At 38.7% G+C, this 62,390-nt stretch overlaps 2 protein-coding genes and 1 non-coding gene across 3 annotated transcripts; 2 read left to right on the top strand and 1 right to left on the bottom strand.

Moving 5' to 3' along the window:
* Positions 1 to 13,952: 13,952 nt before the first annotated feature.
* On the bottom strand, positions 13,953 to 14,058 carry LOC113772724. The gene has a single exon (XR_003468681.1). It is a non-coding gene; the product is annotated as a small nucleolar RNA R71 (small nucleolar RNA).
* Positions 14,059 to 25,810: 11,752 nt separating this feature from the next.
* On the top strand, positions 25,811 to 27,627 carry LOC113770993 (cytochrome P450 CYP82D47-like). Its single transcript, XM_027315627.1, has 2 exons — positions 25,811 to 26,776; positions 26,920 to 27,627. The coding sequence occupies exons 1-2, from the start codon at positions 25,811 to 25,813 to the stop codon at positions 27,541 to 27,543; spliced, it is 1,590 nt and encodes a 529-aa protein (XP_027171428.1). The 3' UTR covers positions 27,544 to 27,627.
* Positions 27,628 to 39,603: 11,976 nt separating this feature from the next.
* LOC113770992 (putative cinnamyl alcohol dehydrogenase 4) lies at positions 39,604 to 40,223 on the top strand. The gene is made up of 3 exons (XM_027315626.1): positions 39,604 to 39,724; positions 39,834 to 40,040; positions 40,135 to 40,223. The coding sequence occupies exons 1-3, from the start codon at positions 39,604 to 39,606 to the stop codon at positions 40,221 to 40,223; spliced, it is 417 nt and encodes a 138-aa protein (XP_027171427.1).
* Positions 40,224 to 62,390: the final 22,167 nt, after the last annotated feature.

The raw sequence follows: 62,390 nt of genomic DNA, 5'->3' as shown, positions 1-62,390 counted from the left end.
AATTTTCAGTTTGACTTCGAAACACACTCTCCAATTCGTGCTCTACAATGATATTTTTAACAATTCAATACTTCACACACATGGAAAGTGACTTAAACATGAATCTCAACACCTCAAAACAAATCAAAAACATGTAGAATGGAAATTGAAGGTTGAGGTTCTTGGATCAAATAGTCCCCTCGACACTTCCAATGCATATGATGGTGCTCAAATGGTTCAAAAGAGTGCAAATAGGTCATGAACACAATTAAACACTTGAATGCGTTTCAATTTCATGCAAATAATTAACTTAACCTCATAACATGAAATTAAGCATTGTAAACTCAAAAATGAAGGTTAAGTTTCCTTTTTTCACATCGGTCTCCACTCCTTATAAACTCTTTTGCACTTGAAATAATTTGCATGAACCCTTGCAAATTGCCACCTATAAAACACACAAAAACACTAGTTTAAACAACTTAAAAGCTACTAAAAACAAGAAATTGTTGGGTTGCCTTCCAACAAGCGCTTCTTTATAGTCATTAGCTTGACTGTATCACCTCATTTTCAAGGAGGTTTAGTTAACGAATAATACACCATTTTAGGCCTTGGTGGATCAATAAATGGTGATTTTATAGCAAAAGTCACATGATCTAATAATGTGAGAAATGAAAGTGACTTACCTATGCCAAGTGTTTCATAAATATTATCTTGAATATGCACCACTTGAGAATTCACCAAAGGAAATGCTATGAGAGTATCTTGGGCAGGAATACCTTTAAAACCTGTACTTTTTATACACTCCTCAAGAGGGGTGAAAAATGAGTCATTAAACCTCATCTCTTGAGATTCAAAGTTAGTTCCAAAGATATTATTATGTGAAATGGACATTTTCTCATTAAAACACACTTGAGATTTATCATTTTCATCAAAATGCAACCCATTTTCACATACAACATTCCCACCATTCATGCTAGGATCATGTTGCAAATTATTAGAGGAAATAACTTCACATAATGCATTCAATTGCTCATGTATTCTACCAAAGTGAGAAGCTAATTCATCTATTCTTTTTTCAATCCTATCAAAACGGTCGGAAGTTGCATTTGCTAGTTTTTCTATTGTTAAATCAAATTAGTTAGAAAAATTTTCTACAACTAGCTCCCAAGATGCATTAGAATCATTAGCTAGTGGTTCACTTTCTAACTCCCAAGGTAGAGATGCATTAGCTAACTTCTCTATTGCCAATTCCCAAGATGGTTTTGATTCATATTGGACACTTTCAGGTTGGTAATCATAAAAATATGAATAATCACTATAAGTACATTGATTATCCCAACCATAAGCAGGAGAATTTCTCCAATTAGCACTATATCGATCAAAACAGGGATTGTAATGCTCTAATTCATCATAATAATCCACATTTTGTGCTTGCATACATGTATTAGTAGCATGATAACTTCCACACAAGTCACAAATCACATGATAAGAATTAAAAACATTAACATTCCTCCCTTGCTCAATTTCATGCATAATTGTGTCCATCATAACATCAAATTTAGCCTTTAAGCACCTTAAACCATCTTCACAAGACATATATTCAGTAAATTCTTGGTTACCTCTGTTGAAGGAGCTTTGCACTTGATAACCATCCAATGCCAATATTCCATTTCTCATGCATTGTCCTCCAAATTGACCTACCCTCCTCATTTTAAACAGCTTAATAGCAAGATTAGTAAGAAAAATAGGTGATAAAATACATATACACATAAAACACTAAAATAACAGAAAATAACATTCACACTATAACTAATAAAATGTCTAAACTAATAAAGTTGCTTTTCACACCGATATTGCCAAATTTTCCCCGGTAACGGCGCCAAAAACTTGACGGGTGCAGGGTATACATATAACATTAAACTCATTTTAATCAAGTTTTACATTTATAAACTCCTAAATACCCCACACGCGATTTATCGCAAGTATACGAATCGTGAGCGAGTATAGGGTATTAAGGGTCGATCCCACAAGGAAGATTGCAATTATCGGCACTACTAAAACTTCTCTATTATTTAGACTACCAATGAATTATAACAAGTAAAACCTATTGAACTTATGCAAGAAAATAACAAATGAAAACTCCTTAGGTTGTGGTATCCCTAACTACTCATGCAATTGCCATTTTTAGATCATTGAGTACTACTATCTAGGCTATTTATGGTTTAATTTCCTTAAACATGTGAAATCTACTTTCGTAGTGAATCAACTATACTCATAACTAATACATACCTATTCTCATAGTTATGAAATTAGTTACAAGTTAATTTTTCAATCAAATTACATGAAATTAATCACTAAAACCACATAGGTGCACTTCTACTCTCGTGAGTGTACTCCCTATGTTTAGCACTTCTTGAACTAGTGTTAAATCTCAATTTTCATTGTAGAAACAACATCTTAGATAATCACAATTAATGGTACCAGATTAATCATGATTTAAAGGGCCAAAGTCCTAAATAACTTGCTCAAATAATAGCAATCAAATAACCAAATAATAAACATTAACAATTAAAGAAAGTTCAACCAAACCCAAGGCATAAACTTTAGAGACACATATTGAACACAAAATCCAGAACTTGCATATCAACTAAACTTAGAATCGAATACAAAAGATAAAGAGTTGGAAAAGAGATAACCCTTGTCACATGAGCTTCAACTCATCCTTTTTCATCTCCATTTTCATCATAATCTAGCTAATATACAAGAATGGAAGAGCTACACTATTCTAAACTAAACTATCCTACTACTCAGAAAATGCAAGAGCTACATCTCTGCACTCCAAATTTCTCCCGTACGTCTCTCTATTCCCCTTTGAATCTTGCAAGTTTTGGCTATATAAAAGTGAAAATTGGTCAAGAAGTGAGGTTTACACCTCCCTTTTACAGCTGAAAATGTTTCTCACATAGCATCACATGTGACTTAATGGAGGTGAAATTGAATTTCGCGTAAAGAGCAGCCTTCTCTGACCACAATCCGGCCAGAAATCCGGCCAAGTTCCGGCCGGATTGTTACAGTGACATTTTGATGCACTTTTGTTCAATTTCCAGCTCTATTCCGATTTTGCGTCAACTTCAACTGAACCTTTTTTGATGATAAAAGCTGATTTAGCTCTTGACCAAAACATAAAACTTGTAGCCCTTTGAGTTGGCTTTTCAATGCATCAAGAATCACCTCATTTGGATCTGTGTAGGCTGAGAAATGACTGAAATATCCTTGACTACTCACTGCCCTGTTTCAGCTTCGACCAATAGAAATTAGCTACTGTAATTCGACCTTTTGACCTAGAAAACCTTCAAATTGGATTCAGATGTCTTCACCAAAGTTGTAGATCTATCTCTTATCTTCAAATTGGTTTAAAAATTTTCTCAATCCGATCATTTTAGTTCAAGTTATAGTCGAAATACAAAAATGTGTCAAAACTGTCAAAATACACAAAATTCAAGTCAAAAGTGATAAAAACCTCATTTGACCACTTAAAAGCATTTTTCACCAATTATAGTTAAAATGATTCATTTTCTTCCAATAATATGCCCAAAATAACTAAAAATAATATAAAATGTCTTACAATTAAAATGTAAAATAGTCACTTATCGCATTTCCTCGCTGGACGAGCTGGTGGACAGGTTCATCCACCGCTTCGTGTCATCTCGCCTGGTGACGAAGACCTCAGCCTATCTTCTGAATATACAACAGGCTCCCGGGGAGTCCCTGCGTTCGTACGTAAAAAGGTTCCACGATGAGAATGTACAGATACCCGACTAGAATGAGCAGGGGACCATAACTGCCTTTACTAATGGGTTAATTGCGGGGACCTTCAACACCGAGATACATCGAGAATACCCCCGAACGCTTCGAGAACTATGGGAACGGGTGGACCGAGGTATCCAGAGCGAAGATCTAAACCGCATGAACAGGGAAGCTTAGGCAGCTCGCACAGGATAGGAGTCCCGAAAGAAGAAAGAGGCTGGCCGAGGTGAACAGGGTTCTAACAGCACGGCCAATCCCTTTTAGGATTGCCGTAGTGTTTTCGACAGAATCTCCAAGAGGAGACCATCCGTCTCGGACGCCGAGTTCACTCCCCTCAACACCAGTTGGTCCCACATTCTTGCCGTTATGGAGCAACATTATCTCGGCCGAGCACCCCCGAAGATAGCCGGAAGAAGGGAAAAAAGGAATTCCAGTCTTTATTGCGCCTACCATAGAGACATCGGACACGAGACTGAAGATTACAACGATTTGAAGAAAGAGATTGAGAACTTGATCAAATAAGGGCACCCGAGGCTGTTTATTCGCAAGGATGGAGGCTTCAACCGAAGTAACTCCCGCCGTAATAGTCGAAACGACTTCCGTCGGGAGGATAGGCGGGAAACGAAAAGCAATTGCCATGGACCTGGAGACCATAGGGAGTCTGAATGGCCTCCCAGAGACGGATCCTCGGACTACGGCTCAAACATCGCCAGGGTCATAAATACGATCGAGGGTGGTCCGACGGGAAGAGACAACCAGAATTTTTGGAAGAGGACTTACCGCCAAACCAGCCTAGACCCTGCCGAGCCGAGCTCCAGGCTCACCGAAGTGATCACATATGATCCCAGCGACCCCGTCCCTGCTGCCTCCAACAACCATGAGACCCTTGTGATCGAAGTCTTCACTAACAATTACATTGTGAAGAAAGTATATGTAGATCCAAGAAACTCAGTAGACGTTCTGTACTATCGAACCTTCGAAAGCCTGAAGCTGACCAGAGAGCAACTCACTCCTGTTAGGACCCTACTCGTCGGCTCGGGGGACACGTGGTCCACCCTGAAGGGATGATATCCCTGATGGTGACTGTTGGCCGTCACCTTCGCTGCCGAACTATACCCGCTAGTTTTGCGGTTGTCAAAGCAGACTCCCCATATAACATGTTGATAGGTCGGCCCATACTCAAAGCCTTGAAGGCCGTATATTCCACCTACCACCTGAGATTCAAGTTCTCGATGCCGGCTGGAGTGGCCGAGGTGTGTAGTGATGTGAATGCGGCCCGAAAATGTTATCTCGTCACCATCCAAGCCGCAGTCTCCCCTCGAGCTAGATCAAAAGTTGAGGGTAAAAGGCCGAATGTCCTCTCCATAGGCTGCATTAGCCCTCAGGAAGCCGGGAAGCCCTGCAGGCTCAAGTCCGGAGATGAGGTGGAAAAGGTAACGATGGACGAGGTAAGACTCGACCGAGTGATTCACATAGAGACGAGTCTCCTCTCGCCCCTTAAAGAAGAAATGATCAACCTGATAAGGGAGCACCGAGACGTCTTCGTTTGGACTGCCGATGAAGTGATCGGCGTGCCCCCGAGCTTATGACTTACCGACTTAATGTCGATCCGCAGGCTCGTCCAGTGAAACAAAAACGGAGGCACTTCGGCCCAGAGCGCAACCAAGCCATTTTGAGAGAGATTGACAAACTCTTGCTCTCCAAGATGATCCGAGAAGTCCAATGCCCAACCTGACTGTCTAATCCTGTCATGGTCAAGAAGGACACCGATGGGTGGAGAATGTGCGTGGACTTCACTGATCTCAATAAGGCCTGTCCCAAAGACTGTTACCCATTGCCGAGGATAGATGCCCTCGTGGATTCGGCCATGGGACATGAGATCCTCTGCTTCCTGGATGCCTTTAAAGGATACCACCAAATAGGAATGAGTGAAGAGGATCAGGAGAATACAGTGTTCTACACTGACCGAGGTGTCTATTGTTACACAACAATTCCTTTTGGACTCAAGAACGTCGGGGCAACCTACCAAAGGCTGGTCAACCGTATTTTCAAAGATCAGATCGGCCACAACGTAGAGGCTTATGTGGACGACATCCTTCTCAAAAGTCTGACTACTTCAACCTTCTTGTCAGATATGAGAGAGGTCTTCGGTATTCTCCGAAATTCCAGGATGATGCTGAATCCTAAAAAATACGTCTTTGGCATCACCTCGAAAAAATTCTTGGGATATCTTGTTTCCCGCCGGGAGATCGAGGCCAACCCAGACAAAGTGAAGGCCATCCAGGACATGTCCCTACCTCGGAATGTCCAAGAAAAGTTCAAAGGTTAAAAGACCGCCTGGCCGCCGGAATCGCTTTCTGTCTCAATCTGCTAAGAAGGCTTTATTATTTTTCAAGATGTTGAAGAAAGCCGACCAGTTCACCTGAACCGAGGAGTGCCAGCAAGCCTTTGACCAGTTAAAAGAATACTTGCACCACCTTCCCACCCTTGTTTCACCTCGTCCCGAGGAAAAGCTGTATCTCTATCTATCCGTGGCAGATGAAGCAGTGAGCGCAGTGCTGGTTCGAGATGAGGGTACTCAAGCGCTCGTTTATTACGTCAGCCGCGCACTTTGCCGGCCAAAAATTCGGTACACCCAAGTAAAGAAGTTGGTGCTAGGGTTGGTCTATGCTGCAAGACGGCTAAAGCCTTACTTTCTAGCTCATCCTAGTTCCGTCAGAACAGATCAACCCATTTGGCAGATATTGATGCGTCCCGAGACTTCCGACCGCCTTACCAAGTGGGCTGTCGAACTATGAGAATATAACCTGTCGTATGAACCTCGTACGGCAATTAAGGCTCAAGTGTTAGCGGATTTACTGGTCGAGCTCACGTTCTTTGTGAGCCGAGACGCCACCCCAGAATCATCCGAGCCTCAAAACTGGACGCTGTATGTGGATGGATCTTCCAACAGTGATGGCAGTGGAGCAGGATTGCTCTTGGAAGACCCCCATGGAGAGGTAGGTTCATACGCCCTCCGATTTAACTTCTTTGCAACCAATAATGAGGTCGAGTATGAGGCTTTGATTGCGGGACATTAGCTAGCCCGCAAACTCTGTTCTTGACGAATCCAAATCTACAGTGACTCCTAACTTGTAGTATGCCAAGTGCTTGGCGAATACGAAACCAAGGAAGAGATTATGCAACGGTATCTCTCTAAAGTTTACCAACTCACTGCGTACTTTGAGTTATTTCAAATCTAAAGAATACCTCGGTCGCAAAATAGGTGGGCCGACGCTGTCCCGGTTGGCATCCATTTCTTTTTTGGCTCTTAACGAGACAGTTCTTGTAGAAGTGGTGACCGAACCCGGGTACCTAAAGGAGGTGGCATGCCCTGTGCATTTGGGGGACACATGGATGAGCTCTCTCATCCTGTTTTTGAGCCAAGGGATCCTCCCTGAAGATCGAGCTGAGGCCAGGAGAGTGCGACGCAAGGCCGCACGCTACGCCCTCCGGGAGGGCGAGTTGTATAAACGATCCTATCTTGGCCCATGACTGCGATACATTACACCCGAGGAAGGACACCGCATCCTTCAAGAAATACACGAAAGCCTGTGTGGGGCCGACGTCAGCCACAGGATGTTGGCAAAAAGGCTTTATTGCTCGGGTATTTCTGGCTCACTGTTCGACAAGATACTCAAGACTTTGTTCTTGGCCGCCCTTCCTACCAGGTCTATACCCCCGAACACCAACAGCCCGCAAATCTCATGGTTCCTATCACCTCACCTTGGCCGTTCGAGCAGTGGGAGACAGATATTATCGGGTCCTTCCCCAAGGCCGTTGGAAAGTATACTTTCCTTGTGACCGCGGTAGACTACTTCTCCAAGTAGGTCGAGACCAAGCCTCTAAGGACCATCACGGGGTTGGCAGTCCAAAAATTCTTTTGAAAATGCATAATTTGTCGTTTCAGCGTACCTCGAGTTATCATCTCGGATAATGGGAAGCAGTTCGCTAATAATCCGTTTAAAGTTTGGTGCGAGGGTCTCAGCATCAAGCAACACTTCACTTCGGTAAGTCACCCTCAAGCCAACGGGCAAGTGGAGAATTTTAACCGAACTCTCTTGCATGGCCTTAAGACCCGACTACACCGAGCTGGATCATCATGGGTGGAGGAACTCTCCAGTGTCCTGTGGTCTTACCGAATCACGCCGAGGTCGGCCACACAAGAGACCCCCTTCTCCTTGACCTACAGCTTCGAGGCGGTCATTCCTGCCGAAATTCTTACATCTAGTCCCCGAATCGCAGTCTACGCGGTCGAGGCAAATGAAGAAGAAAGACGGATGATCTTGACCTCGTCGAAGAAAAAAGGGACGTCGCCTCGGCCCGAATTGTTCATACAAGAACACCTTGACCCGTTACTATAATGCCCGCGTGAAACATCACCGATTCCAGCCAGGAGACTTGGTCCTTCGAAAAAACTCAGTCAGCCGTGTTGAACCGCAAGGAAAATTAGCTCCAAAATGGGAAGGCTCCTACCGAATTATGGAATCTAACCTAAATGGGTACTGTAAGTTAGGCTACCAAAATGGCTCTCTCGCGCCGAGGACTTGGCATGCTGAGAACTTGAGATTGTATTATCCTTGAGAATTTTAACGAATTGTTGTCAATTGAGTCACTTCGTTATTTTTTAATATCTTGATGCCATGTGCTTGCTATTAAAAAATAAGGGGGACAAGCCAAGGGACGAAGTGAAAAAGAAAAAAAACCAATATGAGAAAAATACTTCTATTCATTTCATTGATGATTACAAAAGTTTAAAGATACAAGAACCGAGGTCAGGAATGCTCCTAAGCATTTCTCACCTCAGTATTACCATCACCCCCCACGATCTCCTGGGTCCCTCCTTGACCGATCTCTTCTCGACCTTCACCTCATTCGCCGACCTGGCCCCCCTCTTCGGCACCCTTTTCCCCTTCCAGCTCCTGGTCGAGCTCGGACAGCCACCGGTTGAACTCGTCTCGAATCTCGGTCAAGTTCTTCCCTGATTGGATGCCTTCGGCCATCCGGTCACACAGTTTCTTGGAGTTTTCATTATAATTGGCCTTATTTTTGAAAGACTCCAAGTCTTCGGAAGAGAGATGAGAGACGACCTCGTCTATTGCCGAGATATACCCGAACATGAAGCTTTGCAAGGTCAGCTCCCCGAGATCCTTGGTGAAGGTCTCGGACCTCCTAAAGGCCTCCACAGCTGAGGCCCCGGCACCTTGGAGTGCTTGCTGGTGGGACTTCTTCTCTTCCTCCTCCCTCTTCTACTCTTTCTCCAAGGCCGACCTGAGACTGTTGATTGTGGCCTCACTCTCTTCTTCCTTGGTCGCGGCTTGATCGAGTCGCTCTTGGAGGTGGGTCTTCTCGGACTTGGCAATAGCAAGCTGCTTCTCCAGTTTTGAGATTTTATCCTACAGATTGCCGGAGTTTTGCCCCTCAAGTACGTTGCTGTACCGACGTGCCATCTCGGCCACGAAGGCCGTAGAAGAAGCTGTTGCCACCATTAGGCTCTGGATCACCTTGTGAGAAGTCAGCTTCTCCGTAAACTCTGCATCCCTTGACAAGTTGGTGAACATAACCAGCTCCTGTGCTGCACGAGAGTGGGTACACCGGTCATTGATTGAGAGCTGCCAGTTCGGACACCAGTGCTCACCGGGGTGCATCTTGTCCCCCCGGGAAATCGAGGTGCGCTATGGAAACGGTTCCACAGCGAAAACCCCGTGATTGGCATGACCGATGACCTCAGTTGCTTGCCTCGGCCATGAGGAAGAAGTGTGACTGTGACCCCTTGAGTGGCCACCCCTTCTGGAACAGACGAGGTGGATTCGGTGGCCGCCTCAGCCAAAGCGCTCTTTGTCACCGAGGTCTTGATAGTTGACGCTTGGGTTGCCTTCTTCTTCGGTGGTGGTGCCGAGGTTTCCCTCGAAATCTTTCTTTTCGGTCTCTTGACCACGGCCGCCGAGCCCGAGGTGATAATGTTAGAAACTTTCACCACTGCACCAGAAACAAACATTATTATTTAGAATAGTCGAAGGAAAGACCCAGACTATGAAAGAAAGTTTACAAGACTTCTGAAGTCTAATAGAAAAGAAGGGTGTCTTCTCGGGATCAATGACAGCTCGACTGATTTTCCCGTCAACTAACACCACCTAGGGATAGTCCCAACTATAGATTCTGAGGCCCGACCCCATTATCCTCTGAAAGCTCTCCTCGTCCAAATCTCTCGAGGAAGGATCATTTTTTGTGTTCACGAGCCTTCACCAGAAGGCCTATTGGAAGTCCCCGGCTGAAACGAGCATGAAGTCACGTTTCCAGTTCTTTATCGAGGTGGGGGAGCCGACAACAAGTTTCGAGATGGTGTTGTTCCGATTGCAGAAGTAGAACCACCTCTTTTCACTTCCGTGCCTCTTGATGGTGTAGCATCGTGGGAAGAGGTTGACCGTGGGGGCCACCTCTTGTTCTCAGCAGAGCATTTCAAACCCCACCAATATTCGGATCGCGTTCGGGACGAGCTAAGTTATCCGAACTACGAAATACCGAAGTACGTCTCGAAAAAACCTCGCGGTGGGAATCCTGAGCCCGGCCTCTAGCTGCTCCGCGTAGATGGCTACGGAGCCCATTGGGGGCCTCTCGGCTGTGTGGTTCGGCCCAGGAGTCTCAATGTTGTACCCCTCTTTGAAGGGGTACCTCCGCAATATCCTATTAGCCTTCACTATGCTGATCCGGCTTTGATACGATGGAAGATGGCCGAAGTCAATGGCGGAGAGATCCTTGAGAGCAACTGGCTCTGCCACTCCCTCATCACGAGGGACTTCAGTTCCGAGTTCATCGTTGCAGAGAACCTCCGAGCTCCCCTCGCTCGCCTCGGGAGACTCCCCCACTTGGGAGTTCTCGGTGGATTCTCTCCCTGAGCTGGACGTTTCTCCCTCGAAACTGGATGAAGTGCTCTCCTCCGGTGGGTCGGGCCCCTCGTCGGCTTGGAAGCTCGGTTTCACAGTCTTCTTGTGCGTCTTAGCCACTTTAGCCATGGCGAAGATGAGATAGAGGGAGAGTACTTACTGTTGGTTAAGAAGATGTGGTCGAACGAAAAGGAGATCTCGGCTATCTCACAGTGCATTGGCCGAACAAACTGATCTCGACAATGCTCTCAAGTATGCAAGAGTCTGGCTGCTAAGAAGGAAAATGGTGAAAAATAGTGCGGTGAAAAGGACCCCCTATTTATAGGGGTTGGTGGGAATGCGAAGAGCCGACAAGAATCCGAAGGGGCGGTAACATTAAATTTCAAAAAGACGTGCCCCTCTCTCCTCATTAATGATCCGTCCTTTCCACTGACGCATTCCCTGCATGTAACCTCTCACTACATCACGTCGCACCAGTTACCCGTAACCGCCTTGTCTATCAGGTCCCTTCAACCGACTCGCCCACGGTTCACACCCTATCATTATCCGGAACAAGTTCAGATCCTCGGATCTGATCGATCTCGGCACACGGAAGCCTTGGAACCTCACAGACCTCTGCGCTCCCGAGACTTGGGTGGCTTATTGAGGAAGTCACCTCGGGGTTCGTCTTACCCGAGGTTATGCCACCTCCTCCATCACGGTGACCGAGAACGTGTCCGGCATCCCATCTCAGCACTCAAAGCCGTTGCTTTATCTGAAAAGCGACTGATACTCTTAATGGCGGCCACACAGTGCCACCTGTCAGGAGGCCCAGACTGCTGTTGTGTCAGAGACAGACCTTCAGGCGCAGAATAGAGCCATAGTATTCAGGACATGGGACCCGCTAGCATGAATCCATTGATAAGTGAATATTTAACATGCATTTTGTATAAATTTGGTATGAACTTTTAGTATGTTTTGAGAAGATTAAAGCCATATTTGAACTCTTTTGGTGATAATTGCTTAAATATTGTTTAAGTGTTCAAAACTTGATAAATGAGTGGATTATTGCGTTAATTTTGTGAAATTGTGAAGGATATTGATGGATGAAATTCATGCACGAGCTGAAAGAAATATAAGGATCGTCCAGACGATAAAGTACAAGAGAAACTAGGAGCAAAAATGAAGGAAAAAGGAAAGAAGTGAAAAACTGAAAATTCAATGACACGGATCCTCGGATCCGTAAGATCAAAAGAGTGATCCGAACCCTCGTCTGTACTTCTGGAGCAATGTATCCGAGGTCAGACGATCCGACCTCAGATCCAGCATAGGAAGCCCTCGGAACCATTTTCACCCCTCGGATCCGAGCCTCGGATCTGTCTCTCTTTTCAGCAAGTGGCACAGCTATTTTTCTTTACCTTTCTCACAGTTTTTTCAGTTATTTTGAGGGATAGAAATCGGTGCTACATGCTTCTGCAACAAAAGAGAAGACCAAATGAGTTGTAGACAAAAGGAAACGTCATATCTCTGACTTCTTTTTACAAAATCTGAGTGGAGGAAATTATGAAGTGAGAGGAAAAGGACTTTCTACCACCTTTTATGCAGAAACACAGGGGAGAAGCCAGAAGCACCATACGTAGCTAGTTTTCCTTCTTGTAACTAGTTTCTCTCTAGCTAAGAGTTCTTGGAGAAGTATTTGGAGTTTTCACTTGTAATCATCTTGTACAAGAACATAGCAAAAATTGGAGGGCTTCACCATCAATTGGCTAAGCTTTCTATTATCTTTCTTGTACTTATACTTTATGATGTTTTGCATTAATAAATTTGTGAGTTTGATTGTTAACTTATTCATGAGTAGCTAAACTTCTTAATTTAGGGAGTAGATGAAACTTATGGCTAAATAATACTAATTGAAGGTGATTTACAATTGTTATATTTTGTATTAACTTGTCTACTTGTGTAGCTGTGATTACTTGTTATTGATTGATCACCAATAGCATGTTTATAGTTGTTATTGTTCAATGAGAATTGGTAGTAACAATGGAAACACATGAGTAGAGATTAAGTTGTATGTTCATGAAAATAGAGATACACTTAAGTGGATTACTTAGCATTTCATGAAAGAAAATAGAGTAGAACCAGTATTTCACCATGAAAATAGGGAGAACTGAACTACTTTAGGCCAATTCATCATGAGAATGAGACTTGGTAATTTTGGAAATGAATCTCTGGTTAAACAAGAATAATAACAAGAGGTAAATCCATTCATTTGTATTGTTTATGCCATAAGTGGAATCTACATCCCTAAAGTCTTCCTTAAGTGAAATTTCTCCATTTGAATTTAGCATTTGTTAAAATAGAATTGCATATCAGATTTGTAGACATTTGTATTACATTTCTTTGCTCAAATTCATTCAATAGTCTAAATAATAGAGAAAATGAGGATCTAGTAATTGGTTAATTTGCTCCTTGTGGGATCGACCCGATACATACCTTGTATTACAATTTCGACCTGTATACTTGCAGTCCAACGGGTGTAAAATCGGATTTAAACTTGCATTGATATAAAAGTCCCGTCAAGTTTTTGGCGCCGTTACCAGGGAGCGGCAATATTAGGGTCTAATCATCTCTATTAATTTAGATATTTCCATTATTTTTATTCAATTTGTTTATAGTTAATTTTAACAATTAGAATTGTAAAATTTCTCTTGTTTTTGTTTGTAGTGTATGCTTCGATCAAATCGTGAAGTTGCACTTTTTGATCTTGAAATTGAGAGGACACTACGGAGACAAAGAATGAATACACCACATCAAGAGAAGCAAGAGGTTTGGCAGCCGATAGAGGAAATCTTGATAGAATTACCATTTGAGGAAGAAATGGCGAAAAATGAACCAAATAGGCGAATTCTACGAGATTTTGCTTTACCGGGAGCACAAGGTTCTCAAACTGGCATTGTAAGGCCAACGGTAAATGCCAATAATTTTGAGATTAAATCATCACTGATTCAAATAGTACAACAATCTCAATATGGAGGTAATGCTACCGAAAATCCAAATTCTCACTTGTCAACATTTCTTGAAATCTGTGATACAGTTAAGTTTAATGGTGTTAGTGATGATGCAATTAAACTTCGATTGTTTCCATTCTCACTAAGGGACAAGGCCAAGGTTTGGTTACAATCTGATCCTCCTAACACTTTTACAACTTGGGCTGAATTAGCTAAGGCTTTTCTTAATAAATTCTTTTCACCTGGAAAAACTGCTAAACTCAGAATGGACATAACTAGTTTCTCTCAACAGGAAGGAGAGACATTGTATGAATCTTGGGAGCGCTATCGGGAATTGCAACGAAGTGTCCTCATCATGGTCTACCAGATTGGCTAGTAGTCCAAATATTTTATAATGATCTCACCTATCCAACAAAGACGCATGTAGATGCTGCAGTGGGAGGAGCTTTGATGGGAAAGATAGCTGAGGAAGCTCAACAATTGATTGAAAAAATGGCTGCTAACAACTACCAATGAGCAAACGAACGAGGTAATTCAAGGAGAACAACAGGTATGCTTGAAGTAGATACCTTGAATATATTAAGTGCAAAGATGGATAATATGGTTAAGATGCTTAATAGGCAAGTTGGTTCTAACTCTAATCAAGGAGTAGTTGTTACATGTTGTACTACTTGCGGCGGAGATCATGATGATTCTATGTGTTCTAGCAGCGAACAGGTTCAATATCTCAATAATTACAACCGTCCAACCCAAAATAATCTATACTTCAATACCTATAATTCAGGATGGCATAATCACCCGAATTTTGGATGGAAGGATCAAGGGAACCAAAAAAAGACCAGTTAATCCACTGGATTTTCAATCGAAGCAACCACTTTCGGAGTCTAAACCAGCTTGGGAATTGACAATTGAGAAGCTGGCAAATGTGTCAAATGATAAAATTGAAAAGCTAGCTAGTGCCACTACTCAACGGTTTGAAAGAATTGAAGGAAGGATGGACCAACTCACCAATATGTATAGAAATGTAGAGGTCCAATTAGGGCAAATAGCAAATGCGTTTAACAATCGCAACCAAGGGGATTTACCTAGCAAGACTGAAGTAAATCCGAGAGAGCATGTCAATGCAATCATTCTTAGAAGCGGTAAAACAGTTGAAGGACCTAATTGTGGAAATTCAGGTGGTAAAAAAGACGAGCAATCAATCGAAGGGGAGAAAGAAAGCCGAAATGATCATGTTGTCATTGATATTGATGCACTTTCTCCCAAATTAAATTTTCAGTTAAATTCTAATATGATTCCTTTTTCTTACAGGTTGAAGAAAGATGGACAGGATCGGGAGTTTGAAAAGTTCTTCAAAATGTTTAAACAATTGCACATTAACATTCCTTTCATTGATGCTATAACACAGATTACCTCTTATGCACGTTTCTTGAAAGACATTATGTCAAGGAAGAGAACAATTGTAGATAATGAGATGATAGCATTAACGGAAGAGTGTAGTGCATTGATTAAAAACAAACTCCCTCCTAAATTGAAAGATCCGGGAAGCTTTTCTATTCCTTGCACAATTGGTCAATTACATTTTTCTAATGCTTTATGTGATTTAGGTGCAAGTGTGTCACTCTTGCCACTATCGGTTGCCCGGAGGCTGGGATTTCAAGAACTAAAAGCTACCAATATTACATTGTAATTGGCGGATCGGTCAATCACACATCCAATGGGTATTTTGGAAAATGTGCTCATAAAGGTAAGACAATCTATAATACATGTGAATTTTGTTGTCTTAGATATTAAGGAAGATGTGAGAATGCCAATTATTCTAGGACGACCGTTTTTAGCCACTGCACGAACTATAATTGATGTGAAAAAAGGTAAACTTATGTTACGGGTTAATGGTGAGGAATTGGAATTCAATTTAGATAATAAAGAAGGGAGTATAGAGCCTACTGCTCTTGTTTCTAATATGCCATGTGATGAAAAGGTTAACCAAGAAAGGAACGAAGAAGTTAAATATATAAATATCCTTGGTACTAACTTTCATGGTGTAGGAGCAAGGGAGGGGAAGATAAGGATGGAAGTTGGCTTAATAAATTCGCCACTCCATGAAGAAAGTGGAGAAAAGTTGAGCCAACTCGAAAAAGACAAGCAAACTCCACTCGAAGGTGAAGTAGAGCCTTTATATGATAAGTCTAATATTTCTCCTTGGCATTTGAGGAAATTGGACTATGGAGATCAATACATGGCTCACCACATGGTAGATTGGCTTGGGAGTTTCGACCCATGGGGAGAAAATCGCTCCCTAATGTTCTAACATGATTCAACTTTTTGAGTAGAGTCAACGACTATAAACAAAAACGCTTGTTGGGAGGCAATCCAATAATAATATTGTGGTTGTATGTTTTTATGTATTTCTTACATTTTGGTGTGATTTAATTGACTAATTAGATGTATTTCACTTGTTTGTAGGAGGTACCGGAGTTTCATCATCCATTTTGGAGGTACAATTGAAGAACAAGTATAAAAATGGAGGTTTTCTTACCAAATTGTGTTTTAAGTGCTTAAAATTCCCATGCATATATACAATGTTGCATTTCCAGTATATTCAAGTAAGTTTTGGTGATAACATGTTTATAAATGCTCATGGACCCATTTGATGTGCATTTAATGCCCAAAAGTGCCATTTTGGTGTAAAAGTGCAAAAACGATCAAAGAACCTCACCCCTCGATTTGCAATGTAGATGTGTTTGATGTGTTTTGAAAGGTTGGATATTGTATTTATGGTATATTACATGTGTGTGGGAGGTTGGGATTGATAAAAAGTTTGTCCAAAGTGTGTTTTGGAATTGGCCGGAAAAGGGAGAAAAAGTTTGAAAAATTGCAGTTTCTGCAATTAGTGCAGAGAAATACAGATCCGAGCTTGGATCCGAAAAACCCAGACGGATCCGAGCTCGGATCATAGACCCAGACGGATCCGACCGTGGATCCTATGATCCGAGCTCGAATCCAACAAAACCCAGTTGGATCCGAGGGCTCGGCTAAATTTATGGAGTGACGGATCCGAGCTCTGTAGGATCCGAGGGCTTTCAGAATCCGGTTCGCGGATATAGCAGAAACGAAGCCTCGGTTCTGCCATTTTCCAGTTTTTCCTATTCCTCTTCACTGAAACCCTAATCCTCCTTTACCAATCTTCCATTTTGTCCGTTAATCCTCTGATTTTTCAGAACAAAAACATTGCAAATACTCTTGTGAGCATTAACCCTCAACAATTTCGAATCAAAAAACATCAATTTCGAGGGTTTTGATCGTCAAAACTGAAATTCGGGCCGCACTAAAATTTTGCTATTTGTGGTTGGATTTGGGCTTGTTTCTTCATCACTTTTGCATCATTATCATCCTCCATCCTCACTTTACCCAGTTAAGGTAACAATTTGCGAGTTTCTTTGATCTTATATAATTTCTAATTTTACATTTTTCTAGTTTTTGGGCATATTGTGATAAATGCATATTTGTTGGAATTTCTTAATACAATTGTGCTACATTGTGCTAAAATAAGTTGTTACAACAATTGTTATGCTTAGTATTGAGTGAATTGCAGATTTGGTGATATTTCTTATTTTTTTATTTTATTTCTCAAATATTAGCTTGAGCAATTTGGTTCTTTAGACTTGTGAATGTTTGCTTTCATTGAATATATGAACTTGTTCTGAGGAGTATAAGTCACTGCTGTACCAATTGAAAATGATATGCGATTAATAGAACAAATTCCATTGGGTAAAAGAGTGTGTTTATGATTAAGTTAAGCACATTCAACCTTTTTGCTTGAAATCTATTTTCTCTTTGAGTTAGTTTGCAATTGTTTTGGTAAATTTGGAGCTCATTCGTATGCACTTTATTAAGAATGTGTATAGCCAATTGTGGTGTGATTCTTGGATAAAGTTATGAATATATTGGCATGTACATTCTTGAAATAATGGTTAAAGTTCAAATGATTGAACTCTTTGATGAGATTCTACCTGAAAATATGCATTTGAGTTTGAAATGAGTTAAGTAGGATCTTTGGTTGCTTTTTGGTACATGTTGGCAGGGAGTTTAACCCTTTTATAAGGGGAAACTCTGCTGAAATTTTCTTAAATTTCTATTTATCATTTGAGAGCAAGTTTATATTGTTTCTAATGAATATTCATCTTGTTTGTGTATAGGTACTATGACTCGCACAAGGAGGGCTCGTATTCGTACTCCTACACCATCGTCAAGTGAAGTACATACACCTTCTTTGCATGAGGAGTCGCTTGAGGAAGAATCTCCTTCACCTGAGCCGCCGCCTCGCTCCATGCGTAAGATAGCTTCCACTAGCCGTGACGAGCCACTTCCGGACTATGATGCCACGCGATTCACTTCGCTTGAAAACCAACAGTGGTATGAAGCCAGATTGGACAAGGAGATCATAATTGAGAAGCATCTGGCACCGGAGGTGGACGATCATTACAAAATCTCCACGGCATTCAAGCGACTTGGATGGGAGAACATTTTACAATTGCTGAAGCATTACTATCCCAATTTGGTCCGGGAGTTCTACGCTAATGTAGAAAACAAACAGAGCCACAGTGGCAACCTCATCGTCTTGTGGGTTCGAGGCAAGAGAGTGGCTCTTAATCGAGATACACTGAGAAACTTCATCAAATTCAAAGACGAAGGAGTTGATGTCACGTTGACCAAGGAGTTCAAGGCACGTGATCCATGGCAAGTGAGAGAGGCCGTGGCACGTCTTAAGGGTCAGTATCATGAGCGAGGAAGTGCGAAAAAACTCACGGTATACGCCGACTCCTACGAGCATCGGTACCACCTGATTTTCTATCTTTTTTTCCTTTAATGTGGTGCCGAAAAGGAATGAAAAATGGCAGCTCCGCAATAGTGACCTATACTTTCTGGATAAGATGATGTATAGAGTGGGTAGACAGTTGACCGGTATTCCTCTACCCAGCATCATCATCAGCTACATGCGGACCACCGCTCGAATGAGGGCTGGCGAAACCTGCTTTGCCCTTCTTTTTGAGAAGCTCAAGGTTCCTCTTGGAACTGACCGGGCTATTGTCACTAGGTCCGCCGAGGAGGTCAGTGCCTCGATACTAAAATCATTGAGTATCACTACTGATTTTGGAGCTCCTCTGGTTCGAGCCACTGGAGAAGCTTCGACTTCTTCTCAGCCCCCACCTCATACTGAGCCACAACAGGAAGCTCAACAAACGGAGGCACATCAAGCTCTTCCTCCTCCCGTTCCATGACCTCCACCTCCGCCGCGATCCAAGTGGCAAGAGCTCCTCAATGCCATCTGCTGTATGGGGACACGAGTCGTCGAGCGCATTGACCAGACGGAGCGGATGATGACAGAGCGACTCGACAGACATGATCGTCGTCTTCGGGCGATGGAAGATCATTTCAACATCTGCCGGTCACCTACTCTGACGCCTCAGCAGGAGGAGGGCCATATTGGTACATCACATGGTTCTCATGGAGCTGAGGAGGCCGTAGACCCTCGTTCCGAGCAGCCATGACGCTCCTTAGCTGATTGGATCTTTTATTTCTTTATTTTTCTTTTCTTCTGTTAACATTAACTTTGTAGATTTTATTTTTCTTTTATTTTTGGATCATCTTGTGCTACTTATGTTTCTTCGTACCTTTTGTTTCACTTTGGCCAGAATTGGGATGATCGTGAGGATTAAGGGCTTCAAATTGCATCACCACCTATTTGAGAGAAGTTTCAGTTTATTTTACCTTCCTCTACAATGAGGACATTTTAGATTTTAAGTGTGGGGGAGGGATTACTTTATCTTATGGGTAATTATGTCTTGAAGTGCATGATTTTAGTTGTTTGTGGCTTAGAAATGTCAAAATTATATTTGGAAATATTGTCATGAGAATAATTTTCGTGAAATTGAGGTTGTTGGCAGGGAGTTTTGTCCATTTTTATGGGGAAACTCTGTCAAAATTTTTTCTAAAATATTTTCCAAATATTTCAAATTAATGGCCAAAATGTTCAATTTTAAGTACCTAATTCTTTCATTGGATAAAATATTATATGTATTTTGGGAAGATTTAGTCCTCATTTTGTTTGGAATGAATTATTATGCAATTAGGATTTTTACATTTTAGAAAGTATATTCGGTTAAATAAGAAAAAATATGCTTAGAATTTTGCATGATTAATGATATTTCTCATTTTTACTTAATTTTATATGTAAGTGATTGATATAGTCAAGACAAAGTCAAATTCTTCCTTTAATTATGTTAGAGGGAAAAGAAATTATATGTTAGATCTTGAAAAAAAAGAAAAAAAAAGAAAAAAAAATTATTAATTTTCTACTCCAATGATTCACATACTGAGTAACCGGGGGTTGGCATCTACAAAGGTCAACATTCGCGTAAAAAGGTATTGGAATTAAGAGTATGCTTAGCAATTTGAATAAGTGAAATATTGAGTAACCGGGAATCTTCACCTAAAAGTGTCGATTTTCGCGTAAAAAGACGTTTTCACTATTTAAGTAAAATAAAGTTGAATAAATCCCTCTCAATTGTTAAAGTTTGATGATCATAGGATGAGGAAGGCCATAGAATTGACTATGTGATTTACTTATTTGTGAAAATAGGATAAAATGAGGGATGGAGTTGAATTTGTTGAATTTAAGGCATAATTATTTTTCTTTAATTGAATATTATGAGTATTTAGTGTAATCTGAGAAATGGCATAATAAGTAATTTCTAGGTTTTGAGGAATTAAATTTGACAAAAGTATATATATTGTTTTATCTCTTGAATCATTGTGGTAATTTATGTGTGAAATTGCTTGAGGACAAGCAATGATTCAAGTGTGGGGGAATTTGATAAGTGAATATTTAACATGCATTTTGTATAAATTTGGTATGAACTTTTGGTATGTTTTGAGAAGATTAAAACCATATTTGAACTCTTTTGGTGATAATTGCTTAAATATTGTTTAAGTGTTCAAAACTTGATAAATGAGTGGATTAATACGTTAATCTTGTGAAATTGTGAAGGATATTGATGGATGAAATTCATGCACGAGTTGAAAGAAATGTAAGGATCGTCCAGAGGATAAAGTACAAGAGAAACTAGGAGCAAAAATGAAGGAAAAAGGAAAGAAGTGAAAAACTGAAAATTCAATGGCACGGATCCGAACTCGAATCCGTGAGATCAAAAGAGTGATCCGAACCCTCATCTGTACTTCTGGAGCAATGTATCCGAGGTCAGACGATCCGACCTTGGATCCAGCATAGGAAGTTCTCGGATCCTGAAGATCCGAGTTCGGATCCATTTTCACCCCTCGGATCCGAGCCTCGGATCTGTCTCTCTCTTTAGCAAGTGGCACAGCCGTTTTTCTTTACCTTTCTCACAACTTTTCCAGCTATTTTAAGGGACAAAAATCGGTGGCACATACTTCTGCAACAAAAGAGAAGACTAAATGAGTTGTAGACAAAAGGAAACATCATATCTTTGACTTCTTTTTACAAAATTTGAGTGGAGGAAATTATGAAGTGAGAGGAAAAGAACTTTCTACCACCTTTTATGCAGAAACACATGGGAGAAGCCAGAAGCACCATACATAGCTAGTTTTCCTTCTTGTAACTAGTTTCTCTTTAGCTAAGAGTTCTTGGAGAAGCATTTGGAGTTTTCACTTGTAATCATCTTATACAAGAACATAGCAGAAATTGGAGGGATTCACCATCAATTGGCTAAGCTTTCTATTATCTTTCTTGTACTTATACTTTATGATATTTTGCATTAATAAATTTGTGAGTTTGATTGTTAACTCATTCATGAGTAGCTAAACTTCTTAATTTAGGGAGTAGATGAAACTTATGGCTACATAATACTAATTGAAGGTGATTTACACTTGTTATATTTTGTATTAACTTGTCTACTTGTGTAGCTGTGATTACTTGTTATTGATTGATCACCAATAGCATGTTTATAGTTGTTATTGTTCAATGAGAATTGGTAGTAACAATGGAAACACATGAGTAGAGATTAAGTTGTATGTTCATGAAAATAGAGATACACTTAAGTGGATTACTTAGCATTTCATGAAAGAAAATAGAGTAGAACCAGTATTTCACCATGAAAATAGGGAGAACTGAACTACTTTAGGCCAATTCATCATGAGAATGAGACTTGGTAATTTTGGAAATGAATCTCTGGTTAAACAAGAATAATAACAAGAGGTAAATCCTTTCATTTGTATTGTTTATGCCATAAGTGGAATCTACATTCCTAAAGTCTTCCTTAAGTGAAATTTCTCCATTTGAATTTAGCATTTGTTAAAATAGAATTGCATATCAGATTTGTAGACATTTGTATTACATTTCTTTGCTCAAATTCATTCAATAGTCTAAATAATAGAGAAAATGAGGATCTAGTAATTGGTTAATTTGCTCCTTGTGGGATCGACCCAATACACACCTGGTATTACAATTTCGACCTGTATACTTGCAGTCCAACGGGTGTAAAATCAGATTTAAACTTGAATTGATATAAAAGTCCCGTCACCCATCGTCCTGTACTGTCCATTCCCACTCTATAAATACCCCCTGCTCGCTCTTCACAAGTAAGCACACTGTTGCACTCATACTGTTCATTACTTTTCATTTTCCCTCAATATACTGACTTGATCGTCGGAGTGATCCTAGGGGACGAAGCCCTACCTCTCACTCCGGAATATCAACCTTATCTCCGTATCACAGCACCGAAAGAGGGAGCTGAATTAGGTCGGCTCGACTACCTAACCAGAAATCACCTCTTCATCTACCGAATATTTCCAACGCAATTTCTTAACTTTCTTAATAGGTGGTGGTGCTGGGGAGGAGGATGAAGGTTAGAAGAAATTGTTCTTTGCAACACAATTCATTCTTGTCACCTATCATTTTTCCTCATTTTCAGCAAGCGTGAGGATGAAGGAAGGACACAGATCCAGTCTGGGAGAACCAAACAATATGTGACTTTAGACCTAGGCTTGAGGGAGTCCATCTGAGGATGAAGGAGTCGGCAATTAGCCGAGAGTGTGGAGAAAGGTAGCCGAGCGCAGTAATGCAACAACACTTCTGGCATCAGCCACTAGAAAATGCTAGAGGTGGTGCAATTAGGGGGATGAGGATTAAGGAAAGTGTGAGAGAGTCATGATTTTGTTGAGAAAAAAATTGTTGACACATTATGATCAAATGGTGCTAGGCTTGTTGGCATGTCTAGATAAGTTGGAATAAAGACACATATATTTACTATCTCGAAATTAGCACGAACCGTTTTATGCAATACCCAATCTCTCCTAAAACTAATCTAGCAATAGTTACACTTAAAATGAATATGTGTTCATGTGTCATAGGGCTTGTAAAAAAGCATGCAGCATAGATAGAACGCCGCTAAGATACAATTGGCCATATAAGTGCCCCCAAAGTTCATCTTATTTATATGATAACCATCTCATTTTTACCATTCACAGCCTCATTCTTGCTTTTGGTATGTGCTTTGAAATTCAGACTGGATGGTGATTTGGTCAAATGCAGGGGTTAATGGGTTTGATTGTGATCGGCCCCATCTAAAAATCGGATGACATCATCATGATGCATGAATATATTTGATTTTAAAAATTAATATACTGTGTAAAATTTTTAAAAACATATTGGCTCCGTATGAATTAGATATTTTTGGAGATATATTTTGAGATATTTTTTGAATTTAAAATTTTAGTGGGGTATCTTTTAAAATTAAAGAAAAAAATTTCACTACCCACCAACCTTCCCCTCCTTCCTCTTCCATCGCCGCCACCCGCATTTTGCTGCATCAGTGCCTATCAATTTGCTCTTATACTAATGGTGGCTGGTGGCATTTTTGTATTTGTGATCTTTCTCTTCTTCTCTACAGACACCTCATCGATGATATACTTGTTTTGAAAACTCAACCAGAGTATCTCATAACAAAATTAACACACTATTAAGGGAGCTTGAAGTAGAAGAAGCAGTAAAAGTGGATAATGTATGTTTGTTCTAATTGTTCTTCGGTGCCATTTGAAGGGATGGTGTGTGTTGTGTGTGAAAAATCAGGAAGAAATGGTTGAAGCTTTAAGTTTTTCAATTTTGTTTCTTTTGGTAGCGCCAAGATTGCATTTGAAATATTAGAGTTGTTGCTTTGAATTGCAAGAAACTATAAAACACACAACAAAAAGAATTGGCCTAGATGAGGAGGAAAGGGAGGGGAGAGGGTGATGGGGGAAAAAAGGAGAGGAGAAGGAAGGAAGGAAGGAGGAAGGAGCAAGGAGGGAGGGAGAGAAGAGGAAGAAAGAGGAGAAAGAGGGAGAGCAATGAGACAGAAGAAGGGACGGGTGGTTTGGTGATGGGTGGCAATGGTAGGTGGTGGTAGTGTTAGGTGGTAGTAGGTGAAAGAAAAAAGAGTGAACACATTTTTTATTTATTCATTCATTTATTTTTTTAGTTGTATTTGAGTTTGTGTGTATTTTGGAATTATTTTTGGAATGTTACTGTAGATTTTAAAAACAAAAATAATTTTTGGAAAAAAAATTGATATCCATATAGAGCCATTAATGTGTTTGATATTTCTAAAATATTTCACAAAAAAACACAAATAAACTAATTTTATCAAGTAGCAATCTATACAATTTAATGCATACTCAACAAATTTAGAATTAAATTGGTGGGTTTATTTGAAAAGTAATCCTAGAATTTAAGACTATAGTTATAAATTACAATTATTTCTAGGTGTACTAATAGTTTTCTAACATAAGAGGTCTAAAGAGGTATACATTGCATGTATGCTACGTGGTCATCGAAACTGTCCCAACTTGATATAAACCGAATTGACCTCAAACTTGAACCTTAAAGATAGGATATGCTTCTAACTTCTTAAAGATAAGGGTGATCTTAATTGGTAAATAATAATGGCTATTCTAATTTATCTTAAAAGGATGGAAATCCATTATCTGTACCAATGTCTATCCAACCATATAGAAATCTTCTATCTCATTATCTTTTATGTAGAGCTACAACCCTAAAGGTGAGGAATTTCTTTTAGATATATAACACCCACTCAGAAACTCATTTTTTCTGCTCAGTTAGAAACTAACTTGAGCGTCGGAGTGACTTTGAGGACTTGACCCCTAGGCTCCTCATAGATTTGTCCTTTCCTTGCAAGTTTCTTACAGAGTTCTGCCTTCACGTGGTCGAACTCTTTCTTTACTTCTCCAGTTTAGATCGGTAGAAGGAAATACAGCTTCAACAGGGCCAAAATAAAGTATTAAAAATTATTTGGGCATTCAAATCTATTAAATAAGGAAACCTTAATCTTGTGGTTTTCTTATTTCTTTGCAACTCCAAGCCGCTAGGAAGCATCTTTGATCGAAATCACACACACTCGCACGCACATCCCTTTCAAAGGTATGAATTCTTATCTCTCTTGCTTAATATATATCTTCCTCTCTCCATCTCTCTCTCTCTCTCTCTCTCTCTCTCTCTCTCTCTCTCTTGCTTGCTTTTTAACTAATTGATTTTAAGGATTTACCTGTCATGCTGGCGTTGTAAGATGGAGGCCATGGTGACAAATTCACAGCATGGCTGGTGTTTGGTTTTATGATAGAGGATGAAATCAAGTTAAAAAGAAAAAAAATCAGCACAAAAATAGGAGGAAAGAACACCCTAAGTTTGCTTCTTGTGATTAACAAAACAAAATGAGTGAAGCTTTGTCTGGACGAGTAAAGGGTTCGTTGTAGTCAAAGAAAAGGGAGGAAAGGGAAAAAAATGTCAAAGAATAAAAAATGAAAAAAAGCCGATTACTTTTTTTTGGTTGAACCCGGTTTTTAATTGGTTTGACCGAATATTAAATAAGTGTATTTAAAATATTGCTCAGACCAGACATCTCATCGGTTCTCGATTCGACCGGTTGGATCCACTGGTCCAGTCCGCTTTTAAAAACATAGCGTTTTGTGTTATTATGATATGGCGCATACATATTATTTCAAATTAAGCGCCTAGTCGCCCCAACAAATTAATCCAACGTCCCCAGAAAGCTGTATCTGAATCTTTTTATGCTAGGAACCATGACGGACTGGACTTTCCCGTACCTAAATGCTGCTATTGTTGGACTGCTTGCTTTCTCCTTCTTCATTGTCCACTTTTTCTTCAAGAAAGATGCCAAAAAACATGGTTTGGTACCACCAGAAGCAGGTGGTGCATGGCCTATTATTGGCCACCTTCACCTCTTAGGAAGAGGTCCAGAAAAGCTTCCCCACATAACCTTGGCAGCCCTGGCCGATAAATATGGACCGGCATTCACTATCAGGCTAGGAGTGCATAAAACCCTTATTATAAGCAGCTGGGAACTAGCAAAGGAAATATTCACCACCCATGACTTAGCTGCAGCAGGGCGTCCGAATTATTTAGCAGGTAAACTCCTAAATTATGACAACGCCGCTTTGGGATTCGCTCCTTACGGTGCTTATTGGCGAGAAATACGTAAGCTAACTGCCACCGAACTACTCTCCACTAAACGCCTTGAGCTCCTCAAGCACCTCAGAGTTTCTGAAACTGAGATTTCCACAAGAAATCTTTACAATCTCTGGAATTCTTCAACAGGCTCAGGCCCTGTTCTGGTGGAAATGAAGCAGTGGTTTGCGGACTTAACTCTAAACGTGATCCTTAGGATGGTTGTGGGTAAAAGGTTCTTTGGGGCAGTAGATGTTAGCACGGAGGAAGAAGCAAGGTTGTGCCAAAATGTGATGAGGGAATTCTTTCATTTAACTGGGCTGTTTGTACTGGCAGACTCTGTTCCTTATCTGAGATGGTTGGATTGGGGAGGGTATGAAAAGAAAATGAGAGTAAATGCTCGAGAGATGGATCAGCTAGCCAACCGATGGTTGAAAGAACATCGTCAAAAGAAACAGTCAGGGGAGGCCACTAGTGATCACCGGGACTTCATGGACGTCATGCTGTCACTCAAGGAAGCTGCAGCTATTGCCGCTGTTGGTGGTTACGATGCTGATACTATCACCAAAGCCACTTGCACAGTAAGTGAATTATTTATACTTTTTAATTTTTCTTATTCTTATTTTGTTTTTTCACAGCTTATCAATATCTAGAATATTAGTAATTTTTTTAAAAGAAAACTGCAAATGAATTCAAAAAATTTGCTGCTTTTTGGGCTTGACAGATTTTGATTTCTGGTGGGAGTGACACCACTTTAGTTGCGCTAATATGGACACTGTCTTTGATAATGAACAACCCTCAAGTCTTGAAGAAGGCTCAAGAAGAACTAGATCTGCAGGTTGGCAAGGCGAGGCGAGTTTCAGAGTCAGACATTAGTAATTTGGTCTACCTCCAAGCTATCATCAAAGAAGCACTACGACTATATCCACCTGAGCCATTGGGGGGCGCTAGAGAATTGAGGGAAGACTGTATTGTAGGTGGTTATCATATCCCCAAAGGCACACGAGTAATCCTGAACATAAGGAAAATCCAGCGAGATCCCAACGTGTGGCATGATGATCCATTGGAATTTAGGCCGGAGAGATTCCTCACCACTCATAAGCCTATTGATGCAAAAGGATATCACTTTGAGTTGATCCCGTTTGGTGGTGGTAGAAGAATTTGCCCCGGCATTAATTTTGGGCTACAGATGTTACACCTTGTCTTGCCTAATTTGCTGCATGCTTTTGAACTGTCAACTCCTTCGAATGAACCGGTTGACATGACTGAGAGCGCCGGATTGTCAAACATGAAAGCCACTCCGCTCCAACTCCTTGTTGCTCCGCGCCTGCCTCATCATCTTTACTAGCAACTCAGCATGGGAAGATTCAACCAATGTTCTCTAGTGCTAGTGCTTGAAATGTTTATTGAGGAATCGAATAATGAAAATGGATAAGAGACTCCTCATATTTTGTATTGAAGATGTTTTGCATGTGTTTATCAGAATCTATTTGACCCTGCCCTAAATTGTAGAAAAGAATAGTAAAACCCATTATAATAGTCCCATTATAATAGTGCTAAGGATTAAACACACAGCTTTTGAAGAATTAAAAATTCAAACACACCGCTTTAAGTAGGAGATTGGCAAATATTCAAGAATTAAAGATTCAAACACAGCTTTAAGTTCGAGCTTTTCAAATATGAATCTGGCAACCACCTTTGCTATATAGCTGCCAGTTCCGTAGATCCCATACTAACAGTAGTAACTGGCAATAGTAGCAAAAATAAAAAAACCAGTTTGGGAAGAAACAAGCGTAAATGGTACAAGCTTTCCTTTTTCTTTATTGTTTTTTCCTTTTTCAGGGAATGGGTGAGGCACAAACTTGTATCTTAACTCTCTGAAATGGTTTTACCAGAGGAGTTATCTCATGCCAAGTAATATTTGTTAGATTTTTGCCTCAAATTTAGAGAGATGCCTTTTCATATTACCTAGAGGTTCATTCATGTATTTGCATATACAGGAACTTAAAGATTCATATCTATTCATTCTACATTCATTTACCTCTAGATTCATGCACCTTGGAATTTATTAGTTCATTCATCGAATAGTGAACTAATGAACTTCAAGAGAATCATTTGGTGCCAACGCAAATTAGTTCAGTTGATATGGACGAAATACTTATAAAAAATCATGTATTTAAATTTTGTTGCTGATAGAAAGGTTGCGTTGATTGACGATTTATAATGATTCCTATAAGCGATCTATGGTTTTGTAGGCAATGTCCTGATCATAAGTGACGTACGATTTTGGAGACATGTTCTGACCATGGTGGTAACCAGAGATGAAACCACCCAAACTTTTTCCCACCAAAAAAAGAAAAAAGAAAAAAAGAGAGAATCATTGGAAGTACCGGTCATACCAGTCGACACACTTGACTGCCAGCATAGCTTTAGATAAACTATTTCAGTTGATACTAGGAGGTGCTCACCGCGCGTAAGCGCGGTGTAGATTTCAAAGACTGGCATACCCGGTGTTGTAAGCGCGGTGTAGATTTCAGAGAGTGGCATACCCGGTGTTGCCGAGTAAGCTAATAAAAAACTGGAAACAAGGAATTGACAAAATTGGAAATTATAATGAATAACATATCAAAGGCATAAGTAAAAAACATTACAAGTAATAAGTGCAGACTGTTGATACATGAAGGCTCGAGTAAAAATACAGAATAGGTAGATTGTCAATCATTAATGTTGAGATTGTTAATGTTGAGGTTGTCAATGTTGAGAGCTTCATTTGTAGTGTAGTAAGTGGTATATTTCATAAGTTACGCATTTCATCATCCTGGACTTTGAAGTAGAAGGCTTGATGTAGCATATAAGCATCTTTCAATGTAGAATAGTCTGGAGATGCTGAGCTATATCCATGTTCTAGTGCGGATAAAGCGAGAAAGCAATATAAGCTTTTGAAAAAATAGAGGGAAACAATTGTTTTGTAAAAAAAAAAATTGATAATTACTTCTATTTGCAAACATTAGAGCTCAGTAGTTGAAAACTGAGTTAGCCTTTCGACTTCAGAGGACATGGCAATAGGACAAAGAGTTCCAGTTAAATCCGTGATCCAACTCGAAATACAATCCTTGGAATTAATAAACAAATATACAAGTGATTGGAGGCTTAGACTGGTTAACATAAACACTGTACGCTATTTATAAGTACCTATGTTGGAGGTCAACATTAGCTTGGCAGTACTTGCATATAATTTTTCACTCATCCATACAGCTATTTGGGTGATTACAATTGGGACATGCTCTATAGGTTAGTTTCTGAGGTTTATAGTCAAGCTTGATAACACCTCTAATCCATGTAGTCTATGGTTTCTATAAAATAAAAGCAATAGAAGAAGAAGATAGAAAATAGTAATTAGTAAATATAAAGAAGTTTAGATGTGTAGTTGTGTTGCAGCGTTAGCGTTTTAACAACTAAATTGAAGTTTCCCATCATAAACTTCTTACATTTTTCTTTGCTTTTTTAATAAATATATTTTCTTACATTCTCCCTGAAATACTCTTTTCATTCCATCAATCTTTTCCCACAAATGCTGCAACACATGGGGCCAGTTTCTCTTTGTGATGCTAAAAGTAGCAATAAATCTCCGTAAGTGCAGAGCTTTATTACTCAAATTAAAGAAATCAAATACAATAGATTACCAATTTATGCATGTGTTAAACAGATATCTGCACTATGTAGAATCTGATGCCAATGGTTTAGTCAAACAAGGAAAGGAAAATGTCTCACAACTTTATTTGTCAAAATATGGAATGCACTTGTTAATTTTACCTCACTTCCACTCAAGGGATGACAACATATAGTTTTCTTTCAAGACTCCAGGACTCTACACCAAACCAAAGCTCTTCTCTTATCCTGAAAAAATGGAGGGGGCAATATAACCTTTATGATTCTAAAAACCTCCAGAATACTGTTTAAGAACCCACATGGAGGGAACATAAAGGAAACTACAAAAATCATAACAGAAATAGATATAGACTGCTCCGTGAGAAGGCCTTGATGCTCAAGTAGGATAAGAAGTGGTTTAAATGGGTCAGCTTCTAACATCTTCAAGGATCTTATTGCCCTTCTTTCCTCTGTTTGGCACACCTGTGCCAAAAGGACAATGAAACCTAAATCCTGAAAATAGCTTGATATAAAGATCTTCTAAATTGCAGTTTTACTGCATAGGATTCTATTTCTCCAAGCTGAACTCCATAAGTTGGTGACTAACGTAGCTTCTCATTCAAAGTATCCAACTATAAATTCAAAATCAAGATAATAGGAAGCATGAATGAAACATATTATGGAATTAAAATCCTTTTTAACAGCATCAGTTATTTATCGAGAAAACTAATTGTTATCTTGCAGCATGTTGACACTTGACATTAACTGAACCGAGCCAAAGAACTGCTATCATGCCCTTCCACCCTGTCTAGCCGAAAATCTGAGAAAAGAAAATCAAGCATCCTCCAAAACCTTGTAATCAGAGTTGGCATGATGTTTGAAGGTAGAAACTTCTCAGTCAAGCTTGACTTGCTGATTTATACAACACATGATTATACCTATGTGCTTATTATCATCGCTAAAGAAGATTTCTTCCCCATACTTTAAAGTTAATGCCAGCTCTCACTATGCTATTCAGGTACATAATTGACACATTACTTATAGTAGCAAAAAATTGGAACAATTATTGTCACAACTTTTCACATTTATAGGTACCAAGCAATAAGCACATTCACATGTACTGGAAAAAGTAACGGAATTTTTTTCATGTCATAAAGATTTGTTGGTATTACCGTATTCCATTGTGAAAAGGGGTAGTGGACTATGTAAGGAAGCTTAACATTTTATTTGGGACACATAAGGAAGTCACTGAGCATCTATTGTACAGGTAAATGGACCAACAATGTATGGATTTGCAAGTTAATGTACACACCAAAATGCAGAATATAAGCCACATATAGTAAGGGAAGAGAGAGAGAGAGAGAGAGTTGCATTTTGTTTACCTGATAAACGTAACTCTCTGTAAATGAAAGTATTGGTAAGTATTTGAATATTAACTGCGGCTGGTGAACATCCATCTTATGAAACATAAAATATGACCTGCACTGTTCATCAGTACCGTAAGTCCAACAATGTTGAGGACAATCCCAAAGGAAAAGTCTTGCCATTGCAAGAACAAGAATATCCTCCTATAATATAAAGTAAAACCAGCCTGAATAAATTTTAAACCCAGTTCTGTAGGCTAAAGAAAAGACTCCCATAATACTATAAAAAAAAGGACTTTTGCTAAAGATTGCATGGTTTGGTTATAACAAAGAACAATATTGCTCACAAAATCTTCCAATGTAGAATTTGTTCAAAGCATGGAGTCCAGCCCAATTGTAGCAGCTCCTTGGAAGTTGTCTCATGATCAATCAACCTTTTGCTCATCATCACAATGTACTGGCACAACATTTTCAATATGTTCATTACCTACAAATTAAAATAGAGCAGTCAGCTAAATAATTTGCAGAAAGAATTAATAAACCTAAAAGATATACCCTATATCCCTTCCAAGAAGTAGTTTAGCTCAAGTGACATTTTGCAGAGGATAATTTTTTTTATTTTAAAGTGACATTTTGCAGAAGTTTCAGACAATTAATACAAACGAGCAAGTGACCTCATTTTTTCAGATTCATTAAGTCATATATGGCCTAAACTCTGCTCCACTATGTAATGAAGCTGAGGGCACAATCCATAAGAAGATAGTCAACAAACAAAAAATGTTGAGAGTAGAACTGGAAAACTTTACTTTCTTCCCCAATACATTGCAGTGCTTCGTCCAAAAATAAAGTTGAAATCTGTCAAAAGGATAATCACAAGCATAAGTAGAGTTCTTGCATTCCATTTACTCTAACCTTAGATCACCCAAAGAAGCTTAGGCAAGTTATCATACAACACAAATAAGTAACCTTTGTCATATACTCTGAAATCAGTTTGCACTTCATTTCCATGTCAAGCTCACTGCAAGGTTGAACCTTCACCAAATTGATTCAAGGTCACAAGGGGAGAACAATGAAACAAATAGGTGAAACAACTCGAAACTTTTTAATGCACAGAAAATAAGAGAAAAATGACATGCAAGCTTTAATGAGAGAAATTGTTGGTTAATATTATCTGGTTCATTTGGACTTGGTCCACAGCAAAGATTTCACATTGATCAAGAAATAACTTTAATAGCCTCACAACCACTCATTTTAGCATATTTACCACATCCAGTGCAATATGACTCACAATGAAGCCATCATACATGGACTATATCATTTGGACTTGGTCCATAGCAAAGATTTCACATTGCTCAAGAAATAACTTTTATAGCCTCACAACCACTCATTTTAGCATATTTACAACATCCAGTACAATATGACTCACAATGAAGCCATCATACAACAACTAATATAGTCCATGTAAGAGACATATCCTTTGCAACGAGCCAATGGGCTGCAAACTTATCCTTTGCAATGAGCTAATAATAACAGCAACCAGAAAAATAGTCGCACGAGACATATCCGTATGAAAAAGACCAAAGTTTTGTTCAGGGATATATACTTACAATAATTCGATCAACACCGGCGCTCCAAGTCCTACTGAGTAATGCAGCAATATCTGCCACATGGTATTTCTTGCCGTTGTATATTCATCTGAACAGACCATCTGTAATTGAGATTCATTTATGCATTAAAAGTAGATTTACTCAAAAACTATGTTCCACAAAAAGTGTTTTAGAAAGATTTAAGATTTTGCATACCAGTGAGATTGACTGCTATATCTGTTCAAGTTAAAACCCCCACAAACACTATATCATTAAACATGATTAAAATGATTCGGTGTCTTATTCAAGACAAATACAAAAAAGGGTTAATTGCTAATCATCCGGATAGTCGCCATTAGTGAAACTTGGAGTCTATTTGGGTGTCTGTCTGCCTGAGAGTCTGATTGAGATGAACTGGAAGTCTGGAACAGCAAATAAAATTTAATAGAGAATAAAAGAAAATTTAATCAAGGGGCAGGAACAGCATAAACAAAATTAAAATGAAGAAAGCAGTGGACTTGAGAGACAAACAAAAAACAGAGAGATGGAGAGAAGAGATTTGACTTGTGTTGAAGAGAGGAAGAGAGGGGCAAAAGAGCAGAGGAAGAAGATTGATTGATTGAGAAAAGGAAAAGGAGAAAGAAAGGGGTGAGGAGGACGTCTGGACTCTGGAGATTGGAGTGGGTAAGAGTTGGTGGAGCAGTTCCTGATTTCCAGTGAAGAGTCTGAAGACCACGACACACGTGAATTGATGTAAGAAATTAAACAATCAAAGGATGAAGACATGCATGAACACCATCTACAGTACAAAAATGTAGCGAGCGAAAACGGTAAAGCAAGCTTAAACAATGTACGAAGCAAAAATACTAAAGAAAGCACGAAGATTCTGAAGAAGCCATGCATGTTGGGGAAAATACGTAAAATATGAAATGACCAGGAAGGAGGCAAGAAATAGCCAGCAACTAATGCAGCCAGAAGGAGGGAAAAGCCAAGCAAAACAAAGAAACAAGCATCTGACCTGCAACCAAATTCCTGCCATAACACATAACAGAAGATCAGCTCCATAGCAGCGTCCTCGGAAGAACGAGAATGCCAGAAAATCCCAAGTACAAAGACATCAAATAAAGCTGTAGAAGAGGAAATGACAAGCACAGAAAGATGAGATATTGGAAAGAAAACAAAGAGGCGGGAAAAACCTTTTTTTTTTGTTTTAAAATGAGGTCACCACAATAGCAACGGCATACATGAATCAGCATTAATTCATTAGCATGGAAACAGGGGAAAAAGGAACAAAGTCAGCGAATAAAATAGCAAATGCTGCCACAGGTGATAAGGAGAAGCAGTAAACAGCATATAAAACGAAAAGCGAAAAACTGGCGGAGATAATTACCCTGAAGCTGGCCAATAGAAATGAAAGCTCCAAAAGAACAGAGAACGAAGCAGAGGGAAAAAGAGCAAACCAACCTTATAGCTGAAACAACAGAACGAAAGAGGGAAAATGATCACCGGATGCATAAACCAACCACAAAGCATGATAGCATCTGCAAAATCCAGGACAGAAAGTATGGAGTAGCTTCCAAAGACGTACGGAGGACAACGTTCGAAAGTATAAGAGGCAAAGAAAGGACGCATGGCTGAAAAGTTACACAGTGACAAAGCATTGTTTTGACATCTATAACCCAACAACAGCTAAACTAAGTCAACCCACAAAAAAAAGTAAATAAACATGTAAGGCAAGGGTAAATAGGTAAAACAGGAGTTGTCACATTGACCCAAATACACACTCTAACTCACCACAAACCTGACATTAGGTAAAATGGGAAGCAGAGTAGCATTATTATCAGCACTACCAGCCTAACTCTATTATTATTATTATTATTATGACCACTATGAGTCCGGTCTTGGGTTCCACTGAAGGAGTTAATTTTTTTCAGCCAGGGCTCGGTGGCTCACAAACGCAATCCACAGGCCAACAATCATGGAGAACGACCACTTTTCAGCAAATCATCAAATGACATGTCAGCAAACAAAACACACCATCGGACAACTTCCTAAGCACTTAGTCTATATATGGTTGATTAAATGTCACAGTATTTTTTGTCTCAATTACATTTATTCCTTAAAAATTTTGATTTTCTTAATATTTTGAGGAAAAAAAGAAAATAATCCTAAAGTATCATATTCATATGCAAAACACGTGTTCCTACACACAGACACACATATATAGACACACACATGCATGCATGCATATAATACATGTATGTTCTTATCCTATGTAATAAGTGCCCGACATAATTATTCTAGTCATATAATCTCTTTGGATCTATGGCTTTAGTTACCAACTCAATAAGACTTTCGTTATGTACATCCTATCTAACAAGACAATATTATAGTGAGCCCTATTGACCAAAACCTATTGACAGATGAAGTTGCGCCTAGTCAAAATTTGGTTTTGATGGAAGTGTAATAAAGTTGGAAGTATTTCTGGACCGTTAATGTGTAACGTGTCATCATATACGGACACATGTTAAAAAATTGAATTAATTACATGTCCCAAAAAAACTAAGCCTATGGTTTTGTTTCACCATCAATAGCATCGTCAACTAGCCTCCGCCTCCCATGGTGGCCTGTGGGTCGTCAGAAAAACCTCCCGATGGTGGTGGTCTGCTGTCTGCGTCATTGGGGAAGTCCTTTGCGTCAGTAGTGTCTGGTATGGCACTTGGGGAGAAAGATATCGCTTTGGGCGTGGTCTCTACTTTTCGGGGTGAACCAGCTCTCCGTGTCTCTCACCAAGGAATCTCATTTTTATCAGAGCCTTTTCGGAATGCATTGGTGGGGAGGTTTGCCTTTAGCGGACCTCCCATGGAGCTTATACGAAAAATTTTGTCACACTAGGTCTGGAGAGAGATTGCTTGGTAGGACTACTTGATCCTAAACATATTCTGATTCGGTCTCTTTTGGAGGAGGATTACACCATATTGTTTTCTCGCAGGGTATGGTATGTTCATAACTCAACTATATCGATCTCTAAGTGGGCATTGAACTTCAATGCAGATCAGGAAGTTGCAATAGCTTTGATTTGGGTGTGTTTTCCTGAGTTGCCAATTCCTTTTTTCTAGAAGAACTAGTTACTTAAACTGGCCTCCACCTTAGGGTGTCAGCTAAAGATTGATGCAGCTACTAGTGATCTTCGTCGATCATCTGTGGCACGGATTCTGGTTGAGATAGACGTTTCTTCGACCCCAGTAAAGCGGATCTGGATGGGATGATGAGTATGTGTTTTGGCGATCGGTTGAGTTCGAAAATTTGCCCTCCTATTGTTCGCTCTGTTGCAAGTTTGGGCATGAGGAGGCCCTTTGCTTCAGGAAGGACCCGTCTCTCCATGGTGCTAGAGGAAAGAACTTTCCTCCTCATACAACTCCGCAGGATCGACATATTTATGTCCCTAAGAATAATTTTGGCAAGGGGAAAGAGAAGGTGGTGGAGTCACCGGTTCCACTCTTGCAAGCCATAGACTTACCACTTTATGATCCTATTGCTCCTGTGGAAGCGCATGCTGGTTGGCGTAATCATGCGGGATTGGAGCTTGCAGGTTCTAATCACAACCATGGTGTTTTAGCTGTTGGGGTAGTCGTAGTTGATGCTGCACCTGGTACGCGTGCTCAATCTTCTGTTGCTGTTATTCTCGAGAGGACAAGTGACAAGCAGGCTTTAGTAGCTGGCAAGGTCAGGATTGGTGTTACAAATTCACGCACAATCCACTTAGCTGCTGTTAATCCAGTGTCTATTGCCGAGAAGATAGAAAATGCTGGTTGTTCGTGTGTTGAGCCAGTAAATTCCAATGTTTTCAGAACCGGACCGGACCGGACGGTTCGACCGGTTGGACCGCGAACCGGCCATGTCACCGGTCCGGTCTAATGCTAAAGCCGGAAGTTCATGGAGAACCGGACGAACCGTGCGAACCGTTAAGAACCGTGAACCGGCGGTTTTTTAAATTCTTCAACAAAATATCAAGAATGGTGTAGCTAAGATTCGAACCTGGGTCTCCAAGTTTGGATATGACAATCTCACCGCTAGACTGTAGTTAAGTTTGTTGAGAATGCTACTTGATTAAAAAATATATTAAAACATCAAGTTCTTCTCTTATTTTTTTTTCAATTTTTTCTTCTTAACCATTTTTAACCCAAATATCCACAACAAGATTTTCTCAAGTCTTCACCATTATTATCAGGTTATTATCTTTAGCAAATTGTAAACAAGTTGAAAATTTCAACTTTTCTTGTTTTCCAACATCTTAGTAAGTTTAACTTTTTTCTTTTCAAGGTTTTTTTTCTATATTATTATCTTTAGTTGATTTTTTGCATTTTCTTCTTTTTCCCCTCAATTTTCATATGTTTCCCTCATTTTTGTTTTATTTTTATTCGATTAATTAAGGATGAAATTTTTGCAAAAGTAGTGCACATCCGTGTAGGAATTGGGTAGGAATTACAAATAATAACTTGGGCTGGTCAAAAATATGGTAGTTGGCACATAATCGAAGCTATTGATAATTGAATTTAAAATAATTAATGGTATAGGATCATTGAATTTAATATAACATGTTAATTAGTAATGTTTAGTAGCAATTAATTTTTTATGTGTTTAACTGTATATTTGTTTTTCAAAAATTTTTAGTTATTTTTTAGTTTGAGCAATTAGATTTATATTTTTATAATAAAATTTTAACTTTTTCAGCTTAAGTTGATGAAATTGTGAAAGGTGGTGTGGTTGCTTATCATGCCACTGATAAAAGTTTGCTATTCAAATAGTTTGTCTTAATTTGAACTCTTTTATTGATTTTTTTAAGGGTTGTAAAAGAATTTCAATATTTAATTTATTTATTTTTTGTGTTTTTATTTGTGATAATTGGTGAACATTTGGATTGTATCTATTTATGTTTATAATGAATTTATGAAAACTTATGGTGAATTATGATATTTTAATTATATTTATCATTCCATGTTTTATGTATAACTTTTAGAAAATTTATTATTATCATAACTTAAATTAAGTTATGTTGGTAAAGTTCAAGTGTAGAATGAAACCTGCTTAGTACTTAACACTAAAAAAAAAAAAAAAAAAAAAAAAAAACAATGAATCTTTGAACCGGCCCGGTTGGACCGGCCTGACCGGTCGAACCGCGAACCGGCCACCTCTCCGGTTCACTAACCGGTCCGAGTTTAAAAACATTGGTAAATTCTACGTTATATGCACCTTCCAAAGACATGGTCTTGGTTGATACTCAAACTGGTCGTGGGGATCTCACGGCTTCAAACCTGGATGTTGCCCTCACGATGAATCAAAATTCTTTTGCTGTGTTGCCTACTGATAGTGATGATGAGGGTATTATGGAGCACTTGGGGGCAGGGGCGGATTTAAGGTGGGGGCACGGGCCCCTACTGCCCCCTTAAATTTCTATAATATTTATATAATTTTGATATAATTTTAAGTGTGCCCTCAGAGTTTTCTTAGAAAAGATGTGAAAGAATTACGTAATTTTTTAAGTTAGTTCATAAACTAAAATTTTAAAAAGATAAGTGGGGCACAAATTCCATTTGAAATAAGATAAAAAAAAGCCTTTTCATTTTAACTAGCAAGTACCAATCATATCATTCACTTTTTTTTGGGCCCCACTCCCCAATTTCCCTTTCCTCCACTGGTTCTCCATTTTCCCTCCACAATCGAGAGCCATTCTTACTTCCACAACCAAGTTAGTTATCAAAATATAAAAACTTGCAGTGAGCAATTGTAAATAGTTTAGTTTGTTTTTGAAATAAAATTATTATTACATTAATAATTTTGAATTTATTTTTTATGTTTTTCATGGAATATATGCATCATTTGTACTTGTTGGTGATTTTTTTTTTTTTTTTGCTTAAAAAACTAGAAGAAGAGTAGGTAAAAAATTTTATTATTGCTTTTGCTCCCACTAAGAATTTTTTCTGGCTCCGCCACTGCTTGGGGGGATTCAATGCACTGGGGTTCTCCTCTTTCGTCTCCACGATTATCCGGACGTTTGAGGCTCCTCAAGCGGAGGTCAGCAGGAAACATGGGGGACTCAAATTTCTCCGTTAATGAGATGCGATTTTTTCAAGCCGAGCTAGATTCTCGATTGAAGGATTCTAATTGGTTAGAAAAGGTTCTCCCTCGCTCAGTCTTGTTGGATGAAAAGACTTCAATCTATGGAATAAGCTATTGCCACCTGATCCCATAGATGCAAAGAAGAAGTTGGGTTGTAATATTAAGAAAAAGTTGCAACAGCTCTCTTCTATTTCGTAGGCTAAACATTCTCTCTGATCTAATGCTAAGTCCAATTAATTTTCTTGTTTGGAATATACGCGGCGCCTCGCGTAAAGACTCTCTTAGATACTTACACAGACTATATTTTGAAAAGGGCTTTTATTAGTTTACCCCCTTAAACTATACCTCAACTATCAGTTTAGTCCCGCTAACGTTAACTTTTAGTCACTTAAGTCCTTGGACTAACGGTCAAACGAGACGGCATTTTATAATTTACGTAAAAAGACATGTTTAGATCCAACTTAATTATAAATGGACAAATATGCCCATAAAACCCTAAAAAAGAAATTTCATTCTCAAAAATGCCCTTTATGAAGTGGCGGGACGACAAAACAAAAAAATGAAAGCCACTTTTCTAATTTTTTCTTCATCATTGTCAACCCAAACTGTCTCCATTCTCCCTCGTATAAACCCCAGAAAGAAACGACGGCACCTTTGCTTTGATCTGTGATAACTGTCTTCTCACCAATGATGCGACACAACATGAACCAACCTGGAAAATCTTTAGGCGTTATTGGGCTAGGTGGTCTGGGGCACTTGGCAGTGAAATTTGGAAAGGCTTTTGGATTGAAAGTCACAGTGTGGAGCACAAGTATATCCAAGAAAGAAGCAAGAGTAATTCTTCTTGGAGCGGACAATTAGGTTGTCTCATCTGATGAACTGCTGATGAGGGTAAGCAACCATCAGCCTGTGATGTACAGGCTTTTGGGTTCATTTTGTCTCATCTAAAGCAATAAAGATGCTGATTCTTTACCACCATCACCCCATATCATTGCACTTCATTATTGATATAGCTTCTGGAGATATTCCATTTGATTCGTACCTTTCCCTGTTGAAGACTAATGGGGTTCTTATTCTGGTTGGCTTCCCAAGTGAAGTAAAATTTATGCCACATAGCCTAATCACAGGTACAGTCTTACTTGTTTACATCTAGAAGTTGCTATAGCGGCACCGACGTCATAGGACCTGCATTTTTAGCTTATAAACCGTTACTTCTTGCAGATATGAGAACTGTATCCGGGAGTGCAACTGGTGGAACGAAACAAACACAAGAAAAATGTTGGACTTCTGTGCAGCGCACAATATCTTAAACAAGACGTTAAGATTAACAAAATCACAAACATTATAGTCAATCACCCAAATTTCAACCAAAACACAAGATAAACTGATAATTTCTGAGTCAAACTGCCCTTAATTGCATAATCTACTAAGAAATCCAACCACAACCAAAATGGTAAAACAGAACGCTAAAATAAGAAATAACAACGAAATTTCTCCCAAACCCCCAGCCATCTATGAATTTACACATTTTCTCCTTAATCCCTCCAGAGCCCAATTCACGCAACTTATTTCTTAAGCTTCTTCGCTGGCGACTTGAGGCTCTTAGGTTTCTTCACCGGCATTTTCATCACCACCTTCTTCACCGGAGCTTTCTTGACGGGAGTTTTCTTGACTTTCACTGACACTGCAGCAACCATCTTCAGCTTCTTCTTCTCCACATTAACAGTTCTCTTCCTCTTGGTACCCGCCGCCTCTTTCTTTGGAGCAACAGCCTTCTTCGGCTTCTTCTCGCCGGCAGTAGCAGCAGCAGTAGTAGGCTTCATAGGAGCAGCCGTGACAAGGTATTGCACAAAATAAAAAATTTTGTGAACAATTTAAGAAAATAGAGGAGAGAAAAGCCTTCTAATCTTGTTTTATACTTAAAGCACAAGGGGAGGGTATTTTTGTCTTAAAAGTTTTCACCAAACCTTAGTTAGTTAGTAGGGCAATTTTTAAATGGGTTAATGGTCAATTATCTACTTTGACTTAACAGATGGACTTAAGTGACTAAAAGTTAACGTTAGGGACTAAACTTGATAAGGTTAACAGTAAAGAATATTTCAGAAAAAAGAAAGTGTGGAAGGAATTCGGTGTGTTATTGAATGAGAAATATTTAGGCTATAAATAGTCGTACAAAGCAAACAGAAAATGCAATAAATAAGGAGTCTACTGTTAATAGACTTGTAAACAGAAAGACCTATTCTAAAGCAAAGAATCCCAAATAAAATGAGATTTTATTTACTGGCTAATATTGACTAAATCTAACAATTCCTCCCTTAAACTAAATGCTGAAAGAATTTAGTTTATACTGTTCTCTGCACAAACCCCAAGCATTGTACGCAGCTTCAGAAAATCATCCAACTTAAGAGGCTTTGTCATCACATCAGCTATTTGTTCCAAAACATTTCAATGAACTAGCTCTATCATACCTGCCTGTGCGAGTTCTCGAAGGAAATGGAAACGAACATCTATATGCTTGTTACGACCATGCATAACTGGGTTTCTTGAGAGCTTGATTGCAGAGCTATTGTCACAATGGATAGTATTTTTCTCTTGCTGAGTCTGATCCAGCATTTTGAGCACCCTTTTTAACCAAATTGCTTGACAAGCACAAGCAGCAGTAGCAATAAATTCAGCTTCGGTGGTAGACAGACTCACAATAGGTTGTTTCTTAGAAGACCATGATATAGCTCCAGAACCGAAGAGAAAAACATAGCTTGATGTACTTTTTGTCATCCAAGTCACCCGCATAATCACAATCAGTGTATGCTATAAGATCATCATTTCCTCCATTCTTATAGAAAATTCCATACTCAGTTGTTCCTTGCAAATACCTCAACACTCTCTTTGCCAATTGTAAATGAAGCTGAGTAGGATTCTCCATATATCTGCTCAAAAGGTTTACTGCAACCATCATATCTGGACGAGTCACAGTAAGATACATAAGACAGCCTACAAGTTGTTTGAAGTGAGTCTTGTCCATCTTAATTCCTTCTTCATCCTTGCAAAACTTGAAACCAGGAACCATTGGAGTTTGAACAGAATTCATTTGATTCATTTCAAAACGTTGCAACACCTCCTGAGCATACTTTCTTTGACCGATAAAAATTCCACCTGATTTCTGCAAGACTTCGAGACCCAAAAAATATTTCATTTTACCAAGATCAGTCATATCAAACTCATTCTTCATCGAGTTCTGAAACTCAGTAAACATCAGCTCATCATTTTCTGTGAAAAGAATATCGTCAACATATAAACTTACAATGAGTATGCTGCCCTCCATGTTTCGTTTAACAAAAAGGGTATGCTCATAATCACATTTTTGAAAACCTTTCTTCATGAAATATGTTTCAATACGGCTGTACCAAGCACGCGGAGCTTGTTTAAGCCCATAAAGAGCTTTCTTCATCTTGTACACTTTTTCCTCCTTTCCCTTTTGAATGTAACCACACGGCTGCTTAACGAAAACATCTTCAACTAGTTCTCCATGTAAAAAGGCAGACTTCACATCTAATTGATGGATAGCCCACCCTTTTTGTGCTGCTAAAGCGATCACCAATCGAGTAGTCTCCATACAAGACACTGGAGCAAACACTTCTGTGTAATCTATACCATATTGCTGTGCATATCCTTTTACAACCAGCCTCGCCTTAAACTTGTCAACTTCTCCCTTTTCATTAAGTTTAGTCTTGTAAACCCACTTGACTCCAACTATTTTGACTCCTTTTGGTCGATCGATTAGTTCCCATGTGCCATTTTTCTCAATCGCCGCAATCTCAGCATCCATGGCATTTCTCCATTTTTCATTCTTCACAGCTTCTTCATAATGAAGTGGATCGGCAGCCACTGTATATGAGGTAAAAAAATGCTGCTGCCTCTTCATCAGACAAACCTTCACCTGAAACATAATCTTTCAACCAAGTTGATTGCTTCCTACTCCTCCCTTCCACGGGATCTGGAGAAGTTTCTTGATTAGTGGCAAGAGACTCTTCTGACTGTGTGTCAGCAGCATCTTCTTCTACAAGAGATTTTCAGTCACTGCCTTTTCAACATCTTCCATTCCAGCTCGCAAGTAACAGCTGATTCATGTTGCGTGTCCCATTCCCATTCTTCACATTCTTCAAAAACTACATCTCTGCTCACCACATCCTTTGTGAGATAGGATCATAGAGCCTGTACGCCTTTGATTCCTCGCTAATTCCTAGTAAAACACATTTCAAGCTTTTCTCATCTAGTTTAGTTCTCGAACTGTCAGGCACGTGAGCATAGGAGACACAACCAAAAATTCTAAAATGTTGAACTGATGGCTTGATTCCGCTCCAGACTTCTTCAGGTGTTTTGTCCTTTACAGCCAGCGTTGGACTACGATTTAAAACGTGCACAGCCAATTTACTGCTTCTGGCCAGAAAGTTTTGGGCACTCTTTTCAGATAGCATGCTACGACACCAAATTCATGATAGTCCGATTCTTCCGTTGTGCAACACCATTTTGTTGTGGTGAATATGCAGTGTCAATTGTCTTTGCACTCCATGTTCCTTGCAGAAATTGTTGAATTCTCGAGATGTAAACTCTCCACCACGATCCGTACGCAACACTTTTAGAGACATATCTGTTGCTTTCTCAACAAGTATCTTGAAGCTCTTAAAATGGTAAAAGCTTCTGATTTTTCTGCCAAAAAATACCTATGTTTTTCAGCTAAAATCATCAATAAAAGTAATCAAATACCTTTTCTTGCTATTCGAGGCTGGCTTAATTGGTCCACAAATGTCGGCATGAACTAGCTGCAGAATCTGAGATGCTCTCCAAGAACTTTTCGTTGGAAATGAATCTCGATGTTGCTTCCCCACAAGACAATCTTTGCACAGCTTTGAGGGCGGCTTAAGTAATGGTAGACCTTTCACCATTTGTTTTTGCTGCAATGTTTGTAAGCCTTTGAAGCTTAAATGCCCAAACCTGCAATGCCACAGCTGCGCTACATCTTCTGTGACTGTGTTAAAACAAGTGGGTGCTATAGGCAAAGAGATGGCATGCAAGATGAACATTCGATTTGCAGACATATTAGCTTTCATGATCAAACCTTTGTCAGGATGATATATTTTGCATTGCCCTTGTTGGAATAAAATGCTCAGCCCTTCTCTTGCAATTGTCCCAGACTCAGCAGATTATTCTTCAATTCCGGAACATAAAAGACTCCTGAGATGATGCTAACAACTCCATCAATTTCCAACCTGATGTTGCCCTTCCCATTGACACCATGTTTGAATTATTTCCCAACTTCACTGAATCTGTGAATTTTTCATCAAATCTGAAAAATATTCTCTTTTTTTACTCATGTGATTGCTACACCAGAGTCAAGAAACCACATGTCTATTTTGTGTTGCTCCTTTTCTTCAACATAAGCCATCAGCAGCATGTGTTCTTCACTCTCCACTTGACTCTCTGCAAAATTGGTCACTCCTTTCTTGCATTCCCACTGAAAATGACTAAGCTTGTGACAAGCATAACACTCCACAGTTGCTTTGTCAAAGGTTTGTCTGCTTCTTCCACGGCCTCTGCCTCCAAAGCTCCCACTCCCTCTTCCTCGTCCTGCATATTGGTTTCCATGAGTCACCTTCAGTGCATGTTCTTCATGTACGGTGTTACTCATACGTTGTTCGTGAACGAGCAAACTGCTTTGCTACTCATCAATTGACAAAATACTTGTATCCTTAGATTCTTCAATTGAACACACGACATAATTAAACTTAGGTGTCATTGACCTCAGAATCTTTTCCACAACAGCAACATCTTTCAACTCTTCACCATTTGATTTCATCTTGTTGGTGATGACAAGAACACGAGCAATGTACTCATTCACAGATTCTCCTTCCTTCATGTGAGCAATTTCATACTCCTTTCGCAATGCTTGTAGATGAGCACGTTTTACTCGCGTTGTTCCTTGATATTTTTACTTCATAGAGTCCTAAAAACTCTTTGACGTATCTTTGTTAATGATAGTCTCCAAAATGGAACGATCTAACGTTTGAAACGGATAGTTCTTAGCTTTGAGATCCTTCAACTTCTGCTCTTCACAAATTTTCTTTTGTGCCTCAGTTAAAGGCACACCCTCTGCTGTTGCAGAAACTCCATTTTCTACCACATTCCAGTACTCCTTTGATCGAAGAAAATTTTCCATAAGCATCGCCCAATGATTGTAGTGACCATCGAACCTCGGTACTGCTGGTTGAATAAAGGCACCCTCTGTTGCCATTTTCGTTGCCTAAAATCCCTTAGAAGACTGCTGCTTCTACCTACCGAGCCTCTTGCGAGACTCTGATACCAGATGATAAGGTTAACAGTAAAGAGTATTTCAGAGAAAAGAAAGTATGGAAGGAATTCAGTGTGTTATTGAATGAGAAATATTTAGGCTATAAATAGTCGTACAAAGCAAATAGAAAATGCAATAAATAAGGAGTCTACTGTTAACAGACTTCTAAACAGAAAGACCTATTCTAAAGCAAAGAATCCCAAATAAAATGGGATTTTATTTACTGGCTAATATTGACTAAATCTAACAAAACTGATAGTTGGGTATAGTTTAAGGGGGTAAACTGATAAAAACCCTTTTGAAAATTCTATTCAGCTACTGATCCTTCTTGAACCCATATCCAAAAGGGCTCATCTAGACTTTTTTAGATGATTTTTGCATTTTGATGGTGCTTCCTCCTTTGTTGATGGAAAAATCTGGATCTTTTGGTGCACTGATTTGTTCTAAAATTGCTCAGAGCATGCAGGTCAGCTTGTTCATGCTCACGTGACTTTTCGTTGCGTGGGAGTTTTTGGTTATCTGCTGTCTATGCTAAGTGTACACGTGTGGCTAGGAGACCCTTGTGGCGTGCATTGGAGCATTTGAGTTCAAGGTCTCAAGTTCCTTGGATGGCGGTGGGTGATTTTAATGTCATCTCGTCTGCAGAGGAATAGTGGGGGTCTCCGGCTAACATCAGAAATATGGAAGAGTTCAATGCGGCCTTGGGTGGTTTGTTTGCTTTGGACTTTGACGGTCCCCGTTTTACTTGGACCAATGATGCGGTATGGCAGAGATTGGACTATGCTTTGGTTAATGCAAATTGGATGCAGGAGTACCCGATATCTAAGGTCTCCATTTGGCCAGAGGCCGATCCGACCATTCTCCATTATTAATTAAATATGGATCGGCTTTTCATTCTAGGAGTTCCTTTCATTTCGTTAATGCTTGGCGACATCACTCGTCTTTCTTAGGTGTTGTGGAAGCGGACTGGTGGAAATCTGGACTTGGTACTAGTATGGTTCTATTTCACTCCAAATTGGTGTCCCTTCGTCAACGATTAAGAGTTTGGAGTCGAGAAACTTTTGGTAATATCTTTTCGGCAGTCAAACAAGCGGAGGAGTTTTACAAGTTGAGGGAATCTGAGTATGATGGCTCTAGGGATGAGCAGTCGAAGGTTCATCTCAATGAGGCAAGATCAATGTATATGAGGGCATTGGCGGTAGAAGGAGAGTTTTGGCAGCAAAAAGTCGCGATTAAATAGCTCAAGTTGGGATATGCAAACACTTCATATTTTCATTCAATTGTGTAGCAACGGAGAAACTGCAATTACATATCTCGCATTAAGGATGAGAATGAGGGCTGGGTTTATTCTTTAGATCAAATCAAACTCTTGGTAGTGGAGTTCTAAACGCAATTATTTTCTTCAGAAGGTTGTGTTTCTTCTCTGAATTTTTCTTTTGAGACTCCAACAGTTGATAAGGCCGAAAATGATATGATGTAGCTGTTGGGGAAACCGAGTAATTTTTCACTCAAAAAATACAGATTAAACCGATTCAGTAATTCTCAGGAAAGATCATCGAAATAATCTCCTTAGACAGAATTACCATTCAAAGTAAATTCCCAGGAAAGGTTGGAGGGGTCACAAGCGGTCCCACTTAAAACCCAATCTCCTAAACAGAATTTATGTGCACGGTGTATTATCACAACTAGATCCGTGTATACATAAATAATACGTACACACGAATAAGAAAATATACCCAAATGAACCGTATAAAACACTACAAATAAACCCGACAAATGTAGAATAAATATATTGAATACTATACTATAATAGAAAAGAAACTACTAAATAAGTGCGGAATAAATAAAAGAGATAAGGAAAGAACGCACCCGAAAAATTGATAACGGAGTTCGGCAAATTTTGCCTAATCTCCGAGCACCACTCAAGCAGCCTGCTCTTATAATTTAGGAGAAGAAAGAATTTCAAAAGAATTACAAAATCCTTTTTAGTGTAATTCTTTTGTTTTTTGGTACAATTGAATTGAGGAGAGGGAGTGATTATTTATAGCTAACAAGTACCTCTCTTCAAAGCTAAGCCACCGATGTGGGATTAAATTTTTGCCAAAATTTGTCAACAATTGTGGGCTTGAATTACTGCCATAAAAGTCAACAAATCTCCACCTTGGCATAATTTCTAATCCCACCAAAAATACAAATCTTTTCACCCAAAATAACAAACGGTCCTTGTGGCACTTCCAAATTTGCGCGCTCAGGCGCCAACTCAAATATGCAGGATATTGACCAAGTTTAGACAATGTTCAAACTTGGCTCTTGTAACCACCTTGATCAGCATATCTGCAGGATTCTCTGTAGTCCGAATCTTCTGGAGAAAAATCTCCTCTTTTTCGAGAATTTCCCGCACAAAGTGATAGCAAACATCAATGTGCTTCGTTCTTGCATGCAAGATCTGGTTCTTTGCTAAGTGAATAGCACTATGACTGTCATAAAACACGTCAATGTGTTTTTGACCAATTTCCAAGTCTTCAAACAATCCTTGAAGTCAAATTGCCTCCTTCACAACTTCTGTAATCGCCATATACTCTGCCTTCGTTGTAGACAAAGCCACCGTTGACTGCAAAATAGATTTCCAACTAACTGGCGCCTTATCAAACGTGAACAAGTAGTCAGTTGTAGAACGTCGCTTATCCAAATCACTTGCATAGTCAGAATCACAATATCCAACTACACATTGACCAAGTGATTTATCCTGCTCAAATACTAATCCAACATCTGCGGTATTTTGGATATATCATAGAATCCATTTCACAGCTTGCCAATGACCCTTGCCCGGATCATGCATAAACCTGCTTACAACACCAACTGCCTGTGAAATGTCGGGTCTCGTACACATCATTGCATACATCAAGTTACCAACTGCATTAGCATACGGGACTTTCGCCATGTATGCTCGCTCTTTATCTGTCTTTGAAGATAATAGGCTGCTAAGTTTCAAATGAGGAGCAAGCGAAGTACTTACAGGTTTTGAATTTTCATTCATACCAAAACATTGTAGTACCTTGTTCAAATACTGTTTCTGTGTCAGACAAAGATTGCCTCTCGTTCTATCCCTACTTATCTCCATGCCGAGAATCTTTTTGGTTTCTTCCAAATCCTTCATCTCAAACTCTTTACTCAACTGAGCCTTCATTTTGTCAATTTCAACTTGGCTCTTTGACGCTATCAGCATATCATCAACGTATAAGAGTAAGTAGATGTATGAATCATCTCGTAGCTTGCGCAAATACACACAGTGATCGTATTTGCTTCTTGTGTACTTCTGACCCATCATGAACTGGTCAAATCATTTGTACCATTGCCTCGGTGATTGTTTCAATCTGTACAACGATTTGCTCAGCTTACAAACCCAATTCTCTTTACCAGCAACTTTAAATCTATCTGGTTGAGACATATAGATTTCCTCCTTCAAGTCACTGTGAAGGAACGCAGTCTTCACATCAAGTTGAACTAGCTCCAAATTCAACTGCGCTACCAAGGCCAATAAAATTCTAATAGAGGAATATTTAACAATTGGAGAAAATACCTCATTATAATCAACTCCCTCCTTCTGAGTGTAGTCTTTAGCCACCAATCTTGCCTTGTAACGAACATCATTCTTGTCAGGAAATCTTTCTTTCTTTGCAAACATCCATTTGCATCCAATTGCCTTCTTGCCCTTCGGTAGTTGTGTCAACTTCCACGTCTTGTTCTTCTGAAGAAATTGCATCTCTTCTTCCATAGCATCTTTCTACCTATCATTTTCTATACTTCGAACTGCTTCAGAAAAAGTGGATGGAACATCATCAACAACTGGAAGTGCATAGGCCACCATGTCAACAAAATGAGCAGGTTTTTGAATTTTCGTCTTGGCCTATTGACGGCAATTGACTCTTGCTGCTGTTGAGGTTCTTGGGTTGAAACCTCTTCCTCATCTGACCCCTCTTCTGCCATGGAAAAGTCACTGATGGTGCTGTTTACTGGACTCACCATTATTTGCTCAAACTCCATCTGCTTCGGCGTACACTCCACCTGTTACGGAGTACCACTGGTCCTATCTTGTGCTACCTTATTCAACATAGCAGATTCATCAAAAGGTAATATCCCTGCTGATAATGGTTTTCTTTGATTCTAGACACCACAATCGGTATTCCTTAACTCCAGCATTAAAGTCCATAAAGAGAGCCTTCTTTGCACGTTGATTCAATTTTGATTTATTTACATGATAATATGCAGTAGAACAAAAACTACGTAAAAAATCATAATCTGTTGCAAGTTTTCCAGACTATACCTCTAATGGAGTCTTGCTACCGATTGCAGATGATGACAAACGATTAATGAGATGTTGAGCGTTGTCACAGCCTCAGCCCAAAACTTTCTGCCTAACCCAACATTAGACAGCATGCAACGTATTTTCTCCACTAGTATCTTGTTCATACGCTCTGACACCCTATTCTGCAGCGGTGTTTTTCTAACTGTGAAGTGCCGAACTATGCCACATTCTTGGCATATCTTCTGGAAGGGATCACTCTTGTATTCTCCACCGTTGTCTGTTCGGATGAACTTTCTTCTCGTTTGGTTTTCAACCTGAGCTTTCCATTTAAGGAAAATCCCTAGCATCTCATCCTTGCTCTTTATAGTAAACACCCAAACTCTTCTGAAAAAATCATCAATAAAAGTGACAACATAATACTTGGCACCAAGGGATGGAATTTTGGTAGGTCCCCACACATTTGAATGCACATAATCCAAAATACCCTTGGTATTATGGATACCAGTGCCAAATTTCACTCTTCTTTGTTTTTTCAGAACACAATACTCACAAAATTCTAATTTGCAAACTTTCGTACCTTTCAATAATCCTTGTTTGGCAAGATTTTGCAAGGATTTTTCACCAGCATGTCTCAATCGCATGTGCCACAATTTTGTTGCCTCCGCATCCTTCTTGCTATTGGAAGATGTTGCTGCTGCTGCTGTCCCAACAACTGTACTACCTTGGTAATAATACAGATTATTTTTCCTCACACCTTTCAAATTCACAAGTGCTCCCGAAATTACTTTAAGAATTCCATCTCGCATCTTCACTTTCAGGTCTTTTGACTCCAAGAGTCCCAAGGAGATGAGATTTCTCTTCAAATTCGGCACGTACCGAATATCCTTCAAGATTCTAGTGGATCCATCATGATTACACAGCTTGATTAAACTTATCCCACCTGTTTTATATGGATTGTCATTTCCCATGTATACAACTCCACCATCAAGTTCTTCAAATTGAAAGAACTACTCCCGCATGGGAGACATATAGTAGGTACAATCTGAATCCAAAATCCACTCATCTGGATGGGATGTTAAATGTGATACAGCCAAAGAGAAATCTGATTCCGCATTACTTTTGCATTCTGCAATATTTACGTCTTGCGGAGTTTTTCCTTTCTTCTTTAATTTTGGACAGTCTTTCTTCCGGTGCCCTTTCTCATGACAGAAAGCACACTCATCTTTGGCAACTCTGCTTTTCAATTTGGACCTTTCTCTTCTCCCCTTTGATTGGTTTTGTTGACGATCTCTTGCCACTAACGCTTCATCTGCTATAGCTACTTTCTTTTTCATTTTATCCTGTTTTCTCAATTCATGACTATACAAAGCAGAACATACAGCATCTAAAGACACATTCTCTTTCCCATGAAGTAACGTAGTTTTCAAATGTTCAAATTCATCAGGAAGGGATGATAACAACATCAAAGCCAAATCTTCATTTTCAAATTTCACATCTAAATTTAACAGGTCTACTACTAACTGCTTAAACATAGTGATGTGTTCATTCATAATAGTACCTGGTTGATAATCGAATCGGAACAATCTTTTCTTCATTAGGAGTTTATTCTAACCACTCTTCTTCAGAAATTTCTCCTTCAATGCCCTCCACGATTTTCATGCAGAAGTCTCGTTCTTGAAAGTATATTTTTGCTCTCTGGACAAACATGATTGAATAGTTCCGCATGCCAACCCATTTATAGTACTCCACTCATTCTCTTCTATGTTATCTGGTTTCTTTTCTTCAATGGCAATGTCAAGACCCTGTAGGAAAAGGGAGTCTATGACTTCGCCTTGTCATATGCCGAAATGGCCAGTACCGTCAAATATCTCCACTGCCAACTTTAAACTTGACATTGGAGTCCTCGACCATGTAGACGAGGAAGCCGATGCCCCAGATGTAATTCTTGACGTGGAATTGTCAGATGCCATTACAGACTCAAATGATAGTATTCAATATAACAAACTACAAACAAGCCAAAGGACAAACCTTCAGCTCTAATACCACTTGTTGGGAAAACCGGATAATTTTTCACTCAAAAAATACAACTAGTGATTAAACCGATTCAGTAATTCTCAGGAAAGATCGTCGAAATAATCTCCTTAGACAGAATTACCATTCAAAGTAAATTCTCAGGAAAGGTTGGAGGGGTCACAAGCGGTCCCACTTAAAACCCAATCTCCTAGACAGAATTTACGTGCATGATGTATTATCACAACTAGATCCGTGTATACATAAATAATACGTACACACGAATAAGAAAATACACCCAAATGAACCGTATAAAACACTACAAATAAACCCGACAAATGTAGATAAATATATTGAATACTATACTACAATAGAAAAGAAACTACTAAATAAGTGCGGAATAAATAAAAGAGATAAGGAAAGAATGCACCCGAAAAATTGATAACAGAGTTCGGTAAATTTTACCTAATCTCCGAGCACCACTCAAGCAGCCTACTTTTATAATTTAGGGGAAGAAAGAATTTCAAAAGAATTTCAAAATTCTTTTTGGTGTAATTCTTTTGTTTTTTGTACAATTGAATTGAGGAGAGAGAGTGATTATTTATAGGTAACAAGTACCTCTCTTCAAAGCTAAGCCACCGATGTGGGATTAAATTTTTGCCAAAATTTGTCAACAATTGTGAGCTTGAATTACTGCCACAAAAGTCAACAGCAACAGCTTCCATCTCTTGAAGAGGTTCGTTAGGTGGTATTTTCCATGGATATAGATAGTGCTCTGGGCCTAGATGGCTTTGGTGCTAGTTTTTACCAGTTTTGCTGGGATATAGTTAAGCAGGATCTTTTGTCGGCAGTGCATGATTACTTCAGGGTAATGGAACAACCACGTGGTTTCTCAAGTTCATTAATTGTTCTTCTTCCCAAAGTGGACAGAGCTTCTTCTTGGCGTGATTTTCACCCTATTAGTTTATGCAATGTCAGCTCCAAAATAATTTCAAAAATTTTGGTGAATAGGCTCAATAAAATTCTGCCCCAAACTATTATGCCTTGGCAAACTGGGTATGTGCCGGGATGAGGTATTGTAGACAACATTCTGCTTGTGCAGGAATTGGTGATGGACCATGATAGACAATTGGCCTCCCCAAACTTGATTTTAAAATTAGACATGGAAAAGGCGGATGATCGGGTGGAGTGGCATCTCTTGCTTAGTATGTTGCGCAAGTTTGGTTTTATTGAATGGGTGGTAGATTTGTTGTTTCGCACGTTTTCAAATTCTTGGTTCTCTGTGCTCATAAATGGGGAGCCAATGGGGTTCTTCAAGTCATCCAAGGGTATCCATTATCCCCCGCGTTGTTCTTTTTTGTTGCGGAATTTTTGGGGAGAGGTCTTCAACAATTATTTAGTAAGGATAAACGTAGGTTTTTGGTCTTGGTTGGGACCAAATTCCATACCCTGCATTTGCGGATGATAAAGTTATTTTTACTCATTGTTCCGAGGATTGTCTGTGTAGGGTGAAAGAGTTTTTGTCCAGTTATCAATCCTTCTCTGGCCAAAATGTTAACGTAGGGAAAAGCTCTTTTTTGGTTTCTTCTCGGGCTTTGCCGCAGCAAGTCATGTTAGTTTCTTTGGTGTTGGGATTTCAACAGCAGGAGTTTCCTATTAGATATTTGGGCGCGCCTTTGGTCAAGGGAAAGTTAAACTCTGTGGCTTGTGGTGGCATTTTGTCAAAGCTCTGGTAGAGGCTCTTCCATTGGAGCACCAAGATGTTAAGCATGGGAGGCAAAATAATTCTTTTATGTCATGTTTTGAGTTCTATTTCTTTGATTTTGCTTCAGGTGCTTTCCCCTCCAAAATCTGTAATGGTAGCATCAGGAAGGATTTGCAACTCCTTTCTGTGGGATCATAATATTGAATCTAAGAGAATTTATTGGGCATTTGTTAGTGAATCTAAGGGAATCTGTAATTGAGCATTTGTTTTTGCATGGGCCTGTAGCAGCTGCTAGTTGGACTCATTTTGCTAAGATATTTGGGGTGCTCGTATTTAATGCTAGAGGTATCTCGTCACAGTTTATCCTGTGGGCTTGTTCGAAGTCGAAGGTCACTAGGTCTCATATTCGTTTCCTCGTCCCCATGTTAGTTCTTTGGTTCCTTTGGAAGGCAAGAAATACGTCAAGATTTCAAGGAGTTGCCTTTTCCTCTGATCAAGTAATATTACTTGTCGAGAATTTCTTGGACCAAATGGGCACTTCTGGAGTATTTTTAAAGTCTTATTTCTCGGAGGACAATGATTGCCGTCGATCGCGATTTGCTAAGGCCAAGCCTCGGGTGCGCCGAGTTGTGGCAATTTCATGGTCTAAGCTAGCTTTGCATTCGTTTAAGCTCAACTCCAACGCAAGTGTTTCTAATGGGTGTGCCTCGGGTGGGGGTGTTTTGCGTGATCATGATGGTCATCTTGTTTTTGCTTATTATAAGGAATTTGGGGAGATGGACGTCCTCTCAGTGAAAGTTGCAGCTTTATTGGCCAGTCTTGAGTTTTGCTATCAGAAGGGGTTCTGCGGTTTTATGGTAGAAACTGATTCTTCTGCGCTTGTTTAGATGATCCATAGCAGTGGGTTGGCAAGATGGTCAATATTCAATACTTTGTGGAAAATAAAACGTCTAGTTCTTGAATTACAAGTGTAGGTCTGTCACGTGTTTAGAGAAGCTAATTTTGTGACAGATGGTATTACGTCTCTGTGTTTGGGTTCGGATTGCCTCTTTGATTCTATGGATTGTCTCCTGAACAGCATTTGTGTGGCTATTTCTTTAGACATCAGGTCTCTTCCGCATGTACAGCTTCTACAGAATTAGTTTCAGCTTTGGTGCTGGACCTGGCTTTTCTCGAACTCTTTGTATTGTTGTCACCTCATCTTTAATAAATTAAGGTTGGCCTCCCTTCCCTGTATACGGGGTTGTCCATATATATATACTCCTTCCGTCCCACTTTGATAGTCCTGTTTTCCTTTTTCGTCTGTCCCAAATTGTAGTCCACTTTCCAATTGAAAAATATAGTTGTATTTTAATTTTCCTAAAATACCCTTATTCAATGTAAGTTGTTGTTACTATAAACCTACCCCATTTAATGAGAGTTGATTCTTTTTGTACCATCAATTCAAGTTCCCATAAAGTTGTACTCTAATTAATGTGAGGGTATTTTAGAAAAATAGTTACCTAAATTGATTGTTCCAACAAAGTTAATTACTTTTTATTAAACTGTGTGAAAAAAGAACCAGGACTATCAAAGTGGGACGGAGGGAGTATATATAGACACATGTTACTATTTATGTTGCAAAAAGCAATATGTGATGTTACTCATAAAGTTTACGTACACGCAATCTTTCGGTTTGCCTTTCATTTGTTTGTTTTATTGATTGATCAAAAGTTTCACTTTCACATTGAAGGATAAGTAACTAAAGCCAAAATACAACTCGATATAAAACGAATCATCATAATAGAATTCAAGATATGATATACGGAAGGTAAATTATAAATGAAAAAGACGTGAGAATCCTTGTAGCAAGAATAGCTTCATTGAACATTTTCTCCGGTTTATCTATATCTAATAACCATTTGGAGAACCTAAGCACGAGAAAGTAGAGCACTAGGTTCAGCACCTTTAGAGAGTATTCTTTCTAGTTCATAGTATGAGGATGAAAAGAAAGACGTTTTCTTTCACGAGAGAGTAGCTCACAAATTTCATAGTATGAGGAGTAGCACCTTTATTATCTCGGTAAATGCTCACAACCGAGACAATAAAATTTGTTTTTTCAATTTTAAAAAATTTATTTATATGATCCTCTTCTGGATTTTAATTTGTAATGTTTTCCTTCTTCTTATTTTGTCTTTAGGTATGCCTCTTACATGAATTTCGTTTCTGTCCCTGGTTTCCTCCGCGTTATCCTTTGCCACTCAAGGGTGTTCAAAGAGGTATGTCTTTTGATTTCTTCAAATTTTTTCTCTACTTCTTTTTTTTTCATTATTTTCTTGAAATTTCTATAGATTTTGAAGGATTGAATGGAATATTCTTGTAATGTCGATCTTCATTTTATCTTTAATAAAATTTAATAAAAATTTGATTATTAGAAATTGCAAGTTTCGTTTGTTGTAAAAAGAAGGTAGTGCACAATTGTGTAGTTTTTTTTTTATTAATCTTCGTGCCAGAATCTAGGGGTGACACTTCTCCATACGACTTGAAAACATAACTTGAATCTAGCACGAAATTGGCGGGCTCTTCATGGGTTCGGGCTAAAATCAGGTCAAACCTGAATGACCTGCGAAGCAAATAGCTTCAAATCAGGTCAACATGGGTTGACTCGTTTGACCCGTTTGATTGGTTTAATATGTAATTTGATAATTTAATTAATAAATTAGAGGCATTCCAGGCTATTACTGAGCATAGCAAGAATGCAACGAGCAACACAAGAACCATTCTGGTCAATGTTGCCATTCTCTCGACAAATGACAAAATGATGTTGGAAAAAAATGCAAACTTGCAGCTGATCGAGGGCTGAGAATTTGGCCCTTTTGAATGTATATTTGCTCGAAGCTATGCAATTGTTTGAGTGGTTTTTGCATGTATGTATATATATGCAAAAGCAAGAATCCGTTGAGAACGGCTTGGCCTCAGGAAAATCTCAGTTCAACGAATTTCTCTACAGGTTGAGCTGTGTACAATATTTCAAGCCTTTAATGTCCTTCATTTTGACAATTCATATGCTAAGAGACAGCGCTTGTTATGATCATTCTTGTCTTGGAAAGACAATCATCATGATTACCAATGACCATAATTACATAAATGGCAAATCTAAATACAGTAAAGTAGCACGTTGGTTGTGCAAAACATTTGAACTATGCAGGGATGTGACGAAGTTATGGGGCTTAACATTTGGGTCATCTATGCTACTTTCTTATCCTACTTGTCCCTCAACTGAAATTAATTCTACAATAGACCATGCCTGTTATCACTATTGAAATCCGTTAATGAATTTGAAATTAATTACCTTTGGACATATTTTAAGAAAAAAACTAAGCCATTGATTTGAATCTTGGATACAATAAAGGAGCTGCCAATGATCTCAGATAGAAATTAATTTGCTGCTTTATCTCTAATCTATGTAAAACCACCCAGAAGGTTTTGATTTAATAGTTACGATTGGAGTCTCTAATCTATGTAAAATCGCCGAGAAGGTCTTGATCTAATAGTTATGATTGAGACTCCAAGACTATCTTGGTTTCAAATCTTCCTTGCTCTTTTTCACCTTTTAAATCCCATCTCTTTCATACTATAAAAAAAATAAATTTATGTAAAATCTTCAAACTAGTCGTCAAGAAGGCTATATTCCACTATGATTTCCTCGAAATTTTTTGGATGAAGAAGATCAAACTTGTATTCGAGCCACCAAAAACATTCTACGAGCAGTCGTCAAGCGAGTGAAGACATGCGATGACTCAATGGCCAGCTTTCAATAGCAAATTGACACAACAAATTTAAGTGAATTGTCAATATAAACATGATTATAGGGTAAATTAAATACTACTTTAAACCAACAACCAGCAAAATTATGGCCAAATCCTGAATTAACAGTCTATACTGTCAGTATAAAGCTTTTCCTGCATTAGTAGGAGTGGATATAACATACACACGCAAAACAAAATTATAAAAAAAGTGCATGACACATGTACAAAAAGAAAATATCCAAGGGATTATTCAGAGGAGTAAGAAAAAAGGAATATGTAACAATTTGGTAGAAAAAAACTGAAAAATAAAAAATATTCAACTATCATCTGTCTGCATTAAGTTTAGTGGCACATTTAGAACTAAAATCATGTACAACGGCTAAACTAGGAGGATAAGTTAGGGCTTCCCGCTAAGGACGGATTTTTATGTTGTCAAGAAGTTCCATATCTTTCTGCTCACTGACGTTTTACCAAGATGTTCATCATCATCATCCTCCTCCTCCTCCTCCTCCTTGTTGCCGTTGTCGGTGCCATATCCATCACCATTAATATCATCCAAGCCATCTCCAGATGATGCTTTAATCAACTGCTCAAAGTTGTCGCCAGATTCATCTCCACCATCATTACCATCCAAGACATACTCAGACACTTTAATCCGCTGCAGTAAACAAAGAAATATGTACATGTTGAAGAAAGGCCATTTTTCTATGCAGATCAAAATTTATCAAGAAACTAGAAGGATTTACCTCTGTGTCAAATTGTTCATTAGGTGTAAACTGCAGCCCTGGGACTACTAAAGGAGTGTCAGTTTGCCTCCTTTTCCTACCCTTTTCTGTCTCTGCCTCAATAGGAGTTTGATCATCGCCCCGCGCCCTCTTCCTGGTAGCTTTTTCATCAGAGCGCCTTGAATCTGCCAAACCCAGTGATTCTTTGCGGGATAATTTAAAAATTCTTGGAGTGCAATTTCTGAGCCAAGAATTGCGGCGGCAGCAGCAACCAGATTTATCAGAAGACTTCCGATCAGAAGCAGGTGCAACCACTTTCTTCTCATCCAACGCCTCCCTTTCTTGCTCCAATTGCTTGCTCAATTGTTTCAAATGATCCTCCTCCTTCAAAAGCAATTCTTTCTGAACTTGAAGTTTTTTATTTTCATCATCAATCTGCAGTTGTTTTTGTCTAATTTCATCCATCATCCTTTCAAGTTCATCTTTACGATCTAGCAAACTTTTTCGGTCAGAACTAATTTGTTGCTTTTCCAAATCCAACATTTTCTCCTCATTCTTGATATATTCTTCTTTCTCCTTGGCAAGTTCCAACTTGGCCTCCACAACCTGGTCTTTCTCCTCAACGGTACCCAGCAGATCATCTAATATTTCCTCCTTTTTCATCAACCTTTCCCCCAAGTTGGTGATTTCGACTTCCGTATGATCCAAATCATCAGCCTTTCTCCTAATCCCTAGCAATTCTAAATTCAGCTGTTGGTTTTTTTGATCCAGTTCATCAAGGAGATTCTGAATTTCCTCCTGTACACAGAAACTTTAATTCATCACTGTATTTTTAAGAAAACTAAGCCCGAGTTTAAACTTCTCTCAAACTTCACAACCCTTTTTGTACTGCTAATTATTTATTCGTCTCCTTGGTCATCTCCTCTCTTCTCCTCTTTTTGTTTCCCAAGTATCGCAATAGAGTATACATAAGATAAAGCACATAAGATCAACAAGGTCAAAAAACATTAAAGACTGAGTGTATTTGTCTGGCCAATTAAAACTACATCATCACAAATAAATCCAAGTTACATCACAAGAAATAAACCGAAATTAAACAGACAAAAAAACCATAAATATGAAGAAGACTTGACAAACTTATGTGTGATTTTCAAGTTAAATTGTTCAAACATCAACATCAAACACATCACTGAAACTTACAAGTCGTACCTCTGTGCCTTTTCGTCCGAAAAATCCGAACAATCCTTTCATGTCTTCCCTGCCCACGAACTTCCAGACTACCCTTCTGGATTTTTTTGTATAAGAATTTCAATGTAGAGATAAGAATTTAGGAATGTTTTTATGGGTGGTAAACAGAACCAATGTTTAGCCAATTAGAGTTTCTAATGGAAACGAGCAATTAGAGTTTGTTATGGAAACGAACTCATGCTCTAGAAGGACTTAGTCACTCGTCTTACAAACTTAATCCAAAAAAAAAAAGCGACAGAAATATATAGCAAAATAGTAGCGTATAATAAAAACATAAACAAAAAATGGGTTAATACATAAACCTCTTTGAGCGGATCACAAATATGAAGTACCTTTATGCGGTTAAACTTAATCCTGCCCAATTTACTATTCAAATTTACCTTTTTTATAGAAAATTTCCCTTCTCATAAAAATGTAATTTACTACTTTCTTAATAAATAATCCTTGGTTGGAGGGATTGGATTGAGTGGTAAGATGAAAAAGATGGTTCACGGCCCACCACTTACCAAAAATAAAAAAAAAATCCTACATACTTCTTGTGAGACTTACAATTTTGAAAGAAAATTTTTACTGTTTCCTTAAAACATAGAAATTTTTTAACCCTTCCTTAAGAAGGGTTCAAGACCTCTCAAAAAAAAAAAAATCCTACATCCTTCTAGTAAGTCTTACAATTTTGTTAGAAATTTTTTACCCTTTCCTTAAAACATAGAAATTTTTTATCCCTTCTTAAAACATCTTAGTACTTTTTTCCTTTACTACACCTCTTTCATTTACCTTTATACCAAAAATTTATTGCTTTATCAGAACATCTCATTTCACTTTGGTTCACAAAATTTTACGTGGAATTATTCTTGAACACTTAAAGGCATAATTTCATTTTGATTCTCCAAGTAGATTAGAATTTCAACGCAATGTCTGAATTTGAAAAAAAAAAAAGAGCCAATCAAGGTCGTCCAAAATAAGAATTTTGTTCCAACTCAAGCCTTATGTCAATTCCCATCAGCTTATTAATGTTGGACCCCTAACTTATGCTCTTTAAATGGGTAAAATTTTTCCACTGGAATGGCTGTTATTAATCTAGTAAAGGATTTAGGAACTTAGAAAAAAAAATTTCTTAAAGGATTTAGAAACTTAAATGAAAAATTTTTGGAAAAATGGCTATTTTAGTCCTTTGACTTTTTACTTATGTCAATTTAGTCCCTTAACTTTGTTTTAGCCTAATTTTGTCCTTTTAACTTAAATTTTGTATACAATTAAATCCTTTTTTGGTGGCACCACCAATTAATGGGATGATTAATGGGATTTGATGGATGATGGATGATTAATTTTGTTCTTGAGTGATGGATGATTAATGGGAGTTGATGAAGAGTATAAATGGGTGGTGTTTCTGAATTCATCTATCAGAGTTTTTTGTGAGTTTATGATGAAGACGACCCAATTGTTGCTGGGTTTTGTTTTTGCAAAAACTTCTACTTTTCTCCGTAATTCAATAGTAAATTTACTGTTTCCCCCAAAATTATGGAAAAACTTTTTTCTTCATTAACTTAAATTTTGTATCCAATTAAATACTTTTTTGGTGGCACCACCAATTAATGGGATGATTAATGGGATTTGATGGATGATGGATGATGGATGATTAATTTTGTTCTTGAGTGATGGATGATTAATGGGAGTTGATGAAGAGTATAAATGGGTGGTGTTTCTGAATTCATCTATCAGAGTTTTTTGTGAGTTTATGATGAAGATGACCCAATTGTTGCTGGGTTTTGTTTTTGCAAGAACTTCTACTTTTCTCCGTAATTCAATAGTAAATTTATTGTTTCCCCCAAAGTTATGGAAAAACTGTTTCTCCCAAAGCCTCACTTGTACTTGCTATATTACCACCGTAATAGAGATTTGGACTAGAAATGTTTTAATTGGTGGTGCTACCGTAATAGAATTTAATTGGATACAAAATTTAAGTTAAAGGACTAAATTAGGCTAAAACAAAGTTAAGTGACTAAATCGACAAAAGCAAAAAGTTGAAGGACTAAAATGGCAAGTTTTCCAAAAAATTTTCATCTTTTTCTTTTTTTCCCCTTCTTTCTTTGATTTCACTTTCTCGATGCCAAATTAAGTATAAGGCCCTCAACAACGGCTTATGATGCACCATAGTCTGTCTCATGGCTTAAAAATGGTCAACAGTCATTGACTTGACGAAAGTAGATGGGAGGCCGGAATTGTTACAGAGTTCTCAATTTGAAGATCTTGATTGCAATATTTTTCTTTCAAGGACTGGCTTGAGCCGCTCATCTTCTTTGGAGGACCAAAAGTGGCATTACCCACACTTACAATTATCATTGAAAAAAAACCTTGTGGTTACATCACAAACAATTTAGTAATTTTTTGTACCCAATTTTCACAAATTTTAATCAATCTATTGAATAATGTGCTGAATCAATTAGCTTGATTAATTACTTAGTAAATGAGATAGTTGGAATATTCTCTATGTATCTAGAATATTGGAATGCTCTCTAGATACTTGGCATGTTCTCCATGTATCTAGAAGGTTGGAAATTAAGAAGGTTATTGGTAAGTGTGGTTGAAACTCTTCCCTATGTATCTAGAATGATCATTTACAACTATAAATAGATTTTGTTACCTCCAAACCAATATAAGAGAGTGAAAAGAAATAAAAGAAAACAAAACAATTGAAGCTATTCTTGTCTCCAAATATTCTCAATTCTTGGCCTAATATCCAACAAATTGGTATCAGAGCCAGGTTTTACAGCTGTAGTTCATACCCCAAACCCAAAAAAATTTGAGAGATTTTCAATCATACAAGATGGCCAATCATACTAGTGATGGTCTTCCAATTTCCATATTCTTCGGTGAGCACTATGATCATTGGTTCGTGAAAATGAGAACAATTTGCAGATCACAAGATTTGTGAAAATATGTAGAGAATGACTATAGAGAACCGGAAAGTGAAGAAGGTCTCACCAATCAAGAATTAAAGGCAGTTAAGGAGCATAAGAAGAAGGATGCAAAGGCTTTTTCACACATCCAATAAGGTGTGAGTCCAAATATTTTTTCAAGAATTATGGGAGCGGATCATGCCAAGGAAGCATGGGAGATATTACAAAAGGAGTTCTAAGGGAATGTTAAGGCAAAAAAATGTTACTCTTCAAAATCTTAGAAAAGATCTTGAAAATTTGAAGATAAGTGATGATGAAAGTATTCAAAATTACTACACAAAAATCACCACAATTGTAAATGAAATGAAAACCTTTGATGAAGAAATTAGTGATAGTAGAATTGTTGAAATGATTCTTGTTAGTTTGCCTCCAAAATTTAATCCAATGGTGTC

The sequence above is a fragment of the Coffea eugenioides genome, chromosome 5 (genome assembly GCF_003713205.1).
Source record: "Coffea eugenioides isolate CCC68of chromosome 5, Ceug_1.0, whole genome shotgun sequence".
Classification (NCBI taxonomy): domain Eukaryota; kingdom Viridiplantae; phylum Streptophyta; class Magnoliopsida; order Gentianales; family Rubiaceae; genus Coffea; species Coffea eugenioides.
The sequence above is the reverse complement of the archived record's forward strand: the minus strand, read 5'-3'. Positions and strand labels throughout refer to the sequence as shown.

Bases quoted from the DNA above. Each gene is read 5' to 3' on its own strand.
- LOC113770992 (XM_027315626.1), top strand. From the start codon at position 39,604: ATGCGACACAACATGAACCAACCTGGAAAATCTTTAGGCGTTATTGGG. The intron at 39,725-39,833 runs GTATATCCAAGA...TGTGATGTACAG, and splicing joins AGTCACAGTGTGGAGCACAA to GCTTTTGGGTTCATTTTGTC. The intron at 40,041-40,134 runs GTACAGTCTTAC...TACTTCTTGCAG, and splicing joins GCCACATAGCCTAATCACAG to ATATGAGAACTGTATCCGGG.
- LOC113770993 (XM_027315627.1), top strand. From the start codon at position 25,811: ATGACGGACTGGACTTTCCCGTACCTAAATGCTGCTATTGTTGGACTG. The intron at 26,777-26,919 runs GTAAGTGAATTA...TGGGCTTGACAG, and splicing joins TCACCAAAGCCACTTGCACA to ATTTTGATTTCTGGTGGGAG.